This window comes from Oncorhynchus gorbuscha, linkage group LG05, assembly GCF_021184085.1.
Source record: "Oncorhynchus gorbuscha isolate QuinsamMale2020 ecotype Even-year linkage group LG05, OgorEven_v1.0, whole genome shotgun sequence".
Taxonomy (NCBI): domain Eukaryota; kingdom Metazoa; phylum Chordata; class Actinopteri; order Salmoniformes; family Salmonidae; genus Oncorhynchus; species Oncorhynchus gorbuscha.
This window is the reverse complement of record NC_060177.1, coordinates 80,333,403-80,405,491: the sequence shown is the minus strand read 5'-3', so window position 1 is coordinate 80,405,491 and position 72,089 is coordinate 80,333,403. Positions and strand designations below refer to the sequence as shown.

General features: G+C 43.8%; 2 protein-coding genes and 1 pseudogene across 6 annotated transcripts in view; 2 read left to right on the top strand and 1 right to left on the bottom strand.

Moving 5' to 3' along the window:
• The window catches only part of LOC124036563 (growth hormone receptor-like), a 103,595-nt gene extending 96,291 nt beyond the window's left edge, over positions 1-7,304 (top strand). For both annotated transcript variants that reach the window (XM_046351283.1, XM_046351284.1), the window contains exons 9-10: positions 5,540-5,763; positions 6,160-7,304. In XM_046351283.1, coding sequence (XP_046207239.1) covers positions 5,540-5,763; positions 6,160-7,009 — 1,074 coding nt within the window. In that variant the 3' untranslated portion in view covers positions 7,010-7,304. The remainder of the gene's footprint in view (positions 1-5,539; positions 5,764-6,159) is intronic.
• Positions 7,305-24,805: 17,501 nt separating this feature from the next.
• LOC124036562 lies at positions 24,806-30,342 on the bottom strand (annotated as a pseudogene). 2 transcript variants are annotated; one of them, XR_006838928.1, is made up of 5 exons: positions 30,190-30,342; positions 28,883-29,141; positions 28,458-28,670; positions 26,862-26,979; positions 24,806-26,759 (listed from the first exon to the last, which is right to left on the bottom strand). The product of XR_006838928.1 is annotated as a selenoprotein Pa-like, transcript variant X1 (transcript). The 2 variants fall into 2 exon arrangements; XR_006838929.1 differs by having other exon boundaries at positions 26,112-26,759.
• Positions 30,343-55,096: 24,754 nt separating this feature from the next.
• Positions 55,097-69,006, top strand: LOC124035276 (zinc finger protein 131-like). 2 transcript variants are annotated; one of them, XM_046348727.1, is made up of 9 exons: positions 55,097-55,234; positions 56,444-56,579; positions 56,799-56,900; positions 57,079-57,223; positions 65,384-65,492; positions 65,651-65,845; positions 66,049-66,424; positions 67,184-67,314; positions 67,428-69,006. In XM_046348727.1, exons 2-9 carry the CDS (start codon positions 56,459-56,461, stop codon positions 67,929-67,931), a joined length of 1,683 nt encoding a protein of 560 aa, XP_046204683.1. In that variant the 5' UTR covers positions 55,097-55,234; positions 56,444-56,458; the 3' UTR covers positions 67,932-69,006. The 2 variants fall into 2 exon arrangements, with proteins under 2 accessions (XP_046204683.1, XP_046204684.1); XM_046348728.1 differs by lacking the exon at positions 55,097-55,234 and adding an exon at positions 55,332-55,479.
• The last annotated feature ends 3,083 nt before the right edge of the window (positions 69,007-72,089 follow it).

Genomic DNA, 72,089 nt, shown 5'->3' with positions numbered 1-72,089 from the left:
TGCAAAAAGACCTATATTTGACGTATGTGTATCCCACTAAAAAAGGTAAAATGTTATAAGCACATTTCTTTTGATGAATTTAAGCAAAATTCCCAGGCTTATCTTCCCATGGAAAATTTCCTGGAAAGTTTCTGACCCTTTGCAACCCTAATGGAGAGTGATAATGCCAGCATAGGAGGAAGTTGAATGTTTCAGAGGGGAAACTTGTCTTCAATACACAGGACTGCTGTATAAAAAATAGAAATGGGTCCTTACACACTCAACATGTTGCACATTATCCCTGTCATACACGTTACACTTCTCATAGCCACATACATTCACATACGTCATTATGTATTTATTTGACTTGTTTTACCTAGAGCCAGAATTGCAATTGAAACATTACTTAAAATATGTATTCTCTTCTTTTTTTATACCTGCTTAAAACACAAATACACAGTTGAAGTGGGAAGTTTACATACACTTAGGTTGGAGTCATTAATATATGTTTTTATGTGTCTGCTGCTAATGAGGGTACAGAGCGTATTGTTGTTTTTGATCAAATAAAGGAAACCTTAAGACAGTGTGATCAAGAGGGGTGTATGGTTTTAGGGGGGGACTGGAACTGTACAGTGGATTTTACTGTTGATCGCACCGCTGAAGAACCTCACCTGTGGTCAGCCACTTGCCTGTCTGGTCTATTAACTGAGTTTGAGCTTTCTGATGTGTGGAGAGTAAGGAATGCAAAAGTTAGGCAGTACACATGGTTAAAAGTTCATGAAGGTCGTGTCAGTGCAGCAAGGTTAGACAGGTTGTATGTATCTGATCACTACTGTAGTAGGGTTGGAAGGGAAGGTTGTATGTATTAGACAGGTTGTTAGGTTGTATGTATCTGATCACTACTGTAGAAGGGTTGGAAGGTTAGGGTTGGAAGCAATACTGTTAGGGTTGGAAGGTTAGACAGGTTGTATGTATCTGAGCACTACTGTAGTAGGGTTGGAAGGTTAGACAGGTTGTATGTATCTGATCACTACTGTAGTAGGGTTGGAAGGTGTGACATTACGCCTGTGGGTTTCTCTGATCATCATATTGTTACTGTTGATATTCACTTGTCCTGTCCACAAAGGTCATCATCTTACTGGTATTTTAATGTTAAATTGTTACATGATGTCATGTTTTGTGGCAGGTTTTTGTTGTTGGAGGATTACATACGGGAATTTTGAGTCCTTGAGACAATGGTGGGAGGTTGGGAAGGCCCAAATATGATTATTTTGTCAACAATATACTGCTCTGTCTCAAACTGAAGTTAAAGAGACTATCAAGGCCCTTGAACAGGACATCAAATCTATTGAATTGAAGCTGCTCACTCAGAACCACCCTGGACTAGTCATGAACTTACAGGACAAGAGAATGAACTGAGGTCCTTTCTGCATGAAAGAGTGAAGGGTGCCTTGATTAGGTCTCGTTTTGCTTCCCTCAAGGATATGGATGCTCCTAGCGCCTTTATTTAAACCTCGGACAGTCGACATTGAAACATATGTTCTACCTTCGTCTCTCTGATGGGAAGGTGACCACGGATGACAGTGAAATGTGTCGACGTGCCGTGGATTTCTACTCGGCCCTCTATAAGGAGGAGGATTGTGACTCTGTGTACTGAACAGTTGTTACGCGGTTTTCCTCAATTGGGACCTGAACCACGGATGACAGTGAAATGTGTCGACGTGCCGTGGATTTCTACTCATTGGACTCTGACATTACACTGCAAGAGCTGTCCACAGCAGTTATGCAGCTCTCAACAGGCCGAGCCCCTGGCATCGATGGTTTACCATCTGAGTTTTATAAGCACTTTTGGGGGTCTATTGGGGAGGATTTTTATGAAGTGGTGTGTGAATCTTTTCATGAGGGTTCTCTTCCTGTATCCTGTGCAGTGCTTTCACTGTTGCCAAAAAATTGGAGACCTGTTGCTTGGCTGTGCGCTGAATACAAAATTGTTTCTAAATGTCTCTCAAACAGGTTGAAAGAGTAAGGACCAGTCCTACTGTGTACCTGATCGCTCTATTGTTGACAACTTGTTTATGATTAGAGATGTTTTAGACATTTGTAAACTGTCTGATGTAAATGTGGGTTTACTTTCTTTGGATCAGGAGAAGGCTTTTGATCGTGTGGACCATCAGTACCTGTTTAAAACAATGAACACCTTTGGGTTTGGGGATGTTTTTTTGTCTTGGATGAGTTTACTGTATGCTGGGGCCTCGTGTATGGTGAAGGTGGGGGGTGGTTTGAGTTGCCCCATCCCTGTCCAAAGGGGCATCAGGCAGGGATGCCCAATTTCAGGGCAGTTATATGGCGATTGAACCAATGCTTTGTTTTTTAAGAGCGAAGCTTACTGGTTTCTCTGTGGCAGGTGTAATGAAGGGTCCCACGATAACACTGTCTGCATATGCAGATGACGTGACAGTTTTTATTACAGGGGGTGAGGATGTTAGGTTCTCTCAAACGCTCTAAAGGTGTATGAGGGGGCCTCAGCTAGAGTCAATTGGGGAAAGAGTGAAGCGCTATGGGCAGGTCAGCTTCAGTTGGGGTACGCTCCACGGTTACCAGGGGGGCAGAGATGGGATGAAGACTTTGGGTTTTTTTTCTAGGCTCCGATGTCTTTCAGAAAAAGAACTGGGAGGGTGTATTGGAGAAAGTGTGTGCCAGACTGTCAAGATGGAAATGGGTGCTGCCCCTGCTGTCTTATAGGGGAAGGGTCCTGGTAGCTAATAATCTTGCTGCCTCTACCCTGTAGCACAGACTAATGATTTTACAGCCACCAAAGGGTCTGATACAAGAGCTTCAGATGACCCTTGTCAATGTCTTCTGGTCTGGAGAACACTGGATTAAAGCTGCAGCCCTGTACCTGCCACTGCACGAGAGTGGGCAAGGCCTGGTGGACATTTCCTCTAGGATCATGGCTTTCCCCATTTCAAGCAGATGGTTCTAGCTGGGTCAAAACAGCCTACATATTGATGTGGAGAGCGGGCTGTTTGGGCTTAGATAAGCACCGTTTCCTCTTAAAGATGGAGGGGGGGGTTTGCCTGGCCTGACTCCATTTTATGAGTGTGTTATGCAGGCTTGGAGGGTTCTTGTCAAGTCCTGTAACGCCTGCACGCCACCAGGAATGTGTTTTTTTTGAAGAGCCTCTTTTTCACAACACTGCCATCCAGTCCTGTGTTCTGGGTTCAGCCAGCCTACATTCATGCCTTTTAGGCGTGGGGTGTACCAAGCTGGGTCATCTGATGCGGAGCAGATCGTTGGAGGAGCTGGGAGAAAGAGCGGGGATCCGATCATCTCGCCTACTGAGGAAGGTCGTCGCTGAGGTCTGTGACTCCTTGCCAGTGCTTCATCTGCAGTATGTGACTGACACTTCCAATTCTGATTGGTGGAAGGAGGGTCTAGATTGTGTTTCCTGCACTGATTGCTAGTGCTGCGGCGAGGGCATTTGAGGAGGACGTGGGGATGCTGCTTTCCTTCGATACCCCGGAGCTGGGGGAGTTCAAGGAGGTGGGAAAGAAGGCCATGTACAGAATATTTGTAAGTGTGTCCCATGCCTCTTCCCTGGAAGGGGTGAAATCGACGAGGTGGGCGGGTGTGCTTGGTCCAAGTGCCTCCCCAAAAGGCTGTTGGCGATCATTATATAAACTGCTTATTGATAACCTCCAATGGAGGATAATACATGGAGCCATAGCCACCAATATACATCTGGTACACCTGGATCCTACTGTTGGGGAGGGGTGTCCATTCTGTGCTGAGTCTGAAACTCTGGCACATCTGTCCCAGTTTGGTCGGGATGATTGACCTGATCACTAATTGGTTCTCAACGTTGGGAGAGGTTCTCTTCCCAACTGTATATATTTGGGCCAAAGTACAGGTTCAGCCAAAAGGGTGTAGTTGTGTTGCTTAATTTTGTGTTAGGGGCAGCAAAATTAGCGATATGGAAGACCCGGAAGAACAGTATTCGGGGACAGGGGTCTGTGGATGTGGTGGGAATGCTGGAGGGAATGTTTTCAACGAGACTAAGTGTTGAGTTTGCCTATTATAATCTTGTCAACAATATTGATCTGTTTTTGAGTATATGGGGTATTCAGAGGCTGTTGTGTTTAGTTACTGTGGAGGAGGAATTGGACTTGTGTTTTTAATTGATGTGTAACTGGTTTTGTATGAGTATTTATTGTGTGGTGGGCTCTCTCTCTCTCTCTCTCTCTCTCTTTTCCACTCATTCGAGGGCTTTATTGGCATGGGAAACATATGTTAACATTGCCATAGCAAGACGAGCTTCAATGCCATACAACACTCCTTCCGTGGCCTCCAACTGCTCGTAAACGCTAGTAAAACCAAATGCATGCTTTTCAACCGTTCGCTGCCTGCACCCGCACGCCCGACGAGCATCACCATCCCGGATGGTTCCGACCTAGAATATGTGGACATCTATAAGTACCTAGGTGTCTGGCTAAACTGTAAACTCTCCTTCCAGACTCATATCAAACATCTCCAATCTAAAATCAAATCTAGAGTCGGCTTTCTATTCCGCAACAAAGCCTCCTTCACTCACGCCGCCAAACTTACCCTAGTAAAACTGACTATCCTACCGATCCTCGACTTCGGCGATGTCATCTACAAAATAGCTTCTAATACTCTACTCAGCAAACTGGATGCAGTTTATCACAGTGCCATCCGTTTTGTTACTAAAGCACCTTATACCACCCACCACTGCGACCTGTATGCTCTAGTCGGCTTGCCCTCGCTACATATTCGTCGCCAGACCAACTGGCTCCAGGTCATCTACAAGTCCATGCTAGGTAAAGCTCCACCTTATCTCAGTTTACTGGTCATGATGGCAACACCCACCCGTAGCACGCGCTCCAGCAGGTGTATCTCACTGATCACCCTAAAGCCAACACCTCTTTTGGCCGCCTTTCCTTCCAGTTCTCTGCTGCCTGTGACTGGAACGAATTGCAAAAATCGCTGAAGTTGGAGACTTTTATCTCCCTCACCAACTTTAAACATCTGCTATCTGAGCAGCTAACCAACCGTTGCAGCTGTACATAGTCCATCGGTAAATAGCCCACCTATTTTACCTACCTCATCCCCATACTGTTTTTATATATTTACTTTTCTGCTCTTTTGCACACCAGTATCTCTACCTGCACATGACCATCTGATCATTTATCCCTCCAGTGTTAATCTGCTAAATTGTAATTATTCGCCTACCTCCTCATGCCTTTTGCACACAATGTATATAGACTCTTTTTTTATTTTTTATACTGTGTAATTGACTTGTTTATTGTTTACTCCATGTGTAACTCTGTGACGTTGTCTGTTCACACTGCTATGCTTTATCTTGGCCAGGTCGCAGTTGTAAATGAGAACTTGTTCTCAATTAGCCTACCTGGTTAAATAAAAGTGGAAAAAAAAGACAGTAGATAATAAAAATGTACAGTAAACATTACACTCACAGAAGTTCCAAAAGAAAAATAACATTTCAAATGTCATGTCTCTCCCTCTGTCACACCCCATCCAGAAGGGAAAGCTGGACGAGCTGAACTTCATCCTGAGTGGAGCTGGTATGGGGGCTCTCCACTCCTACCCCCCGGACCTGTACCAGGACGTGCCCTGGGTGGAGTTCATCGAGCTGGACGCAGACGAGCCTGAGCCTGGGGAGAAGGACAACCAGAGCTCAGACTCACAGAGACTGCTGGGTCACAATAACCACCACACAAACCATGGCTGCTTTCATGGCCTCAGGTATAGGATGGAGCAGGCTTTGTTCAGTGAAACAATTCTGAAATTATACTCGGAAAGTGTCAGTCTACAGGAGCCTCTTTGCATGAATCAGCGTTAAAGTAGATGAGATCTGGAATGGTACCTCCAGGTAACTCTCTCCCCTTCCACCCCTTCCTCTCTCTCTCTTTCCTCCTCTTTCTCTCTTTCCTCATCCCTCTGTCCCTCTCTCCCTCCCTCTGTCCCCCTCTCTCTTTCTCTCTTTCCTCCTCTTTCTCTCTCTCCCCCTCCCTCTGTCCCCCTCCCTCTGTCCCTCTCTCCCTCCCTCTGTCCCCCTCTCTCTTTCTCTCTCCTCCTCCCTCTGTCCCTCTCTCCCTCCCTCTGTCCCCCTCTCTCTTTCTCTCTCCCTCCCTCTCTCAGTATCCCTGATGATGACTCTGGCCGGGCCAGCTCCTATGATCCAGAGCTGCCTGACCAGGAGACTCTGATGTTAATGGCTGCCCTCCTGTCCTGCCAACCCAACAAAGTTGAGCCATGCTTGGGGAACTGTAGCCACTCAAGCACCCCATCCCTAGATGTGCTGGAGGTCCCATGCCCCGGGCTCCAGGCTCCAGACTTACCTCCAGAGGGAGGGGAGAGGCACCTGGTCCAGACCCAGCTGGGAGGCCCTCAGAGCTGGGTTAACATGGACTTCTATGCCCAGGTCAGCGATGTGACGCCCACCGGAGGGGTGGTGCTCTCGCCAGGCCAGCAGGTCGGAGCCCCGGAGAACACTCCAACAACAGATAAGGATAAGAAAGGAAAAATGGAGGGAGGAGAGGAGGAGAGTGAGGAAGAGGAGGAGAGGAGAACGAACAAGCTGAAGTTTCAGTTGCTGGTGGTTGCTCCTGAGGCAGGGGGCTACACGACAGAGAGCAGTGGCCGGCAGATGAGCACCCCTGACCCCTCCTCACCTGGGGAGGTCTACCACACCTTCCCCCTACCTTCTGCCGAGAGCAAGCCCCACCAGGAGGCCTATCTTCCTGCTACCACCCTCCTAGGGGACTACCAGTCCCCCTACATCCTTCCTGACTCCCCCCCTGCTCAGTTCCTCCCCCCTGTTTCGGACTACACTGTGGTTCAGGATGTTGATTTCCAGCACAGCCTTCTCCTCAACCCCCCTTCCCCCCAGAGGTCCCCTACTTGTTCCCCACAACCTCCCTCCAAGCCCCTGCCCGTCATGCCCATAGGGTACCTCACCCCAGACCTGTTGGGCAACCTCTCGCCTTAAGAAAAACTACACCGCCCAGGAGGCCTTGGGGCGTAGAGGTTGGAGGCCACTTGTCATGAAGTCAATAATCATCACAGACAGCCTTGTTCTACTTGATCAATGTTGGAAGCCAAATATCTCACGGGACAGACTCGAAAACAAGCATGGTCGTTTGTTCGACAGTTTGCTTGAAGGGAAGCTGAGGAAGAGAAATGTTTAGTTGTTGTGTTTGGCTTTTATGAGTGACTGGAACTTGAGGAAAGAGCTTCTGTAAAATTGGCCTTTCTGGTTTGACAGAGCTTAAAGTGATACGTGAACAGATCTTACGGTGTTTCTTTCTGACTAAGACTGAGACACCGAAAAACCCACAGTCTGAAACCTTGAAATGCACGGTTCTCTAATATACACACAGATATACTTATGCACCATACATACACAGACAGACAAGCTCAGACATGGTTCTAGTTCTATGTTACCTGATACTTCAATATATCTGTTGTTGGACTGATGAGGTGCAATGTAAACATTTGCCTTGCAGACACACCTAGTCCCACCTTAATGTATAAATATCGACGTTTAACATATACATATTTCATACTCTAGCTTATTGGTTTAAGTCTTAATTTGACTGTAGATGGATCCAATAACAACATGTCTGGGAGAATAACAAGCACATCTACTTGCCATTTATACAAACACACTAACTTTAACATCATCGTTATGGCCCCATTAATTGACAGAACACTTGAGTGTGCTGTTTGTCAAACTTAGCGCTACAGCGAGCAGTGACTATTAGTAACTACGGTCATTCATTTTGCGCTCTCATTATTTTGCTTAATGCCATATTTTCATGCTTATATTTCTCTTGCATCCTTTTTGCGGCAGAGTCATCTAATTATTACCAGACTGAGGTCAGTTTTTAACATGGCCATTAGACGACCTGTCTGCACTCACTGTGACAACTCAGACACCGGTCACTATAATAAACAGATAACAAGAAAACCCGTAACACCAAGCAGATTTCACTTACAGCGTAGACTTATTTCTCACAATATAGGAAAGACTGCTTTTATATGTTCTACTTTCTGACTTTGCATTCATTGTAAATGCAGGGACAATAGAGCTCCACAGTGGAGGTGTCATAATAACCATAAAACCTAGTGGTCAAACAGGGAAATAGTTCCAATCATTGATTTTCCACCATAGGGGATTTTTAGAAACACTTAAAATAAGGGTTGTGTTTCGTGTAGGCTTTCCCTGTAGGCTTTCCCTTTCGTGTAGGCTTTCTTGTAAATCTCTCATGGACAAGGTGACTTTATCAATATATTCAGATCTATTCACGCTCAGAATTGAAAAATGCTAATTTATGTCAAAGTATACATGCAAAACTACAAATCCCTGCAAGCTCCTGCACGTCATCTCCAGCTGACACCTTTGCTAACAGATATTGTGTCAATTTAAAATTTGCACAAGACAGTTCATAGAATTCTCTGTTTAAAGAAATGTTGCCAATATATTCATTACTACATTTGGCTAACAATGGTTCATCCAGAGATTCTCACCTTTGCCTAGATTTGGCAGTCTTGTCCAGATCATCATGGCATTTGTAGTTCTTTATGATAGTGACATTAGCATGAATTAGCATTTCATTTTTGTGCAGGTAAATACAGTTAAATATATTGATAAGACACCTTGTCCTTGAGAGATTTATATGGTTCTCAAAACGTCATGCCAGGATAAACCTACACGAAACACAGCCCTTAGTTTACCTATTTCTAAAATCCCCTAAGGGAAAGATTTATGGTGGGAAAATGATTGAAATCATTTCCTTGTTTGACCACTAGGTGTTATGGGTATTATGACTCATACTGTGGTACTACTCTATGACTGGAAATGTGAAAAGGGGTAGTTATAATATTTGTCTGTTTCTAAATGTAATGTGCTCTCGCTTGGACTTTATAATGATCTCCTTTTGATGTAGTGAAATATGTACTTAGAAGCTCAGAGCCTTCTATACGCCCACAACCTTACAATCATACCCAGGCACGCACACACACAGAAGGGGAAAGGATAGTATCCACTCTTCTTTTGAGCTGACATACACACACACTGTCGTAAAGGACAACAACTGGCTGTGAACGGGAAATGTAACATTAAAACAAAGAACACATTATCATATTTGATTCATATGTATTAGTAATTCCAGGTGAAAGCGATGATCCCTTAATGATGTCACTTGTTACATCCATTTCAATCGGTGTAGATGAAAGGGAGTTAACAGGTTAAATAAGGATTTGTAAGCCTTGAGACAATTCAGACATGGATTGTGTATGTGTGCCATTCAGAGGGTGAATGGGCAAGACAACAGATTTAGGTGCCTTTGAACGGGGTACGGTAGTAGGTGCCAGGCGCATTGGTTTGTGTCGAGCTGCAACGCTGCTGGGTTTTTCACCCTCAACAGTTTCCCGTGTGTATCCAGAATGGTCCACCACCCAAAGGATATCCAGCCACCTTAACACAACTGTGAGAAGCATTGACGTCAACATGGGCCAGCAACCCCGTGGAATGCTTTTGACACCCTGTAGAGTCCATACCCCGACAAATTGAGGCTGTTCTAAGGGTAAATGGAGATGGGGGGGGGTGCAACTCAATGTTATGAAGGTGTTCCTAATGTTTGGTAAACTCAGTGTACATGTATCATCACTCAATTTGCTTAAAGTCTGTATTTTGCATTAGTAAGAAATGTTTCCATGTATTGTGATTGTTGTTTATACTTCATGCTGTTTTTTGTTGTTTTGTTTTAGTTTTCTACCTTATGCGCATTGAGCGTGGAAAATACACACTACAAATGAAATATTATTATCATCATCAGAAAGATGATCTTGATCCACAAGAGAACCACCAGCTCCAGAAGATATGTGAGGAGCTCTTCCCACTGAACCAAAACTGGCTGAATCAACATTGTTTCCACGTCATTTCAACAAACAAATTCAATGTGATTATTTTGAGTCAGTGTGGAAAACTGATTGGATTTGCGAAGTTTATTTGTATAACTGGGATCCATTCAGCCTGTACAAACTGCATCATAAGGACTAAAAGCCTCTCTGTAAGTGCAGGAAATCTGTGATTATTTTGTGTTCACAACAGGAACTCTTGAACTTGACGATTCGCATGGCTTTATCACAAATACAACAGCATAGAATAAGCTATTTTAGATCGAAGCTGTGACACAGCCCTTGCCAATCAAACCTTAAGACCAGGTTTCTGAGGTAAATATGAAACATATATTATGCCGGCACAGCAAGAATGTTCACTTGTGGATTCATCTATTTAACAATTAATGAATGATAACTGTTTTTAGACACATGCTATCGTTCACAACCTGTGCAAATGTGCCTCTCTCTTTTTCTCTCTCTCTGCTACCAGCATGTAAACATTGAAAAATAAATGTCTTAATATATCTCTACTAGTGCTGTAACAACTACTGTATTATGTATGTTGTATTTTGTCTTGTTACTAGTCAGAAATATTGCTGCTCGGCACGTTTCCTGTCTGCATTCAGCCTTGCCACGGGCTTATTCAGGCGGATGTAACTTCATAGAAGGTTGAAATAGAAATGCATTATCATGGAACAGACATTGTTCTATGTTGTGTAGTAGAATATGAAAGCATTGGAATCAGCTCTATTCATTGCATTTCTATATGCAACATTCTAAAACTTTGCAATTAACTGAATAAGCCAGAGGTGCCTATGTGTATGTACACTATAAGGAAAGCTCTATCAGATTATTTAGACAAGTACTGCTAAGGTTTAGTCTGTTGGACGTTGGTAAATGTTTGTATAGTGGAATGTGCAATGCGACATGGACGTGGTTTGTAGCATCCAAGGTTGCTATACCCAAGGTGTAACACTTTACCTTACACCCAGAGTCATAACACATTATGGCACGGTTATAACCTGTCATAACATGCTCATATCACTGTCATGACCCATAGATTTACACCTGTTGTGACATATTATGCATTATTTTGTGGCTGGTTCTGACACCTACATAAGTGTCAAAACACACATTTATTCAAATTAGTTTTTTCCATGCCAAATAGTTTCCTTTTTTTGAAAGTTTTGAATCTTAAATATGTTTTTGTTGTTGCAATGAATTCTTTATAGTAATGTTTTTTTAATTATCAGATTTTAATTAACTTGAAGAAAATACACTTTATGACACTGTCATGAAACATTATGACCATCCTGTGTAATTTTCCTTCTGTAGCTCAGTTGGTAGAGCATGGCGCTTGTAACGCCAGGGTAGTGGGTTCGATTCCCGGGACCACCCGTACGTAGAATGTATGCACACATGACTGTAAGTCGCTTTGGATAAAAGCGTCTGCTAAATGGCATATATTAAAATACACTTTATGACACTGTCATGAAGCATTATGACCATCCTGTGTAATTTTACTTGGACTAAGAAAATACACTTTATGACACTGTCATGAAGCATTATGACCATCCTGTGTAATTTTACTTGGACTAAGAAAATACACTTTATGACACTGTCATGAAGCATTATGACCATCCTGTGTCATTTTACTTGGACTAAGAAAATACACTTTATGACACTGTCATGAAGCATTATGACATCCTGTGTCATTTTACTTGGACTAAGAAAATACACTTTATGACACTGTCATGAAGCATTATGACCATCCTGTGTCATTTTACTTGGACTAAGAAAATACACTTTATGACACTGTCAAGCATTATGACCATCCTGTTTCATTTTACTTGGACTGACACTGTCAGAAAATACACTTTATGACACTGTCATGAAGCATTATGACCATCCTGTGTCATTTTACTTGGACTAAGAAAATACACTTTATGACACTGTCATGAAGCATTATGACCATCTTGTGTCATTTTACTTGGACTAAGAAAATACACTTTATGACACTGTCATGAAGCATTATGACCATCCTGTGTCATTTTACTTGGACTAAGAAAATACACTTTATGACACTGTCATGAAGCATTATGACCATCCTGTGTCATTTTACTTGGACTAAGAAAATACACTTTATGACACTGTCAAGAAGCATTATGACCATCATAATCATATAAGCCTCGTACATGTCCTAATGTCAGATACCAGTCAAAAAGAGAGTGTCTTGTCCGCCTCCTGTGTTGGAGGTAGGTAATACTGTGGACTCGTAGGCTGTGGTGTAATGGAATGTTTTGCCTTGTGTGGTACAGTAGGTTTTGTGGGTTTTGACATTCTTATGTAGGTGTCATAACCAGCCATAACATAACGCAATATATGTCACAATGGGTCTAAATATATGTGTCATGGCAGCGTTATGACCATATAACATGTTATGACGCTGGAGTGTCAAGTAAAGTGTTACCATTCAAGGTTACCAGACATTTGTTTACCATTTGTGTCAGTAATTTTGCCAATGTACCTTATGTTAATTTGAATACTAAGGTGTCAATATTAGCTCAATTATTTGTGCTTTGGAATATTAGACACTGTATGAATTAGGCTGTTATATATACATATTTTGTATTTCAGACGAAGTCAAGTCTGTGAATTAGTCTGTGAATTATCAATCATGAATGCATAGCAAAGTCTGTTTTAAAATTGTATAAGAATTGAAGATGGAGACACCTATTGCCTTGATATTCACTACAAAGATAATATATTGTGTGTTTTGATCCATCAGCCAATAAGAAGCTTTCCTACAGAGTATTTTGTATATGGTGATACTGTATAGATATTGTAGCACAAGTATTATTTCAAGATATAAGCCAATATCTTAGTCTGATCGTGCTGTAACTAAACTCTATATTGTTTTTGATTTTTGTACAATCCCATGTCATGGTTGTCGTGTTTCATACGTTGACAATTAAAGAGCGAGATGAGCAGGAGGGTACTACAGATGTGAGTTATAGTTGTTTTTAAATCGACACGAAGCGTCTGCATCAGCAGACCAGAGCATCGACGCTACAGGCTCAGGTTATGTTTGTTTGTTTGTTATTTTTAGGCTGAAAGTGTTGAGTTCTGGGATTTATTTTGGAGTTGATTGGCTATACACCCAGCCTGATGAAATTTGACGGGGTCGAGGGGCTTCTGAAGTTCTGCTGCATTTTTTTCTTTCCTGTTGTTTTCTGTTCAATATCTTTCAAAAAGATTCACAATAAATATATATCTTTGTCGGTTAGGTGTTTGTACATTGTTGTTGATTTCTCACACTACTTAAAAAGGTCATGCCTGAGTGTAGATACTCTGATTTAAAGTCCAGAATGCATGGGCCATTAAACCTTCTGATGCAGAATGAAATAGGAGCGTGATATTCCACATTTTAGGTCACTCAGGATGAGTTCACAATGTGCCGTGACAGTGGAGGGTGTTGATTCAGTAAATGCTCTACACAGCAAGGAATAAATAGTGTGTGCGTGCTCGCGCGTTTGTCCATGCATCTGTGTGGGTCTCTCCAGTGCTAAGTGGATCAGGAAGCATCCTGGAAGCAGCCCTGTGTCGAGAGGACAACAGATTGGCCAATTAGACAGAGCCTGTGTACTCAGCTGCTCAGTGTGGGGCTGATTGGATCAGAGAGCCAGCCACTCACAGCTCTGCGTCCCAGGACATTGCAGGTAATTACCCATAAGTCACTACTCCCCCTGTATTGGATCTTCAGGCCAATTACGCCCACGCTATCTGCCCACACAGCACTCGTTTATTGCCTCTGCTTGCTTGTTGACCTTCTTAGAGGACCAGTCTCAATGGTTATTCAGCTCCATTACAGTGAGGAGTTGCTGTCTAGAGACGCTTCTGGAATATGCTTTTTAAAGGTGGAAGAGGATGCCTTGACCCCATTACATAAACTCCTAAGTACACTGAGTGTACAAACACCTGCTCGTTCAATGACAGACTGACCAGGTTAAATCTATGATCCCTTATTGATGTCACCTGTTAAATTCACTTAAATCAGTGTAGATGAAGGGGAGGAGACAGGTTAAAGAAGGATTTTTAAGCCTTGAGACAATTGAAACATTGATTGTGTGTGTGTGCCATTCAGATGGTGAATGGGCAAGACAAGATTTAAGTGCCTTTGAATGGGGTATGGTAGTTGGTGCCAGGCGCATCGTTTTGAGTGTGTCAGGAACTGCAACACTGCTCATTTTTTCACGCTCAACAGTTTCCCATGTGTATCAAGAATGGTCCACCACATAAAGGTCATCCTGGCAACGGCATGCCAGTGGTCGAAAATGTGTCATTGATGAATGAGGACAAAAGAGACTGACATGAATTGTGCAGAGCAACAGACGGGCCACAGTTAGTCAACTGACAGTCCAGGACAACATTGGTGCCCAAGGACGCAAACAAGAATAAACAACTCGTCGTACCTTGATACGAATGGGGTTATGACAGCCCACGACAGAGTTCCACTTCTTTCTGACAAAACAACACGACACTGGGGTTACAGTGGGCAAAGGAACGAAAACACTGGATAATTGGAAAAACATTGCCTGGTCTGATGAATCCAGGTTCTTGCTGTTTCATGCTGATGGGAGGACTAGGGTATGGAGAACCATACGAGGACATGCATCCATCATGCCGGGTGTCAACATTGCAGACTGATGGTGTGGAGCGTGTTTTCATGGCACACATTGGGCCCATTGATAAAAGTAGAGCAACGTTTGAATGCCACATGATGTCTGAACATCATTGCCAATCCTGGCAGCGGTGTATCCATCTCCACATTTCAGCAGAATAATGCCCCATGCCACAAGGCAGGATTGTCCAGGAATGGGTCCACAAACGTGACAGTGAATTCAGCTTACTGCAGTGGCCTGCCCAGTCACCAGAGCTCAATCCAATTGAGCATCTGTGGGATGAAATGGAATAAGCTATTCAGAGTAGAAATCCACTACCAGCCAACTTGACAGAACTGTCAGAAGCTTTGGAGTCAACACGTTGTAGAGTCAATGCTCAGATGAATTGAGGCTGTTCTGAGGGCAAAAGGGGGTGCAAGTCAATATTAGGAAGGTGTTCCTGATTGTTACAGATACAGTTATCCTGTGTGTGTGTGTATCCTGTGTGTGTGTTTCTTTTCTCTCCTTCTCCCCTCACAGGTGAAAACCATCACTCCCCAATCAGTCAACAATCAATCATCAATCAGAAGACACACCTCCTCCTATTTCCTGACCTATCACAGTTCCTTCCCCATGGTTTAAAAACCCCATCATTTGTTTGTTCTAGAGCTCAGCTCAGCTCAGCTCAATCTCTCTGTAAATGCCATGTCTGTAGGTCTCTGTGTTTCACTCTCGCTTTGTGTCTTAACCTCTCTTTTGTTTAAAGCACCTCCATAGCACTTTGTCATCACCTGTGAGTATTGTTTTTGGTTATGGTGTTTGTTTGTTTGCTGGTGGGAAAAGGGGAAACCAAGACAAGTCGCCCATGGGCATACACTACCCGTAGGTGAACTTTGTTAAATACACTAGTTAGAACTGGGCGGACCACCCACTGTATTTTTGGTTAGTTAGTTAGTTGTTGTTAAAGTAGGCTAGTCTAGCTTAGGGGTGTGTTTTTGTATATTTATTGTTTTTTTCCTTGGGTCCAGCTCAGCCCCTTTTCCTGCTCCCCCCATTACCGTGTGTTTATAAATAAACCTAGAGTTTGACGGTAGATTTCTGTTGTCGTGGTTATTTCGTGCACACTTTTACGTTGTCACAATAATAATTTGCATGAGTTATGTTACGGGTCTCATTACCATCCCCCCTAGACTGTCGGGCCAAAAGGGATTCGTAACACTGATGTTTTATACACTCTGTGCATATGTGCTGTGTAGAATCCCAGTTTAGGCCTCAGATGTAAGGCATTTTGGTTACTAGTCCAACGCTCTAACCACTAGGCTACCCTGCCGTGTTAACTTGAGGAAAGAAAGAGAAAGAATCATGTTTGCAGTTGGTCACACTGGTCACACGAAGGTAACCTGGTCACACGAAGGGAACCTCCTGGTCACACTGGTCACACGAAGGTAACCTCCTGGTCACACGAAGGGAACCTCCTGGTCACAGTTGAAAAGTCTGTTTTGATTGATGTGTGGTTTGTTAACTATGAGAATTCAGTGAGGATGACATTGAAGGGCCAAATGTCTTACACGAGGAAAGCTCAGCTCAGCAAAAATATTTGAAACTTGGGTTTCTTTATACAAAGAATTAGAGTAGGAACATCACTTTTATTAATTAAACAAAAATGTGCCTACTGCAGCAGTATTATGCCTAGGCCTGTACTATGTAGAGACGGAGAGGGAGTTGACTCACTTTGAAAGCAATGTTCCTCCCAGGAATGTAATTTGTGAACCCAGTCGTCTGTGCAAAGGAAAAGGGACACTGCCCAGTTTTCTGGTATAACTAGTCTACAGGCTGCTTACACAAAGAGACACGCTCTGGCAATGAGCAGGATGGCCTGTGCAAGAGAGAGCTCTGGGACCTTTAACGTATCTCCTTTGCCATCTGGTGTTAATGGTTCTGAATTACAGGCAAAAAAAAGTGTTTCTGGGAGTGCTTTACTGTTTACTATTTTGTTTGAATAGTTGTTAAAAGTTGTACATGATTATTACCGTGATACAAGTTTGTAGTAATATGACTTCCACTACTTGACTAATATGTGAGTCAGGTGTTAAAGAACTAGACACGTGTACAGAAGTCGACATGCCAAATTCCTTTGACAGTCAAACCACTCTGAAGGGCATCTCAAATTACTTCCCAGCACATTTGGTTTATTAGAAGTAGAATAATGTCGAAGACATCAAAACTATGAAATAACAAACACGCAATCATGTAGCAACCAAAAAAGTGTTAAACAAATCAAAATCTATTTAATATTTTAGATTATTCAAAGTAGCCACCCTTTACCTTGACGACAGCTTTGCACACTCTTGGCATTCTCTCAACCTGCTTCACAATGTAGAAAATAGTAGAGAAAAAAAAGAAAAATCCTTGAACGAGTAGGTGTGTCCAAACGTTTGATAGGTACTGTATGTTTTTGGTTTCACATTGGTTGTGGGAACGAAGCCATACGTTTCCTGACCGGTAAAACGACATGTTTTTTAAACATTCTGAGAACAGAAGGGAACATTTCACCTTTTCTGGACATGTTGATTTTCAGGTTGTAGGGAGGTTCTGAGAATGTTTTACTCTTAAAACGTTTTAATGGGAGGTTTTATTAACGCTTTAAGAATGGAAGTTACAGGTTATTTGGAGGTTTTTCAATAACTTACTTAACTTTCACTGAATGTTTTAATGCAACTTTTAATAACACTGCTAGCTTATTTTGGGTTAAACTTTTAAAACTCCAAGCATTGTTAGGACACATGGAAACAAATTTCCTTAGGCGTTAATCATACAAATACATTTATTTTTTATTGTGACACAGCATCATGACCTATAATCTTCTGATCTTTATCCATGTAGTTAGTCCATTATCTGTCACCAGGATGGATGATTTTAGTCTATTTAAACAGACTCCATTTCAAAGTCATTAAGATCGATGTGGCCAATTAGTTGGTGTTGCCAATTATTGGGCGCGGCCAACACCTCTAAACACACTTAAAGGAACATTTTATTTTATTTCAGTAGTCCATAGTTGATATAGCCCCAAAATGTTTTGTATATCAGCAATCAACTTTTAAAGATTCGGTAAGTATTCACACCCCTTCAGTTTTTCCACATTTTGTTACGTTACAGCCTTATTCTAAAATGGATTCTGTCACACCCTGACCATAGTTTGCTTTGTATGTTTCTATGTTTTGGTTGGTCAGGGTGTGATCTGAGTGGGCATTCTATGTTGGATGTCTTGTTTGTCTATTTCTATGTCTGACCTGATATGGTTCTCAATCAGAGGCAGGTGTTAGTCATTGTCTCTGATTGGGAACCATATTTAGGTAGCCTGGGTTTCACTGTGTGTTTGTGGGTGATTGTTCCTGTCTCTGTGTTTGCACCAGACCATTTAGGTTTTCACTTTTCTTGTTTTGTTTTGTTTAGTCTGTTCATGTATAGTTGTCTTTATTAAAAACATGAATAACCACCATGCTGCATTTTGGTCCGCTTCTCCTTCACCACAGGAAAACCCTTACAGATTCAATTGTTTTTTTCCCTCATCAAGCTACACACAATACCCCATAATGACAAGCAAAAACAGGTTTTTAGAATTGTTTGCAAAATTATACAAATACTATTCTTTACATAAGTATTCAGACCCTTCACTCAGTACTTTGTTGAAGCATCTTTGGCAGTGTTTACAGCCTCCAGTCTTCTTGGGTATGAAGCTACACGCTTGACACACCTGTATTTGAGGAGTTACTCGTATTCTTCTCTGCAGATCCTCTCAAGCTCTGTCAGGTTGGATGGGGAGCGTCACTGCAGAGCTAATATCAAGTCTCTCCAGAGATTCTGATCGGGTTCAAGTCCAGGCTCTGGCTGGGCCACTCAAGGACATTCAGAGACTTGTCCCAAAGCCACTCCACTTAGCTGTGTGCTTAGGGTCATTGTCCTGTTGAAAAGTGAACCTTTGCCCCAGTCTGAGGTCTTGAGCACTCTGGAGCAGGTTTTCATCAAGGATCGCTCTGTACTTTGCTCCATTCATCTTTCTCATGATTCTGACTAGTCTCCCAGTCCTTGCCACTGAAAACATCCCCACAGCATGATGATGCTGCCACGACCATGTTTAACCGTAGGGATGGTATTGGCCACCGTAGGGATGGTATTGGCCACCGTAGGGATGGTATTGGCCACCGTAGGGATGGTATTGGCCAGGTGATGTGTGGTGCCTGGTTTCCTCTAAACATGATCCTTGGCATTCAGGCTAAAGAGTTCAATCTTGGTTTCCATGGTCTGAGAATCCTTTAGGTGCCATCTGGCAAACTCCAAGCATGCTGTCATGTGCCTTTTACTAAGGAATGGCTTCCGTCTGGTCACACTACCATAAAGGCCTGATTGGTAGAGTGCTGCAGAGATGTTTGTCCTTCCGGGAAGGTTCTCCCATCTGCACAGAAGAACTCTAGAGCTCTGTCAGAGTGAGCATTGGGTTCTTGGTCACCTCCCTGACCAAGGCCCTTCTCCCCAGATTGCTCATTTTGGCCAGGCGACCAGCTCTAGGAAGAGTCTTGGTGGTTCCAAACTAATTCCATTTTAGAATGATGGCGGTCACTGTGTTCTTGGGGACCTTATTTATTTTTATTTTTTATTTAACTGGGTAAGTCTGTTAAGAACACATTCTTATTTACAATGACGGCCTACACCGGCCAAACCCAGACAACGCTGGGACAATTGTGCGCCACCCTATGGGACTCCCAATCACGGCCGGTTGTGATACAGCCTGGATTTGAACCAGGGTCTGGTGACGCTTCAAGCACTGAGCTGCAGTGCCTTAGACCGCTGCGCCACTCGGCAGCCCAATGCTGCAGAAATGTTTTGGTACACTTCCTGAATTCTGTGGCTAGACACAGTCCTTTCTCTGAGCTCTAAGGACAATTTCTTCGACCTCATGGCTTGTTTTTTGCTCTGATATGCACTGTCAACTGTAGGTTCTTTATATAGACAGGTGTGTGCCGTTCCAAATCATGGCCAATCAATGGAATTTACCACAGGAGGACTCCAAGTTGTAAAACATCTCACGGACGATCAAAGAAACCGGATGGACCTGAGCTCAATTTCGAGTTTCATAGCAAAGGGTCTGAATACTTAGGTAAATAAGGTATTTCATTTTTTTTAAATATACATTTTCAAAAATGTCTTAACTTAATATGGGGTATTGTGTGTAGATTTGTGAGGGGGAAAAATATTTGCAATTTTAGAATAAGGCTATAAAGTAAGTGTGGAAAAAGCGCACTGTATAGCTGTCAAACTACAGAAATACAGTCGGTGTCACGCCCTGACTGTAACGGTTTTCTAGGTGTGAAGGAGAGTCAGACCAAAATGCAGCGTGTAGATTGCGATCCATGTTTTAATAAACAAACGTAACACGAATCTAAATACAAACACTACAAAAAACAATAAACGTAACGAAAACCGAAACAGCCTATACTTGTGTACACTAACACATAGACAGGAACAAGGACACTAAGGACAATCACCCACGACAAACTCAAAGAATATGGCTCCCTAAGGTGCGGACTCCCGAACGCACCTCAAAACAATAGGGAGGGTCCGGGTGGGCGTCTGTCCATGGTGGTGGCTCCGGCGCGGGACGTGGACGCCACTCAGTCAATGTCTTAGTCCCCTCTCCTCGCATCCCTAGATAGTCCACCCTCGCCGCCGACCATGGCCTAGTAGTCCTCACCCAGAACCCCACTGGACTGAGGAGCAGATCGGGACTGAGGCAGCTCGGGAGTGAGAGAAAGCTCGGGAGTGAGAGAAAGCTCGGGAGTGAGAGAAAGCTCGGGAGTGCGAGAAACTCGGGAGTGCGAGAAAGCTCGGGAGTGCGAGGAAACTCGGGAGTGCGAGGAAACTCGGGAGTGCGAGGAAACTCGGGAGTGCGAGGAAACTCGGGAGTGAGAGGAAACTCGGGAGTGAGAGGAAACTCGGGAGTGAGAGGAAACTCAGGCAGGTAGATAGATCTACCAGATCCTGGCTGGCTGGTGGTTTCAGCAGATCCTGGCTGACTGGCAGATCCTGGCTGACTGGCGGATCCTGGCTGACTGGCGGATCTGGCGGATCCTGGCCGACTGGCAGATCCTGGCCGACTGGCAGATTCTGGCCGACTGGCAGATCCTGGCCGACTGGCAGATCCTGGCCGACTGGTAGTTCTGGCAGATCCCAGCTGACTGGCGGATCTGGAAGAGTCTGGTTGACTGGCGGATCTGGAAGAGTCTGGTTAACTGGCAGATCTGGTTGACTGGCAGATCTGGAAGAGTCTGGTTGACTGGCAGATCTGGAAGAGTCTGGTTGACTGGCAGATCTGGAAGAGTCTGGTTGACTGGCAGATCTGGAAGAGTCTGGTTGACTGGCAGATCTGGAAGAGTCTGGTTGACTGGCGGATCCTGGCAGACTGAAAGATCTGGCCGCTCCATGCTGACTGGCAGCTCTGGCAGCTCCGTGCAGACTGGCAGCTCCTTGCAGACTGACAGCTCCTTGCAGACTGACAGCTCCTTACAGACTGACAGCTCCGTGCAGACTGGCAGCTCCTTGCAGACTGGCAGCTCCTTGCAGACTGGCAGCTCTGGCTGCTTCATGCAGACTGACAGCTCTGGCTGCTTCATGCAGACTGACAGCTCTGGCTGCTTCATGCAGACTGACAGCTCTGGCTGCTTCATGCAGACTGACAGCTCTGACTGCTCCATGCAGGCTGGCAGCTCTGGCTGCGCTGAACAGACGAGAGACTCTGGCAGCGCAGGAGAGGAGAAAGGCTCTGACAGCGCTGGAGGGGCGGGAGACTCCGAGGTCCGAGGCGCACTGTAGGCCTGATGCGTGGTGCTGGCACTGGTAGTACTGAACCGAGGTGCGGGGAGCTGCTACCGGAGGGCTGGGGTGTGGAGGTGGTACTGGATAGACCGGACCGTGCAGGCGCACTGGAGCTCTTGAGCACCGAGCCTGCCCAACCTTACCTGGTTGAATACTCTCGGTCGCCCTGCCAGTGCGGCGAGGTGGAATAGCCCGCACTGGGCTATGCAGGCGAACCGGAGACACCAAGCGCAAGGCTGGTGCCATGTAAGCCAGCCCAAGGAGACGCACTGGGGACCAGATGCGTAGAGCCGGCTTCATGGCATTTGGCTCGACACTCAATCTAGCCCGGCCGATACGCGGAGCTGGAATATACCGCACCAGGCTATGCACCCGCACTGGGGACACCGTGCACACCACTGCATAACACGGTGCCTGCCCGGTCTCTCTAGCCCCCCGGTAACCACAGGAAGTTAGCGTAGGTCTCCTACCTAGCGTAGCCCTACTCCCTGTGAGCCCCCCCCCAATAATTTTTTGGGGCTGACTCTCGGGCTTCCATCCGCTACGCTGTGCTGCCTCCTCATACCTGCGCCTCTCAGCTTTCTTCGCCTCCAGTTCTTCCTTGGGGTGGTGATATTCTCCAGGCTGAGCCCAGGGTCCTTTACCGTCCAGTTCTTCCTCCCATGTCCATTTCTCCAGGTAGTGCAGCCTCTCCCACTGCAGCTGCTGCTGCTCCTGCTGCTGCTGCCTCTGTTGCCTCTCCTGTGGCTCCTGCCTGTTGACACGCTGCTTGTTCCGGGTGTGGTGGGTGATTCTGTAACGGTTTTCTAGGTGTGAAGGAGAGTCGGACCAAAATACAGCGTGTAGATTGCGATCCATGTTTTAATAAACAAACGTAACACGAATCTAAATACAAACACCACAAAAACAATAAACGTAACGAAAACCGAAACAGCCTATACTTGTGTACACTAACACCTAGCCAGGAACGAGGACACTAAGGACAATCACCCACGACAAACTCAAAGAATATGGCTGCCTAAATATGGTTCCCAATCAGAGACAACGATTAACACCTGCCTCTGATTGAGAACCACTCCAGACAGCCATAGACTTTGCTAGATCACCCCACTAGCTACAATCCCAATATATACACACCACATACAAAAACCCATGCCACACCCTGGCCTGACCCAATACATGAAGATAAACACAAAATACTTTGACCAGGGCGTGACACTGACCATAGTTTGCTTTGTATGTTTATATGTTTTGTTTGGTCAGGGTGTGATCTGAGTGGGCATTCTATGTTGTATGTCTAGTTTGTCTGTATCTGTGTTTGGCCTGATATGGTTCTCTATCAGAGGCAGGTGTTAGACATTGTCTCTGATTGGGAACCATATTTAGGTAGCCTGTTTTGTCATTGTGGGTTGTGGGTGATTGTCTATGTTATGTTGCTTGTTAGCACAGTGTTGCATTAGCATAATGGTTGTCATTTTGTAGTGTTGAGTTTTTCCATTAAAATGACGAACACTTACTTGCCACATCTTGGTCTGATCCTTACTCTTCTTCAGATGAAGAGGAGGAAATCTGCCGTGACAGTTGGTATAATGCATTTTGCATCATGATGTTTTCACACAATCACACAAAAAATGTCAATGGAAATCAAATTGATCAACCCATGGAGGTCTGGATTTGGAATCACACTCAAAATTAAATTGGAAAACCACACTACAGGCTGATCCAACTTTGATGTAATGTCCTTAAAACAAGTCAAAATGAGGCTCAGTAGTGTGTGTGGCCTCCACGTGCCTGTATGACCTCCCTACAACGCCTGGGCATTCTTCTGATGAGGTGGGGGATGGTCTCCTGAGGGATCTCCTCCCAGAACTGGACTAAAGCATGCACCAACTCCTGGACCGTCTGTGGTGCAACGTGGCGTTGGTGGATGGAGCGAGACATTATGTCCCAGATGTGCTCAATTGGATTCAGGTCTGGGGAATGGGCGGGCCAGTCCATAGCATCAATGCCTTCCTCTTGCAAGAACTGCTGACACTCCAGCCACACGAGGTCTAGCATTGTCTTGCATTAGGAGGAGCCCAGGGCCAACCGCACCAGCATATGGTTTCACAAGGGGTCTGAGGATCTCATCTCGGTACCTAATGGCAGTCAGGCTACCTCTGGCGAGCACATGGAGGGCTGTGCGGCCCCCCAAAGAAATGCCACCCCACACCATGACTGACCCACCGCCAAACCGGTCATGCTGGAGGATGTTGCAGGCAGTAGAACACTCTCCATGGCGTCTCCAAACTCTGTCATGTCTGTCACATGCTCAGTGTGAACCTGCTTTCATCTGTGAAGAGCACAGGGCGCCAGTGGCGAATTTGCCTATCTTGGTGTTCTCTGGCAAATGCCAAACGTCCTGAACGGTGTTGGGCTGTAAACACAACCCCCACCTGTGGACGTCGGGCCCTCATACCACCCTCATGGAGTCTGTTTCTGACCGTTTGAGCAGACACATGCACATTTGTGGCCTGCTGGAGGTCATTTTGCAGGGCTCTGGCAGTGCTCCTCCTACTCCCTCTTGCACAAAGGCGGAGGTAGCGGTCCTGCTGCTGGGTTGTTGCCCTCCTACGGCCTCCTCCACGTCTCCTGATGTACTGGCCTGTCTCCTGGTAGCGCCCCCATGCTCTGGACACTATGCTGACAAACACAGCAAACCTTCTTGCCACAGCTCGCATTGATGTGCCCTCCTGGATGAGCTGCACTACCTGAGCCACTTGTGTGGGTTGTAAGACTCCGTCTCATGCTACTGCTAGAGTGAAAGCACCAGCAGCATTCAAAAGTGACCAAAACATCAGCCAGGAAGCATAGGAACTGAGAAGTGGTCTGTGGTCACCACCTGCAGAACCACTCCTTTATTGGGGGTGTCTTGCTAATTGCCTATAATTTCCACCTGTTGTCTATTCCATTTGCACAACAGAATGTGACATTTATTGTCAATTAGTGTTGCTTCCTAAGTGGGCAGTTAGATTTCACAGAAGTGTGATTGACTTGGAGTTACATTGTATTGTTAAAGTGTTCCCTTTATTTTTTGAGCAGTGTATATATATATACATATATATATATATAGAGAGAGAGAGAGAGAGAGAGAGAGAGAGAGAGAGAGAGAGAGAGAGAGAGAGAGAGAGAGAGAGAGAGAGAGAGAGAGAGAGAGAGAGAGAGAGAGAGAGAGAGAGAGAGAGAGAGAGAGAGAGAGAGAGAGAGAGAGAGAGAGAGAGAGAGAGAGAGAGAGAGAGAGAGAGAGAGAGAGAGAGAGAGAGAGAGAGAGAGAGAGAGAGAGAGAGAGAGAGAGACCACATAGTGCAATATGAGTGCATCAACCACCTTTATTGATATTTTCTTACATGTTCCACCACCTACACTCCACAGTCAGAAAGCATTTGTTCTGTACAAAGCATAGGGTGTTCTAGGTGACCGTAGTCTTCCCCAGAGACCTTCATTAAGTACAGTATATTCAATATTTCTCTTTACCCACCTTCATTCCAGCTGTTTTTTTGTTAGTTGAAAAGTGGTCACTTTGTTTTGTTAGTTCATGAACAGTGCATTATAGATATGTGTGTAATATTTTTTGTTCGTTGAAAAGCGGTCATTTTGTTTAGTTAGTTCATGAACAGTGTATTATAGATATGTGTGTAATATTTTTTGTTCGTTGAAAAGCGGTCATTTTGTTTAGTTAGTTCATGAACAGTGCATTATAGATATGTGTGTAATATTGCCAACAGCAATAACAGTGACAGAAACATGGAAAACTAAACACACATTCTCACAGCTGTACGCTATGAATATTGAATTTTGTCTACAAAACACACTACTGCTTTAATAAACACAGCGTTAATTCAAAGGTACAAATAAATGTTGTTGCTTGAAAGGGGTGACATTAGATTTTTAGTTGAAGAAAAAGTTGAAAAGGTTGATGGGGTCATAATAGAAAAATCTTACTCTATTAATACTGTATTTTATTCAAATTTGTTTTGTTAACACTGAATATAACAATGTCTAACTAACGCTGAATATAACAATGTCTAACTTTGGTTCAAATCTTGCATTTCTGGCCATGATTTCAGTTTATTTCAACATTGGCCGCTACTCCTTCATACTCCTTCTAAAGCTCTCGATATTGTGAACTTTGAATTAAGGGGGTGGTCATATTGTATGGCCCTCACCCTCCCCTCCCCAGCCGGACATCAGACAGACACCACTACAGCGTAGTTTCTGTGCCTACCTTCATTTTGGATGGAGGGAGCAAAACGGAGGGGGAGAAACATCAACATAGTCACCCCATACACTCCCGGGAGGGTGACACCAATGCACCGACAGAGAGAGAGAGGGTGGAGGCTACCTTCCTTGATGTCATACTATCCCTTTGGGTACATCTCAAACACCATCCTATTCCCCATATCGTAATAGGTTTAGGCTTAGCATTCTTCTACCAGACCCAATGTATATTCCTCCATCCCTCTCTATCAAGTGTGGCTTTTCAGTACCGGAGCAATACTAGTTGGTAAGATGGTATGAGCGCTTTGCCACGGTGTTGGTCTCACAGATGTTAATATGAGGCCTATAAGCAAGATAACTTTCACAGAGCCATGGCCCTGCTTACAGCTGCTCTCAGCTTCAGGTTTTAACACCCGGGGATCAGGCTGACATCACTGGCAGAGGCTGCTGTCAGTCAGCGGGGAGCAAGCGTCACTGTCAGGTCTCCCTGATGTGATTGTTGGAGTCGCCCATCAGTCCCTGTCACTGTCAGGAGGCGGGCAGCGCCTCATCACAGTGTCAGAGCCCGATTGGCTCGTTGCGTACCCCATTGCCAAACAGCCCCCGTCAGTGTCAGCATCAGCTGACCTTGGAGGAGGGACTTATATCAGACCCCTCCTTCAAATGTCAGCTGAGCTCTGCCTTTCACCTGGCCCTCCCCTTCACTCAGGGCTTCTGCATAATATGCCCTTCCTGCGCCTCCTTGGGCTGCTGACCCATATGCTCCTGACCAACGTGCAATTGGCCATGGGCCTGGCCATGGTGGAGCCCCTCAGCGCCATTTTGGTGCTGCTGCTGCTCCACCCCATGGCCACGACCGTGTTCGTGCCCCACGTCACTCTCGCCATGGTGACCGTGACCATGGCTTTTGCCATGGTGACCGTGCCCATTGCCATGGTGATGATGACCGCGTCCACCGTGAGGTGTATCCCCTCCAGTGACTGGCTTCTCTTCTCCCTCAGGCTTTACCTCTACCATCCTGTTGCACTCTGCTGGGATCTCTGTGTTCTGTGTGTGAGAGAGGAGGATGGGTGTTGGATGGTTTGTCATAGAACTAATTCCCACATACAAACACATACATACCGAGTGTGTGTGTGTGTGAGTGTGTACCTCATACGTGCAGTCCCCACAGATGTGTTGGCAGTAGGTCTCCTTAATGGCGTTCTCTACGTAGGGAGTACCCAGGATGGAAAAGGGGAGGAAGATATGGTGGGTCAGACGACCACACCTGAGTGAGTGAGTGAGTGAGTGAGAGAGAGAGAGAGAGAGAGAGAGAGAGAGAGAGAGAGAGAGAGAGAGAGAGAGAGAGAGAGAGAGAGAGAGAGAGAGAACATTTACATGATAATTTAGGATGGTATCCTAAATAAAATGATAAAATATGCAGACCACAAATTCTTAGTGGCTATACTTAAACTTTTTAACATGATCCTCAGCTCTGGCATCTTCCCCAATATTTGGAACCAAATAATGATCACCCCAATCCACAAAAGTGGAGACAAATTTGACCCCAATAACTACTGTGGCATATGCCGATGCCCTAGAGCACATAACAAACTATACATTCATCAGCACCACAGGTAACTTCCACAAAGCTGTGAACGATTTGAAAGACAAGGCAAGAAGGGCATTCTATGACATCATTTAATTGCTGTGATAGGAGAAACCTGAGGATGGATCAACAACATTGTAGTTACTCCACAATACTAATCTAATACATAGCTGAGTACCACTCATTATATTTTCAAGCACAGTGGTGGCTGCATCATGTTATAGGTATTATTGTAATTGTTAAGAACTGGGCAGTTTTTCAGGATAAAAAATAAATGGAATGGAGCTAAGCACAGGCAAAATCCTAGAGGAAAACCTGGTTTAGTCTGCATTCCAAAGAACACTAGGAGATACATTTACATTTCCCAGAAAGACACAGCTGTAATCACTGCCAAAGGAGCTTCTACAAAGTATTGACTCAAGGTTGAGAATTTTATATTTCATTTTTAATAAATTTGCAAACATTTCTAAAAACATGTTTTCACTTTGTCGTTATGGGGTATTGTGTGTAGATGGGTGAGAGAAAACAATGAATTTAATGCATGTAGAATGTCGAATAGCACAACAACATGTGGAATAAATCAAGGGGTATGAATATTTTCTGAAGGCACTGTATTTCACTTGCTTTGGCAATGTAAACATACAGTTTCCCATGCATATAAAGCCCTTTGAATTTAATTGAGAGAGAGAGAGATACTTTAATGATTACACAGCAGCATGCTGTAGGAAAAAGAGATATGTATATGAGATATATTATACTGTATAAGACAAGATACTGTGTGTGAAAGCGAGAGAGGAACAGACAGAATGCTGAGCAGTGTTTTGTATTTCTGAGCAGACCGAGCGCAGGCAGGCAGGAAGACAGACAGACAAGGGACAGACAGAAAGACAAACAGACAAGAGACAGACAGATGAGACAGAAAGACAAACAGACAAGAGATAGATAGATAGATAGATAGATAGATAGATAGATAGATAGATAGATAGATAGATAGATAGATAGATAGATAGACAGACAGACAGACAGACAGACAGACAGACAGACAGACAGACAGACAGACAGACAGACAGACAGACAGACAGACAGACAGACAGACAGACAGACAGACAGACAGACAGACAGACAGACAGACAGACAGACCACAGTAAGGAGCTGACCTGTCATAGATGAGGACGTCATCCTTCTTTCCAGCCAGGGCCTGCCACACGTCATCCTGTTTGGGTACCTGTTTGTACAATATGATGTTCTCAGACAGTTTCTGGCTCAGCAAGGTGTGAAGGTGCTGGACCTGCTCCCCCTGGTGGTTCACCACCATATAGGTCACATTGTCCAGACCCTGGCCCTCCAGCTTCAGGCGCAGCTCATCCAATCTGCTCAAAGGAACACAAGGAAGTGAAAAGTGGAGAGATGGCCAAAAATAAATCATGTTATAACAAAATAAAGAACGGGCATTCTATAAAGAGATGTGCTGCTGACAACCGGAAAAGTGTCAATTGTAAAGATTCTTTAAAAAAAAACACACTCCATTAGGGGTAGGAAAGTGGCTAAGGGAATGGAACATAGCCCTATCTGGTCCACTTACAAGGATGCCTGCACCAAGCAGAACGATCAGCTGGCCTGGAGGAGGGCCACCACCGTGACCTGGCCCATAACCCCCTTCATTGGCTCCACCTCCCCAATGCTCCAACCAGGTGGTGGCTTACAGCGGGTCCCCTCCCCCTCACTCTCTGCTCCGCCCCCAGGGAGCAGGCAGAGAGCCAGGAGCAGGCTGAGCCCCGCCTTCATCACGGTGCCTTGCAGCAGGATTGATCTGCCGAGTGTGTGTGAGTAGAAGAGAGAGACTGAGAGAGAAAGAGAAAGAAGCAGGACTCAGGTTAGAGTCAGCTCAGGTAACGAAAATTTGAACAGTGTCCCTTTCCTGTGTCAACACTAGAGAGAAAGCTCAAGCTGACAATCTCAGAGAATGAGGGGGATGTTCCCTATGTACAAATGTTGGGTCCAAATCTTCCTATATTACTTCTCTTTCTCTGAAAGGAACTGATTTATTAGGTCTTTTCAATGGCAGGTAAAGGAGCAATCTGCAGTTGCTGCATCCATTTTTGGACTCATAAATTAATTATATGTACCCATTGATTCTTGAAGAATATATATGTATATATTTTGTTGTTGTTGTAATTTAGCAGATGCTCTTACCCAGAGCGACTTACATTAGTGAGTGCACAATATTTTGGTACTGGTCCTTACGAATGCCTTGTGAGCTTAGTTCAACTGTCGTAGCCCATCAGAACCCAAAATATAAGCTTGTTTTACACCAATGTTTGTAAATAAAGTAAATGTTAACAAACACTGTATAGCCACAAACATGGTTAAAACTATTTTCATATTATGGATGGTCAGTTCTTGCATCCATAGCTCTGTATATGAATTTGAGAGTGGTTACATTTCTCCAGTCCCATCCCTCAGCTTATTACAGAAAAAGTGGCGATGAGACGCTGTTATTGTTTCAACAGCGGATTGCCCCTTTAACGGAGACAAAGAACGGAAGACTTTGAAAAAATATATATTTATCTGCTGATATGAAATAAATGAGTGATTCTAATATAAGGTCATTCTTTCTGATGTTTTACACTCTAGCCTTTAATTATAGGGATATCATATTGCATATTAATGCTATAGAAACACTTCATTGTGAACCAACTGGAAATGATTAAATACTTGCTGCACGGAGCATCAAAAAACAACGTTTTTTTAAATAGCAAAACACTATCTCAATTTGTTCATATCGTGCATCACAGGTTATATACAGAAGGAAAACATATAGAGATGTAGGCTGTTCTCTGTATTATCAGAATGGACAACAAGTTACAAAATAATTCTGCAGTCACTTATCCTGTTAAAATGTCCCTCCTTAGTCAGCTCAGCTCTGTCTAGCAGTAGCTTTTGGAACAACAACAACTCCCTCTGCTCCCCCCTTTTATACTCGCACTGTTATTTTCCTGAAAGGAAGACAAAGTTCATGATGGGGTTCTGTGCAGATGCACTTCTGCACATCTGTGTGTGATAGAGAGAGAGAGAGAGAGAGAGAGAGAGAGAGAGAGAGAGAGAGAGAGAGAGAGAGAGAGAGAGAATGAGTGAGTGAGTGAGTGAGTGAGTGAGTGAGTGAGTGAGTGAGTGAGTGAGTGAGTGAGTGAGTGAGTGAGTGAGTGAGTGAGTGAGTGAGTGAGTGAGTGAGTGAGTGAGTGAGTGAGTGAGTGAGTGAGTGAGAGAGAGAGTGAGAGAGTGAGTGAGAGAGTGAGAGAGAGAGAGAGAGAAGGGGAGTACACATATCTTGAGAGTAACATGGAAAGTAACAGTGAACTTTTAACCATCACTATTGCTTGGTAATTGTTTGTCATGTCTGTGCACACTAGGCTTGCAAATCAAAATGTCCCTATATCTATATCTGCATGCTCTGTCCCATTCCTTTGCCTGAAAAAGTGTAGCCTGCCACAGAATGGTTAAAAACAGAACATTTTGACAGCCTGTTTTTCTCTGAAGGGGAGAAGTGAAAAAGGAGTAGTGAAGAAATGGGGTGAGGGGAGGGAGAGGAAGTGGGGGTTGGCCAGTGTCCAGCATGTTATGCAAGTCAGCACAAATACAGTATATCACCTGATCGCCTAACTGAACAATTGGACACAAAACAGATAAATCTAACAAAAAGTCTTGAGCATGGAGAAAATCTTGTTCCATGTATGGACTTGCAAACTTGTTCCATGTACTGTCTTGCAATGGATATCCCAAACTTGTTCCATGTTGTCTTGCAAAGTTGTTCCATGTAAGCATGGTAAAAATCCCAAACTTGTTCCATGTACTGTCTTGCAGCATGGTATGAAAATCCCAAACTTGTTCCATGTACTGTCTTGCAGCATGGTATGAAAATCCCAAACTTGTTCCATGTACTGTCTTGCAGCATGGTATGAAAATCCCAAACTTGTTCCATGTACTGTCTTGCAGCATGGTATGAAAATCCCAAACTTGTTCCATGTACTGTCTTGTCAGCATGGTATGAAAATCCCAAACTTGTTCCATGTACTGTCTTGCAGCATGGTATGAAAATCCCAAACTTGTTCCATGTACTGTCTTGCAGCATGGTATGAAAATCCCAAACTTGTTCCAAACTTGTTCCATGTACTGTCTTGCAGCATGGTATGAAAATCCCAAACTTGTTCCATGTACTGTCTTGCAGCATGGTATGAAAATCCCAAACTTGTTCCATGAAAATCCCAAACTTGTCTTGCAGCATGGTATGAAAATCCCAAACTTGTTCCATGTACTGTCTTGCAGCATGGTATGAAAATCCCAAACTTGTTCCATGTACTGTCTTGCAGCATGGTATGAAAATCCCAAACTTGTTCCATGTACTGTCTTGCAGCATGGTATGAAAATTCCAATCTTCTACAAAGAGGGTTTAACTGCCAATGGCTTATCTCTGGGTTTCCATTTCAAGGGCACAGAGAAATAAAAATCAATGTTCCAAAGACATCATAAAAAAATACAAGGATGCAATGAACTCTTGGGAAACACAGAGCTTAAGTCCTTAAGCAGCAAATTGGTTCACATTCAGTATGGATCTAGGCCAGCTTATGAAACAGTGATCACTATGGGGGCAGAAAGAAGTCAGCTAACTAGAAGATAGGACCACAGCAAGTCAATGACATAAGACTTGGTTGAACTCTTCTACCTATTATGGCAGTAGGTACCACAGGACAAGGTTTATCCACAGGTACAGGTGTAATTGGGTATAAGTTGAAAGACAATCAAGATTGTATCAAAAAAACGATCATTGATGACACATTTAGATGACACAATGACTGTATTTATTTTCATTGGTCCACACACAGATCCTTAGAACAGCCCACTGGGGAAAAAAATTGTTGAATCAATATTTTTCCACGTCATTTCAACCACAAAAAAATCAATGTGATGAAGTTAAATCAATGCGGAAAACAAATTGGATTTGCAAAACCTCATCAACGTAAGAGCATTTTGTATTTTAACCTTATTCCAACAAAATGCTCAGTCAGTAATTTTCACTATTAGTTTACACTTGTTCTCTTATGAAGCATGTGACAATTAAAATGTCATTTGAATGGTATTTGTCAAGATTTCATTTAAAACTGAGGGGTACACTTAATGCATTGTGAAATCTGTTGTAAAATGTATTTTAATGTTTAAAAGTGTTATTATAATATATATATATATTACTGCCTTATTTTTTGCTGGATCCCAGGAAGAGTATCTGCTGCATTGGCAGCAACTAATGAAGAGCCAAAACAAATACAAGTAGGAAATAGGCCTACTACAAAGTAGGATGAATGGGTTAGTCAGCAAACTTTGATAAACAAACAGAAATAACTACAGGTTTTCTGATTCATTAGGAAAGCTTAACTAAGATATGTGTTTGGTTGTTGGGTCAATGCCTATTCAATGCCTATTCAAGCTTGTCATGTTTTGTCTTAGATTGTCTTGTCATTATGCTTTCCCTTCTGTTCGTTTCCCCCTGCTGGTCTTATTAGGTTCGTTCCCTTTTTCTATCCCTCTCTCTCCCCCTCCCTCTCTCTCCTCTCTCTATCGTTCCGTTCCTGCTCCCAGCTGTTCCTATTCCCCTAATCATCATTTAGTCTTCCCACACCTGTTCCTTATCTTTTCCCCTGATTAGAGTCCCTATTTCTTCCCTTGTTTTCCGTTCCTGTCCTGTCGGATCCTTGTCTATTGTTCACCGTGCTGTGTCTATGTATTGCCCTGTCGTGTCGTGTTTCCCTCAGATGCTGCGTGGTGAGCAGGTGTCTGAGTCTGCTACGTTCAAGTGCCTTCCCGAGGCAACCTGCAGTTCTTGATCAAGTCTCCAGTCTGTTCTCGTCATTACGAGTAGTATTATGCCTTTTGTTTGTAAAGTAACTTTACTGGATTAAAAACTCTGTTTTCGCCAAGTCGCTTTTGGGTCCTCATTCACCTGCATAACAGAAGGATCCGACCAAGGAATGGACCCAGCGACTACAGATGCTCGTAACACTGCCGTCGAGATCCAAGGAGCCATGCTCGGCAGACACGAGCAGGAATTGTCTGCTGCTCGCCATGCCGTGGAGAACCTGGCCGCTCAGGTTTCCGACCTCTCTGGACAGTTCCAGAGTCTTCGTCTCGTGCCACCTGTTACTTCCTGGCCTGCCGAGCCTCCGGAACCTAGGGTTAATAACCCACCTTGCTACTCCGGGCAGCCCACGGAGTGCCGCTCCTTTCTCACCCAGTGTGATATTGTGTTCTCTCTCCAACCCAACACATACTCTAGCGAGAGAGCTCGGGTTGCTTACGTCATTTCACTCCTTACTGGCCGGGCTCGAGACTGGGGCACAGCTATCTGGGAGGCAAGGGCTGATTGTTCTAACAATTACCAGAACTTTAAAGAGGAGATGATTCGGGTTTTTGACCGTTCAGTTTTTGGTAGGGAGGCTTCTAGGGCCCTGGCTTCCCTATGCCAAGGTGATCGATCCATAACGGATTACTCTATAGAGTTTCGCACTCTTGCTGCCTCTAGTGACTGGAACGAGCCGGCGCTGCTCGCTCGTTTTCTGGAGGGACTCCACGCAGTGGTCAAAGATGAGATTCTCTCTCAGGAGGTTCCTTCCAGTGTGGACTCTTTGATTGCTCTCGCCATCCGCATAGAACGACGGGTAGATCTTCGTCACCAAGCTCGTGGAAGAGAGCTCGCGTCAACGGTGTTTCCCTGCTCCACATCGCAACCATCTCCCTCCTCTGGCTCAGAGACTGAGCCCATGCAGCTGGGAGGTATTCGCATCTCGACCAAGGAGAGGGAACGGAGGATCACCAACCGCCTGTGCCTCTATTGCGGATTTGATGGACATTTTGTCAATTCATGTCCAGTAAAAGGCCAGAGCTCATCAGTAAGTGGAGGGCTACTGGTGAGCGCTACTACTCAGGTCTCTTCATCTAGATCCTGTACTACTATGTCGGTCCATCTACGCTGGACCGGTTCGGGTGCTACATGCAGTGCCTTGATTGACACTGGGGCTGAGGGTTGTTTCATGGACGAAGCATGGGCTCGGAAACATGACATTCCTTTCAGACAGTTAGACAAGCCTACGCCCATGTTTGCCTTAGATGGTAGTCATCTTCCCAGTATCAGATTTGAGACACTACCTTTAACTCTCACAGTATCTGGTAACCACAGTGAGACTATTTCTTTTTTGATTTTTCGTTCACCTTTTACACCTGTTGTTTTGGGTCATCCCTGGCTAGTATGTCATAATCCTTCTATTAATTGGTCTAGTAATTCTATCCTATCCTGGAACGTTTCTTGTCATGTGAAGTGTTTAATGTCTGCCATCCCTCCCATTTCTTCTGTCCCCACTTCTCAGGAGGAACCTGGCGATTTGACAGGAGTGCCGGAGGAATATCATGATCTGCGCACGGTCTTCAGTCGGTCCCGAGCCAACTCCCTTCCTCCTCACCGGTCGTATGATTGTAGTATTGATCTCCTTCCGGGGACCACTCCTCCTCGGGGTAGACTATACTCTCTGTCGGCTCCCGAACGTAAGGCTCTCGAGGATTATTTATCTGTGTCTCTTGGACGCCGGTACCATAGTGCCTTCTTCCTCTCCGGCCGGGGCGGGGTTCTTTTTTGTTAAGAAGAAGGACGGTACTCTGCGCCCCTGCGTGGATTATCGAGGGCTGAATGACATAACGGTAAAGAATCGTTATCCGCTTCCCCTTATGTCATCAGCCTTCGAGATTCTGCAGGGAGCCAGGTGCTTTACTAAGTTGGACCTTCGTAACGCTTACCATCTCGTGCGCATCAGAGAGGGGGACGAGTGGAAAACGGCGTTTAACACTTCGTTAGGGCATTTTGAGTACCGGGTTCTGCCGTTTGGTCTCGCCAATGCGCCAGCTGTTTTTCAGGCATTAGTTAATGATGTTCTGAGAGACATGCTGAACATCTTTGTTTTTGTCTATCTTGACGATATCCTGATTTTTTCACCGTCACTCGAGATTCATGTTCAGCACGTTCGACGTGTTCTACAGCGCCTTTTAGAGAATTGTCTCTACGTAAAGGCTGAGAAGTGCTCTTTTCATGTCTCCTCCGTTACTTTTCTCGGTTCCGTTATTTCCGCTGAAGGCATTCAGATGGATTCCGCTAAGGTCCAAGCTGTCAGTGATTGGCCCGTTCCAAGGTCACGTGTCGAGTTGCAGCGCTTTTTTAGGTTTCGCTAATTTCTATCGGCGTTTCATTCGTAATTTCGGTCAAGTTGCTGCCCCTCTCACAGCTCTTACTTCTGTCAAGACGTGTTTTAAGTGGTCCGGTTCCGCCCAGGGAGCTTTTGATCTTCTAAAAGAACGTTTTACGTCCGCTCCTATCCTCGTTACTCCTGACGTCACTAGACAATTCATTGTCGAGGTTGACGCTTCAGAGGTAGGCGTGGGAGCCATTCTATCCCAGCGCTTCCAGTCTGACGATAAGGTTCATCCTTGCGCTTATTTTTCTCATCGCCTGTCGCCATCTGAGCGCAACTATGATGTGGGTAACCGTGAACTGCTCGCCATCCGCTTAGCCCTAGGCGAATGGCGACAGTGGTTGGAGGGGGCGACCGTTCCTTTTGTCGTTTGGACAGACCATAAGAACCTTGAGTACATCCGTTCTGCCAAACGACTTAATGCCCGTCAAGCTCGTTGGGCGTTGTTTTTCGCTCGTTTCGAGTTTGTGATTTCTTACCGTCCGGGTAGCAAGAACACCAAGCCTGATGCCTTATCCCGTCTGTTTAGTTCTTCTGTGGCTTCTACTGATCCCGAGGGGATTCTTCCTTATGGGCGTGTTGTCGGGTTAACAGTCTGGGGAATTGAAAGACAGGTTAAGCAAGCACTCACGCACACTGCGTCGCCGCGCGCTTGTCCTAGTAACCTCCTTTTCGTTCCTGTTTCCACTCGTCTGGCTGTTCTTCAGTGGGCTCACTCTGCCAAGTTAGCTGGTCATCCCGGTGTTCGAGGCACTCTTGCGTCTATTCGCCAGCGCTTTTGGTGGCCGACTCAGGAGCGTGACACACGCCGTTTCGTGGCTGCTTGTTCGGACTGCGCGCAGACTAAGTCGGGTAACTCTCCTCCTGCCGGTCGTCTCAGACCGCTCCCCATTCCTTCTCGACCATGGTCTCACATCGCCCTAGACTTCATTACCGGTCTGCCTTTGTCTGCGGGGAAGACTGTGATTCTTACGGTTGTCGATAGGTTCTCTAAGGCGGCACATTTCATTCCCCTCGCTAAACTTCCTTCCGCTAAGGAGACGGCACAAGTCATTATCGAGAATGTATTCAGAATTCATGGCCTCCCGTTAGACGCCGTTTCAGACAGAGGCCCGCAATTCACGTCACAGTTTTGGAGGGAGTTCTGTCGTTTGATTGGTGCGTCCGTCAGTCTCTCTTCCGGGTTTCATCCCCAGTCTAACGGTCAAGCAGAGAGGGCCAATCAGACGATTGGTCGCATACTACGCAGCCTTTCTTTCAGAAACCCTGCGTCTTGGGCAGAACAGCTCCCCTGGGCAGAATACGCTCACAATTCGCTTCCTTCGTCTGCTACCGGGTTATCTCCGTTTCAGAGTAGTCTGGGTTACCAGCCTCCTCTGTTCTCATCCCAGCTTGCCGAGTCCAGCGTTCCCTCCGCTCAAGCGTTTGTCCAACGTTGTGAGCGCACCTGGAGGAGGGTGAGGTCTGCACTTTGCCGTTACAGGGCACAGACTGTGAGAGCCGCCAATAAACGCAGGATTAAGGGTCCAAGGTATTGTTGCGGCCAGAGAGTGTGGCTTTCCACTCGCAACCTTCCTCTTACGACAGCTTCTCGTAAGTTGACTCCGCGGTTCATTGGTCCGTTCCGTGTCTCCCAGGTCGTCAATCCTGTCGCTGTGCGACTGCTTCTTCCGCGACATCTTCGTCGCGTCCATCCTGTCTTCCATGTCTCCTGTGTCAAGCCCTTTCTTCGCACTCCCGTTCGTCTTCCCTCCCCCCTCCCGTCCTTGTCGAGAGCGCACCTATTTACAAGGTACATAAGATCATGGACATGCGTTCTCGGGGACGGGGTCACCAATACTTAGTGGATTGGGAGGGTTACGGTCCTGAGGAGAGGAGTTGGGTTCCGTCTCGGGACGTGCTGGACCGTTCACTCATTGATGATTTCCTCCGTTGCCGCCAGGATTCCTCCTCGAGTGCGCCAGGAGGCGCTCGGTGAGTGGGGGGGTACTGTCATGTTTTGTCATTTATTATCTTGTCTTGTCCCTGTGCTTCCCATTCTATTCGTTTCCCTCTGCTGGTCTTATTAGGTTCTTTCCCTCTTTCTATCCCTCTCTCTCCCCCTCCCTCTCTCACTCTCTCGCTCTCTCTTCTCTCTATCGTTCCGTTCCTGCTCCCAGCTGTTCCTATTCCCCTAATCATCATTTAGCCTTCCCACACCTGTTCCCGATCCTTTTCCCTGATTAGAGTCCCTATTTCTCTCCTTGTTTCCCGTTTCTGCTCTGTCGGTTCCTTGTCTAGAATTCACCGTGCTGTGTTTGTGTATCGCCCTGTCGTGTCGTGTTTTCCTCAGATGCTGCGTGGTGAGCAGGTGTCTGAGTCTGTTTGGTTCAAGTGCCTTCCCGAGGCAACCTGCTGTTCACCTGCTGTTCAAGATCGAGTCTCCAGTTTGTCCTCGTCATTTCGAGTGAAAGTTGTGTTTTTGATTGTATTTACTTTACTGGATTAAAGACTCTGTTTTCGCCAAGTCGCTTTTGGGTCCTCTTTCACCTGCATGACATTTTTTATTCCAACAGCTGTGTCTTTATGAGACGCAGAGTAGGTGAACAGATGATCTCCACATGTGTGGTTCCCACCATGAAGCATGGAGGAGGAGGTGTGATGGTGTGGGGGTACTTTTCTGGTGACACTGTCTGTGATTTATTTTGAATTCAAGGCAATTTAACCAGCATGGCTACCACAGCATTCTGCAGTGATAGACCATCCCATCTGGTTTGTGCTTAGTGGGGCTATCATTTATTTTTCAACAGGACAATGACCAAAAACACACCTCCAGGCTGTGTAAGGGCTATTTGACCAAGAAGGAGAGTGATGGAGTGCTGCATCAGATGACCTGGCCTCCACAATCAACCGACCTTAACCCAATTGAGATGGTTTGGGATGAGTTGTACCACAGAGTCAAGGAAAAGCAGTCAACAAGTGCTCAGCATATGTGGAATCTCCTTCAAGACAGTTGGAAAAGCATTCCAGGTGAAGCTGGTTGAGAGAATGTCAAGAGTGTGCAAAACTGTCATCAAGGCAAAGGATGGCTACTTTGAAGAAATTAAAATATAAAATATATTTAGATTTGTTTAAAACATTTTTGGTTACTACATGATTCTATATGGGTTATTTCATAGTTTTGATGTCTTCACTATTATTCTACATGTAGAAAATAGTAAAAATAAAGAAAAATTGTGGAATGAGTAGGTGTGTCCATACTTTTGACTGGTATATAACAATGAATTACTATTTTGATATTGATCACTGCACTTTTGGGTTGAGCTTGCAAGTTAAGCACTTCAATGTAATTGTGCATGTGACAAAAAAACTTGAACTTGAACTGAACTCAATGATACTATCTTTAGCGTAAACGATTAACTTAGATAATTGTCTTGTCTGCAAATTCAAAAGGTGTATGTTGACAACGGCAGATTGCAAATGCTGTGTAGGCTCATTTGAAAACCTTTGAGACAAGTTGTTCCATTGCAGACAAGTAATATATTATATGTGAAATAGGCAGAAAGGCAGACCACACAAAATTGATAATAGTTATTTTTTTCCCCCTCTGGGGGGAAAGGTGTTTTCGTGCCCTCTTCACGACTGTCTTGGTGTGTTTGGACGATGGTAGTTTGTTGGTGATGTACACACCAAGGAACTTGAAACTCTCCACCCGCTCCACTACAGTCCCGTTGATGCTAATGGGGGCCTGTTCGGCCAGCCTTTTCCTGTAGTCCACTTTCAGCTCCTTTGTCTTGCTCACAATGAGGCAGAGGTTGTTGTCCTGGCATCACACTGCCAGGTCTCTGACCTCCTCCCTACAAGCATTTCGCTACACTCACATTAACATCTGCTAACCATGTGTATGTCACAAATAAAATTTGATTTGATTTGATTTGATTTTTTCTAGATTTGTTAACCCGGAAGTACCTTCTTGCTAAATTTGGTCAGCTTCCTTATCAGAATTTGTCCATGAGAGATGAGTTGATTCTAGTCCTTTCTAAAGATCTCACCAGCTTGTAGTCCTAAAAACTGGAAATGATTTACCTCTGCTTTGTTCAGCCATTCCTACGGGTAAAATGAATGGGGAAAGAAAACGGTTTGGGGATAAACACTGAAAATAAGTTCTGAGGTTAACACATGCATAGGGGATCTTATACGTTTTGTTCTCTGAGATAACATCAGTCAGTTAACATGACCTTAATGAATAATGAAGCCTTTATGTGCTTTATGTGCTTTTTGTGTTTACATTTATCCTTCAAAATTCACAAAATGTAACGTTAGCTGATGAAGATTATCTCATAGAACAAAACGCTTACGATATCCCTAGACTGCGTTTACCAAATCAAATCAATGTTACCAGAAAGAGTTGACCAAATAAACTAAAGTAAAAAATCATTAAAAGTAACACAATGAAATAACAATAACGAGGCCATATACAGGTGGTACCGGTACCGAGTCAATGTGCGGGGTTACAGATTAGTCGAGGTCATTTGTTCATGTAGATATGGGTAATGTGACTATGCATAGATAATAAACAGTGAGAAGCAGCAGTGTAAAAACAAATGGGGGGGTGTCAATGTAAATAGTCCGATTGGCCATTTATTTCATTGTTCAGCAGTCTTGTGGCTTGGGGGTAGAAGCTAGTAGCCTTTTATTTTCCTTGACTTGGCGGTCCGGTACTGCTTGCCTTGCGGTAGCAGAGAGAATAGTCTAGCAATAGTTTTTTGGTCTTTCCTCTGACACTGCCTAGTATAGAGGTCCTGGATGGCAGGAAGCTTGGTCCCAGTGATGTACTGAGCCTTACGCATTACCCTCTATAGCGCCTTATGGTCAGATGCCAAGCAGTTGCCATACCAGGCAGTGATGCAACCGGTCAGGATATTCTCAATGGTAACACTGTAGAACTTTTTTCCCCCTCAGGGGGGAAAGGTGTTTTCGTGCCCTCTTCACGACTGTCTTGGTGTGTTTGGACGATGGTAGTTTGTTGGTGATGTACACACCAAGGAACTTGAAACTCTCCACCCGCTCCACTACAGTCCCGTTGATGCTAATGGGGGCCTGTTCGGCCAGCCTTTTCCTGTAGTCCACTTTCAGCTCCTTTGTCTTGCTCACAATGAGGCAGAAGTTGTTGTCCTGGCATTACACTGCCAGGTCTCTGACCTCCTCCCTATAGGCTGTCTCATCGTTGTCGGTATTCAGACCTACCACTGTTGTGTCGTCAGCAAACTTAATGATGGTGTTGGAGTCGTGTTTGGCCACACAGTCGTGGGTGAACAGGGAACACAGGAGGGGACTAAGCATGTACCCCTGAGGGGCCCCAGTGTTGAGAATCAGCATGGCAGATGTGTTGTTGCCTACCATTACCACCTGGGGGTGGCCCATCAGGAAGTCCAGGATGCAGTTGCAGAGGGTGGTATTTAGTCCCAGGGTCCTTAGCTTAGTGATGTGCTTTGTGGGCACTATGGTGTTGAAGGCTGAGCTCTAGTCAATGAATAGTATTCTCATATAGGTGTTCCTTTTGTCCAGGTGGGAAAGGGCAATATGGAGTTTGATTGCATCATCTGTGGATCTGTTGGGGCGGTATGCGAATTGGAGTGGGTCTTGGTTATCCAGGATGCTGCTGTTGATGTGAGCCATGACCAGCCTTTCAAATAACTTCATGGCTATCAACGTGAATAATATGGGGCAGTAATCACTTAGGCAGGTTACCGTCGCAATCTTGGACACAGGGACAATGGTGGTCTGCTTGAAACATGTAGGTATTACAGACTCGGTCAGGGAGAGGTTGAAAATGTCAGTGAAGACACTTGACACTTCCGTATTAAGCGAGTCACTGGTACTTCCTGCTTTAGTTTTTACTTGTAAGCAGGAATCAGGAGGATAGAATTATGGTCAGATTTTCCAAATGGAGGGTGAGGAAGAGCTTTGTATGCATCTCTGTGTGTGGAGTAAAAGTGCTGTAGAGTTTTTTTTCCTCTGTGGTTGCACATGTAACATGCTGGTAGAAATGAGGTAAAACAGATCCGCCCTTTTTTTTCATTTTTCGCCTGAAATGTCATACCCAAATCTAACTGCCTGTAGCTCAGGCCCTGAAGCAAGGATATGCATTTTCTTGATACCATTTGAAAGGAAACACTTTGATGTTTGTGGAAATGTGAAAGGAATGTAGGAGACTATAATATGCCCAATGTATGACCATATTAGAGATACATATTTCCCCCAGATCACACAGATCCATAAAGAATTCGAAAACAAATCCAATTTTGAAAAACTCCCATATCTACTGGGTGAAATTCCACAGTGTGCCATCACAGCAGCAAGATTTGTGACTTGTTGCCACGAGAAAAGGGCAACCAGTGAAGAACAAACACCATTGTAAATACAACCCATATTTATGCTTATTTATTTTATCTTGTGTCCTTTAACTATTTGTACATTGTATATATATATATATATATATATAATATGACATTTGTAATGTCTTTACTGTTTTGAAACTTCTGTATGTGTAATGTTTACTGTTCATTTTTGTTGTTTTTCACCTTATATATTCACTTTGTATGTTGTCTACCTCACTTGCTTTGGCAATGTTAACACATGTTTCCCATGCCAATAAAGCCCTTGAATTGAATTGAATTGAATTGACTATAACACATTAGATCTGGTAAAAGATAATACATAGGGAAAAAAAATGTACCATCATCATTGAAATGCAATAGAAAGGCCACAATGTATTATTCCAGCCCAGGTGCAATACAGATGTTGGCCACTAGATTGCAGCCGTGTATGTGCAAAGTTTTAGCCTGATCCAATGAACAATTGCATTTCTGTTCAAAATGTTGTATCAAGACTGCCCAAATTTGCCCAATTTGTTTATTAATAACTTTTCATGTTCAACACTGTGCACTCTCCTCAAACAATAGCATGTTATTCTTTCATTGTAATCGCTACTGTAAATTGGACAGTGCAGTTAGATTAACAAGAATTTAAGCTTTCTGCCAATATCGGATATGTCTATATCCTGGGAAATGTTCTTGTTACTTATAACCTCATGCTAATCGCATTAGCCTATGTTAGCTCAACCGTCCCATGGATGAGACACTGATCCCGAAAAATAGATGGCTACGAATAATATATATGAGAACTCTCTTGGTAGATAGTGTGGTCTACAGCCAATCAAAAGGTACTTTACCTTATGAGACAACCAAGACTATTAGACATCGTGCACAAACCTTGTCTTACCAAACATAGCTTCTCTATCCTGCCGATGCATAGAAAATCCCGCCAGCTCTATATTATACGTGTCGTCATTCAGCCACGACTCTGTGAAACATAGGATATTACAGTGTTTAATGTCCCGTTGGTAGGATAGTCTTGATCTTGTATCATCCATTTTGTTTTCCAATGATTGCACGTTTGCCAATAGAACGGATTGCAGTGGAAGTTTACTCACTCGCCTACAAATGACTTGGATTTGGGCCCGTTCCCGAGAAAGCAGTATATCCTTCGCGTCGGACTCATTAAAGAAAAAATCTTTCTCCAGTTCGAGGTGAGTAGTCGCTGTTCTGATGTCCAGAAGTTATTTTCGGTCATAAGAGACGGTAGCAGCAACATTATGTACCATGGTGTTCACGGGGTTCAAGGGGTATAACGATCTCCCTAGGGTGAGATTAATAAATTGGGAACAAGAACAAGAAGGGTTGAACACGACCATGCTATTATCCCGCACAGTCCTTGTGGTTCATATGAACCCCGAAATGAGCTGTCTTTCTACAGCTCAAAGCTTTTCATTCCTAGGAATTAAATTCTGTCCCATTCTCAATTAGGTCACAAGGCACTTTGTCGCCAGCACATATGACTGGTCAGTAGGATAACCTCCATGATAAAGTATTTTCCCTGGGTTTATTTTTTATGTGTTCGGTCCACTGCTGGTTTCCAGATGGTTACTGGAACACATCTTACCGCCTAAACCGAGTGAGGCTTGCTGTGACAACAGTATCCCCAGGTGGCACAATCAGGGGATGTTACTGAATTCCGGAGCCCTTGTACCCAGAGTGGGCAGGGAACTCAGAGTGGGATGGGCACTGTTTTTTTTCAATTGCAAGTTCCACCGTGTTCACGGGTGTCCAAAGTGTTGTGCATTTATGTTCAATGAAAAGTGTCTCTTCTCCACATTCAGACACACCATTGTCAAGAATGGTAGAAATGGAAAAATAACCAATCTCTCCCAGTCCACAAGGTGGCATCTGGCCCCTTCAGATAGCACTTCATGGGAGGCTCGCTGTCTACTCCGATTAATGGTGCGCATGTACAGTGTCGCCCTGGATCATGCTAACAGTGAAGTCAGGTTACAGGCTACTATTTGTTGTGAGTCCCCTCAGCGCCTGTTTTGAGGAAGGAAATATCCTCCGGTCTCCTGAAGCAGGCAATCCGGTCTCCAGAAGCAGGCAATCCAGTCTCCAGAAGCAGGCAATCCGAGTGGTTCCTTTGTAGAAGATCCAGGTTGACGGGTACAGCCAGTATTTCCTGGTTTCAAAAGGAACAGGGCTTTGCGTCCCATTTTAGATTTCAAAAAAGCTTTACGGAAAAAGCAAACCATGCAATAAGCTGAGTACGGCACTCAGACAAACAAATACATATATCCGCCATGTTGGAGTCAACAGAAGTCAGAAATAACATTATAAATATTCAATAACCTTTAATGATCTTCATCAGAATGCACTCCCAGGAATCCCAGTTCCACAATAAATGTTTGTTTTGTTCGATAATGTCCATCCTTTATGTCCAAATAGCTACTTTTGTTAGCGCGTTTGGTAAACAAATCAAAACTCACGAAGCGTGTTCACTAGAGGCAGACGAAATGTCAAAAAGTTCCATTGCAGCCCATAGAAACTTGTCAAACGATGTATGGAATCAATCTTTAGGATGTTTTTAACATGAATCTTCAATAATATTCCAACCGGAGAATTCCTTTGTCTTCAGAAAAGCAAAGGAACGCAGCTCCCTCTCATGTGAAATGCGCATGACCAGCACGTGACTGCTGGCAGACCTCTGACTCATTCCTCTCTCATTCAGTCCCACTTCACAGTAGAATCCTCAAACAAGTTTCTAAAAACAGTTTACATCTAGTGGAAGCCTTAGGAAGTGCAACATAACCAATATACCACTGTGTATTCAATAGTGGCTGGGTTGAAAATCGACCAACCTCAGATTTCCCACTTCCTGTTTGGATTTCTTCCCAAGTTTTTGCCTGCCACATGAGTTCTGTTATACTCACAGACATCACTGTTTCCTATCCAATATTAATAATAATATGCATATATTAGCAACTGGGACTGAGGAGCAGGCAGTTTACTCTGGGCACCTCTGGACACCTTTCATCCATTTATATTAGTGCAGGGTGAGCTGCACAGTGAACTTACTTCTAGGGCACACCGCCTCTGTCACGACTTCCGCCGAAGTCGGTCCCTCTCCTTGTTCGGGTGGCGTTCGGCGGTCGACATCACCGGCCTTCTAGCCATCGCCGATCCACTTTTCATTTTCCATTTGTTTTGTCTTTGTTTTACACACCTGGTTTCAATTCCCCAATTACATGTTCATTATTTAACCCTCTGTTTTCCCCATGGTTTTTGTGCGTGTTTGTTTGTTGTATTTACAGTCCGTATTGTGGGCTCGGTATTATCGACTTGTATTTGTAAGTCTTGAGTAAATGTAGGTGTATTTCTCATCTCTGTTGTCCTGCACCTGACTCCTCTGCACCAGCTACACCCAGACCTATTACAGCCTCAGTGCTAACAGTATAACTCTGGTTTATAGCATACAATAGCTGTAGGATCAGCAGAGGCATTCAGGGTAGTAAGAGGGACATAAATTAGGTTTCTTACATTGTGTCTTCCAGCACCCCTGGGATAATGTATATTTGCCAAAGCATTACGCCAAAGCATTTATCCTCCAATACCTTATCCCCCAGTGTACTTATACCTGTGTTCTCTGTTTGTCTGTTGCCAGTTCATTTTGTTTTGTGATACCTACCAGCGGTTTTCCCCTTGCTCCTGTCTGTTCTAGTTACTGTTTTCTAGTTTTTACCGGTTTTGACCCCTGCCTGCTCTGACCCTGAGACTGCCTGCCGTTCTGAATCTGGATTACTGACCTCTGCCTGCCCTTGACCTGTCGTTCTGCTCCTGTATTAGTAACAAACTTTTGTTACTTCTACACTGTCTGCATCTGGGTCTTAACTGTAATGTGATACAAACAGAACAAAATGTCGATAAACATACCTGAATTTGTCCAGTAGAAACTCTCGTTTGCAACTGTTGGACTACTGATTACACCCTGTATCCTCTAGATGCAGGCAAGAGTGTGCAAGGCGGTATTGAATGTGTCACTGTCTGTCCATGTGTCACTGTCTGTCACCTTTTTATCTCAACCTGTGTGCACCTACGTTGTAAACTTTCATTCATAGGCTAGGTTGTAGCAAACTCATGATGGGTATAGGGAAAATTAGTAGCCTAAATCTATTGCTATTACATTGAACTGGGTGAATAGAAAATGAATGATAATCATCCAATATGCTGCAATAGAAATAAGGCCATGCTCATTCATTTTTTTTTTTCCATTTTTTTTTTAAATTCAGCAAAGGGTAAAATCTACACAATTAGTCCACTCTGTTCATAACCAATTCTAGTTTTGGGAACAGAAAACTGTGTTGAGATCAAATGTTTCATTTATGTGAAAATGTGCATAATGGACAAAATCCATCTCGCTCCATCTTCTCCCGCTGCCGGTCACTGGGCTTCCTCTCATCCCCATATTTGGTAGTATTTGGAGTAGAAATGCCAATTGGATGCGTCACACTTATACATCCGGTGAAATATTTGGCGTATTGTTTTATCCAGTGACGATTTTAAATGTTAGTGGGGGAAAAAAAAACAACATTTTATATGCATGCCAACAACACCACTACACAACATGAAAAAATACATTAATTGCACTATAATGGTGAAAAAGGGTGCCCCAGCACCATGAAGTGAATCCTTACCACTGCTACACCTGACTGTTATCTGGCAGTGAAACAGTTCATTCAGCCTCATTTACTGCCTTAAAAAAATAGCTGCTATGGCTGACTTGCTTAAACAAATGTGGTTTCTACTGACAATTGAGATGTACAAACTAAGGCATAAGGGGATGATGCACAGATTTTCAATTAAGACATTAATGAGCGAGCTGCGACGGACATAGTCAATTGGTTCAGCACTTTTGAAATGTACAGCGACAGAATTCAGAACATGGGCCTTTCTTATAGTATTCTCCCTGTACACCAAGTCAGAACTGTAGGATAAATAAAGGGGGCATATAAGCAGACAATGAAAGCTTTTACAATATTCAATGATTACATTTCTCTAAAACAGGCTATAGGCTACATGTGCATGACCAAGTCAGAACAGTTGGCTAAATTATGAGGGGAAAGGGACTACTAACAGCTTACTACACAACATACACTGAGTATACATTTTAAGCTACAGTATACACATCTCCCTGGCATATTATTGTATATTACTGCAAGTAAAACTAAATGCATGCTCTTCAACTGCCCACACCTGCCCACACCTGCCCGCCCATCCAGCATCACTACTCTGGACGGTTCTGACTTAGAATATGTGGACATCTACAAATACCTAGGTGTCTGGTTAGACTGTAAACTCTCCTTCCAGACTCACATTAAACATATCCAATCCAAAATGAAATCTAGAATCGGTTTCCTATTTCGCAACAAAGCCTTCTTCACTCATGCTGCCAAACATATCCTCGTAAAACTGACCATCCTACCGATTCTTGACTTCGGCGATGTCAGTTACAAAATAGCCTCCAACACTCTACTCAACAAATTGGATGCAGTCTATCACAGTGCCATCCGTTTTGTCACCAAAGCCCCATGTACTACCCACCACTGCGACCTATACGCTCTCGTTGGCAGGCCCTCGCTTCATACTCGTCGCCAAACCCACTGGCTCAAGGTCATCTACAAGTCTCTGCTAGGTAAAGCCCCTCCTTATCTCAGCTCACTGGTCACCATAGCAGCACCCAGCAGGTATATCTCACTGGTCACCTCCAAAGCCAATTCTTCCTTTGGCCGCCTCTCCTTCCAGTTCTCTACTGCCAATGACTGGAACGAACTGCAAAACTCTCTGAAGCTGGAGACTCTTACCTCCCTCACTAGCAATAAGCACCAGCTGTCAGAGCGGCTCACAGATCACTGCACCTGTACATAGCCCGTCTGTAAACAGCCCATCCAATCTACCTCATCCCCATACTGTATTTATTTATTTATCTTGCTCCTTTGCGCACCAGTATCTCAACTTGCACATTCATCCTCTGCACATCCTACCATTCCAGTGTTTAATTGCTATATTGTAATTACTTTGCCACCATGGCCTATTTATTGCCTTACCTCTCTTATCCTACCTCATTTGGACATGCTGTATATAGACTTTCCTACTGTATTATTGATTGTATGCTTGTTTATTCCATGTGTAACTCTGTGTTGTTGTATGTGTCGAACTGCTTTGCTTTATCTTGGCCAGGTCGCAGTTGCAAATGAGAACTTGTTCTCAACTAGCCTACCTGGTTTAATAAAGGTGAAATCAATTTTAAAAATATTACATACTTTATGCAGCAGCATAAAATATATTTTTGGATTCACCTTGTTGTTCTATGCTCACTTGAACAGGAAGGTGGTGAGGCAGTCCTTTTGGGAACATTTTGTCATCAAACTTCGTCATCAAAGTCGGGCATTCTCTGGATTTATAGTGCTTTCGAGACAACTGGGAACTCGGAAAAAACTAAGTTGAATCACGAGGTCAGTGATCTAGAAAGAGGCCCGAGTTTCTGACTTGGAATTCCGAGTTGGTTGACCGTTCAAAACTTATTTTCCCATTCAGAGCATTCAGAGTTTCCAGTTGTTTTGAACTCGACAGAAGTCATGATAGAAGTCATGATAGATTGACAGCATGCAAGCTTTTCTGGCACATGGTGTTGAATGTTTATTCTTTTAAACTTGTAAAAGAGACCGTTAAACCCAGACTTGGACCACACACCCTCTCCACGGAATTGCAGGCTAGTGATTGTTTTGCAACTGTCACGCCCTGGTCGAAATATATTATGTTTATTCTTTATTACATTACATACATTTTATTTCGGTTAGGCCAGGGTGTGACATGGGTTATTGTGGTGTGTTTTTGTCTTGGGATTTTGTGGGGTGTCTACGTAGTCTATGGCTGCCTGAGACGGTTCTCAATCAGAGTCAGGTGATTTTCGTTGTCTCTGATTGGGAACCATATTTAGGCAGCCATATTCTTTGAGTGCTTCGTGGGTGATTGTTCCTGTCTTTGTGTTTGCACCAGATAGGGCTGTTTCGGTTTTCTTTATTTCATTTAATTATTTTTGTAGTTTCTGCATGTATAGTTTTTTCTTTATTAAAATATATCATGAATCATCATCACGCTGCATTTTGGTCTGATCCTTGTTCCACCTCTTCGTCAGAGGAGGAGATAGAAGAGAGTCGTTACAGCAACGCTTGCAGTTAGCCACGGATTCCTTCCAAACCACTCATTGTTGCATTTGCGTTTTCTAACTTGTTGTGTAATGTTTATGTCCAATGGCCAATGAGCACCGATACGTTGTATCTAACATTTATCTTCATACGAAGGATTGAAAAGGATTTGCCTGTAGATTGTCAACATGAGTCATGATGATGACTGCTTGTCTTGCTTGCTAGCTAAGATTGTGAAAGTATGATGTTGACATGATCAGTCCAATCAAAGCTATAGTAGATATAACGTGATTTGACGTAATTTTATCTGTGGCCAATGACCTTGAGCCTTTTTGGATGGGCTCTTCTAATGTATCTCTATGGCAGTACCCAAGGGGCTTGAATTTTTGAGCTCTCCTGTAGATTTTGCGGTGACGTAGTGTCCTCATGAGTGACAGAACACTGAGCCAATCACGGCACATCTTGAGAACATTACCAACTCCTACTCTCTGTATTTTCCCCTGGCTGCCCAACCACCACAGAAAGAACTGAGCAAGGCTGAAACACCTGCATGTTGGAGCTTCCTTACTCAAGAAAGAAAAAAAGAGACCATGCTTGTATGAGGCTTTATTAACTCAATGATATATATTTTATTGCATTGTTTGCAAACTGATATGTGACACGTATTAATGTCTAAATAACATTCAAAACAGGTGGGGCTCAAAACAGGCTCTGCCCCACCTGCCCTGAATGACGGGTCACCACTGGTTCTATCTGTGATGCAACTTTTCCACAATTCATAGTATACAGTGGATATGTACAAATTGTCACGCCTGCTCCCGCTCTTCCCCTCTGGCGCTTAAGGGCATTAGGCTCCTCAGCATTACGCACTCCTGCTACGCCTCTGCCAGATCATTGGGCTCCCAAGCCTCAGCAGGATTGACAGGCCTTCATGCCTCAGCCAGATTGTCAGGCTCCTATGCCTCAGCCAACTTCGAGAGGCTCTCATGCCTCTGCCGATTCGTCGGGAATGCACGCCCAGCCGGCTTGTCCAGCGCCCGTGCCTCGGCCGGCCCGTCAGGCTCGCCCAGGTGGGATGCCGGGTGGCGACCCTAGAAGGGGGGGGGGGGGTACTGTCAAGCCTGCTCCCGCTCTTCCTCTCTGGTGCTCAAGGGCACTCCTGTCACCATCATTACTCACACCTGCCTTCCCCCGTCACCCTGCAAGCGTATTATTGGACTCACCTGGACACAATCACCTGTTTATTACCTACCCTATATTTGTCGGTTCCCCAACTCTGTTCCCCGCTGCTGCATTGATTGTCGTCTGTCTTTGTATACCGGTGTGCTGGCCCTGTTCCTGTCTTGTTCCGTGTCTGTACCTAATTAAATGTTGACTCCCTTACCTGCTTCTCGACTCAGCATCGGTCATTACACAAATAAATGTGATATTTGAGGCTTTCTCACCCCAATTGATAGTACAATGTAGTACACTGAATATACACACATATACAGTGCCTTGCGAAAGTATTCGGCCCCCTTGAACTTTGCGACCTTTTGCCACATTTCAGGTTTCAAACATAAAGATATAAAACTGTATTTTTTGTGAAGAATCAACAACAAGTGGGACACAATCATGAAGTGGAACGACATTTATTGGATATTTCAAACTTTTTGAACAAATCAAAAACTGAAAAATTGGGCGTGCAAAATTATTCAGCCCCCTTAAGTTAATACTTTGTAGCGCCACCTTTTGCTGCGATTACAGCTGTAAGTCGCTTGGGGTATGTCTCTATCAGTTTTGCACATCGAGAGACTGAAATTTTTTCCCATTCCTCCTTGCAAAACAGCTCGAGCTCAGTGAGGTTGGATGGAGAGCATTTGTGAACAGCAGTTTTCAGTTCTTTCCACAGATTCTCGATTGGATTCAGGTCTGGACTTTGACTTGGTCATTCTAACACCTGGATATGTTTATTTTTGAACCATTCCATTGTAGATTTTGCTTTATGTTTTGGATCATTGTCTTGTTGGAAGACAAATCTCCGTCCCAGTCTCAGGTCTTTTGCAGAATCCATCAGGTTTTCTTCCAGAATGGTCCTGTATTTGGCTCCATCCATCTTCCCATCAATTTTAACCATCTTCCCTGTCCCTGCTGAAGAAAAGCAGGCCCAAACCATGATGCTGCCACCACCATGTTTGACAGTGGGGATGGTGTGTTCAGGGTTATGAGCTGTGTTGCTTTTACGCCAAACATAACGTTTTGCATTGTTGCCAAAAAGTTACATTTTGGTTTCATCTGACCAGAGCACCTTCTTCCACATGTTTGGTGTGTCTCCCAGGTGGCTTGTGGCAAACTTTAAACAACACTTTTTATGGATATCTTTAAGAAATGGCTTTCTTCTTGCCACTCTTCCATAAAGGCCATATTTGTGCAATATATGACTGATTGTTGTCCTATGGACAGAGTCTCCCACCTCAGCTGTAGATCTCTGCAGTTCACCAGAGTGATCATTGGCCTCTTGGCTGCATCTCTGATCAGTCTTCTCCTTGTATGAGCTGATAGTTTAGAGGGACGGCCAGGTCTTGGTAGATTTGCAGTGGTCTGGTACTCCTTCCATTTCAATATTATCGCTTGCACAGTGCTCCTTGGGATGTTTAAAGCTTGGGAAATCTTTTTGTATCCAAATCCGGCTTTAAACTTCTTCACAACAGTCTCAATCTTGGACCTGCCTGGTGTGTTCCTTGTTCTTCATGATGCTCTCTGCGCTTTTAACGGACCTCTGAGACTATCACAGTGCAGGTGCATTTATACGGAGACTTGATTACACACAGGTGGATTGTATTTATCATCATTAGTCATTTAGGTCAACATTGGATCATTCAGAGATCCTCACTGAACTTCTGGAGAGAGTTTGCTGCACTGAAAGTAAAGGGGCTGAATAATTTTGCACGCCCAATGTTTCAGTTTTTGATTTGTTAAAATAGTTTGAAATATCCAATAAATGTCATTCCACTTCATGATTGTGTCCCACTTGTTGTTGATTCTTCACAAAAAAATACAGTTTTATATATATTATGTTTGAAGCCTGAAATGTGGCAAAAGGTCGCAAAGTTCAAGGGGGCCGAATACTTTCGCAAGGCACTGTATTAATTTATGAGTGTGAGATATGGGGGTTGGTTGGAGTGTGTAAAGCAAAACTTTACAAACAATGGCAACACTGCCATGTTGCACTGAGCCTTAATGCTGTTGGAAAACCACATCAGTGTCTGACTTTCAGCTGTAGCAGATGCACCTCCCCCAACTTCACTCTTCAACTTTTTATTTATTTATTTATTTTTTATTTCACCTTTATTTAACCAGGTAGGCAAGTTGAGAACAAGTTTTCATTTACAATTGCGACCTGGCCAAGATAAAACAAAGCAGTTCGACACATACAACGACACAGTTACACATGGAGTAAAACAAACATACAGTCAATAATACAGTATAAACAAGTCTATATACGATGTGAGCAAATGAGGTGAGATAAGGGAGGTAAAGGCAAAAGAAAGGCCATGGTGGCTATTCTGCCCTTGAGTTGCGTTCCCATGCAAAACTAGACAGATAGCTAACAACTAAGTCTTCAATAAAACTCCCAAGGCGTGACTTTTCTTGAATGAATATATTGAAAACGTTTATGTTGTAAAACTGCAAAATACAGAAAAGAATATACTTTAGTATTCAATTCACACCGACATACTGTAGCTGTACATTAAACATTTGAAGTTGCATAAATACAAAGCACGTGCTAAGCTAAGGTACCATGCATCTGGCATGATGCCAAACCATATAGCTAATTGTTAACCATATGGTAATTGGCTCCTTTCATTACTCTAATAATGTATAACCATCTATGTAGAATAACAAAGCATATTACACTAGAAACAGTAACAAAACTACAGTATTGTATATTTTACAATTCGTTTGCATGACGCATGAGCAAAGTAATACAGCTAACGACATACATTAAAGGCATTGCAATTTGTGAGTAAATGCAACCAACATTAATATGTAAGCAACTCTATCAATAACAAGATTATCATCATTAGCTAAATGCTTGAATCGAACTTACAAACAAATATTTTTCCAAGGCTGAAGCGTGACAAGAAATAACTACATTGAAAGACCTGCACCGTAGCGTTGTTTGTAGCTGTTTCTATGCGTGCAAAACAAATTCTGTACTTCCTGTTTGCGTGGTCTTTCTAAGTACCAGAAAGCGCCACTAGGGGGCAAATAACACCATTGAACACAATGAAAATCCAATTTAACCATTGTAATAAAATAATCTGTTACCTTCTAACAGGATGGCAGCACCGTGGCAAAGTAAATACAATATAGCAAGTAAAACACTGGAATGGTAGATTTGCAGTGGAATAATGTGCAAAGTAGAAATAAAAATAATGGGGTGCAAAGGAGCAAAATAAATAAATAAATAAAATAAATACAGAGGTAGTTGTTTGGGCTAAATTATAGGTGTATTATTTATTATTATATATAATATTATTTATTATTATAATTATATATATAATTATTATTATTATATTATTAATTATTATATGTACAGGTGCAGTAATCTGTGAGCTGCTCTGACAGCTGGTGCTTAAAGCTAGTGAGGGAGATAAGTGTTTCCAGTTTCAGAGATTTTTGTAGTTCATTCCAGTCATTGGCATCAGAGAACTGGAAGGAGAGGTGGCCAAAGGAAGAATTGGTTTTGGGGGTGACCAGAGAGATATACATGCTGGAGAGCGTGCTACAGGTGGGTGATGCTATGGTGACCAGCGAGCTGAGATAAGGGGGGACTTTACCTAGCAGGGTCTTGTAGATGACATGGAGCTAGTGGGTTTGGCGACGAGTATGAAGCAAGGGCCAGCCAACGAGAGCGTACAGGTCGCAATGGTGGGTAGTATATGGAGCTTTGGTGACAAAACAGATTGCACTGTGATAGACTGCATCAAATTTGTTGAGTAGGGAATTGAACCCAATGACTTTCATCTGCAGTCGGTTGCTTCACCCTGACCACTCAAACAAGCCCATTATCTGTTAAGTTTCCCAAACTCGGTCCTGGGGCCCCCCCCCCCTGGGTGCACGTTTTGGGTTTCGCCCTAGCACTACACAGCTGACTCAAATAACCAACTCATCATCAAGCTTTTATTATTTGAATCAGCCGTATAGCGCTAGGGAAAAAAACAAAACGTGCGAACAGGGGAGGGCCCAGGACCGAGTTTGGGAAACCCTGTGGGTGACAGGATGGAAAAGAGAGGGGTTTATGCTGTGTTCTCGTCGGAACTAGGAAACTAGAAAATATCTGACTTGTTAACTGGTTGTGTACGCAGCACGTTTATAAGCAGTTAACAAGTCGAAAATGTCAGTTTACTAGTTCTGATTAGCATGTGAACGCGACGTAGCCTAACATAATGTAATATATTATGCTTTGGTATTGTGTCAGTGTTAATTAAGACTGGTCCTCAGGTATTGGAAAATCTTTAATAATCCAATGTTTTATGGAATGGATGAATATGTTGATTAAAACAACATGACATGAAATCATGTTAGCACAGACTGGAGAAAATAATACAGACAGACTCACAAAAGATATGGGAAAGAGTGTTGTTGTTCATTAAAAGCACATAAAATAGTATCATGGCCATGAAATAGCCTGTCACCTATTAGCAGAAAAAACGAACAAAACAAAACATTCTCTCCATTGTATTTTGGTGTGTTTCTGTATATTTTGGTGTACTGTATGGTTGTTTTGTGTTGAATATGAAGAATGAAATAAATTGTCTATATCAAAAAAGGGGGAAGGGGCTGAGTACCGAAATGTAACTGGACCCGAGAACCAAACCAGGGGCCAGGGTTTCGATAAACCGAACGGGAGACAACCATCTGTTGCCTAGTAACGCTCCTCGGCGTCTTCTGGAGTTTGCAGTGACTGCTGGGAATCTGAGGCCCGACTGAGCGACCGCCCTTTTTAGACGAACGAGAGAAGAGCAACGCTGCAAGTGTCGGGAAAGAGCTATACGCAAAAATAACTTAATAAAGCGGCAGAACGTAACTTGAGGTATGTTTTCAGATGTATGATGTGAAATATTTCAGGCAAATTATGTCTAAATTAGGAAATGTCTCAGGAAAAAGTGTATTTTAATGCGCGATTTGATGACGTACTGGCGATGGTCAAACTCGAAATGGGGAGAGCCTTTACGGGCCTATTTGAAAGGATTAGCTTCTGTAACTTGTTGGCGAACGTTAACTGGATTGTTCGCTGCTTCTTATAACCCAGTATGTATTTGGCGTTGGTGTTATTAGGTAAACATTCTGATTAAATATATCGTTAAGTTTGATTTTACGGCCCTCAATTATAGCCCGAGGCCTTCTGCTGCAGCTAAGCATGCTAGCTACCGTTAGCATTGTCTGCTATTTTCAATTGGTCAACTTGATGCCAATCACACTGCTGTCAAACGCATGATTGGCTGAATTCGACGTCTTCTCTTTGCATCGGTAACATTCTATTGGGTAACACATGAGGTTGACGCGATTTTCCTGCCTCGAACGTTATCATATTTCATGAAGAAAAATTTTAAATACTGTCGGTCCAATTTGTTGCGAACACAAACATACGATAAACAGCTATTTCCCACATATTGCCCAAATTAGCAGATAAAGATGAAAATATACAGTACCAGTCAAAAGTTTGGACACCTACTTATTCAAGGATTTTTCCTTATTTTACTATATTCTACATTGTAAAATAATAGTGAAGACATCAAAACTATGAAATAATACATATGGAATCATGTAGTATCCCAAAAATTATTAAACAAATCCAAATACATTTGAGATTATTCAAAGTAGCCACCCTTAGCCTTGATGACAGCTTTGCACACTCTTAGCATTTTATTATTTTATTTATTTTACTAGGCAGTTAAGAACAATTTCTTACTTACAATGACGGCCTACCAAAAGGTTATGATATCTTAACTATTATTCTACATTGTAAAAAAATAAAGGAAAATCCCTGGAATAAGTAGGTGTCCAAACTTTTCACCGGTACTATAAATATTAATAAAAGCTGCAGAATGCCCAATGATAACATTATATTTAAATCTATGTTAAAATCACATTACTGTCTGTGCATCAATATGCTGTGAGCATGTTGTTCATGTTTAACTTGTTTGCCCAGATGTAATTGTACACTGAGTCCATATAGTCTGTCATTACTGGTGATGTGAACTGTGTGTTATCTCTACATGGATTTCTTCCTTGTGTGCAGGTGAGGGGCTGAGCCATGGCAGATAAAGGTGAGGGGTGTGGTAGTCAGTTCCCAGACCATTATAAAGTCATGCTGGACAAACTGAATGAACAGAGACAGCTGGACCAGTTCACAGACATCACTCTCATAGTAGATGGTAAGCTCATCCTCAGTGATGTTTGTTGAATTGCAGAAAGTGAAGGTGCAGCTTTGGCTTGTCAACTAAAAGTGAATTATATATTTTGTTAATACAAAAACAGCCTTGTTTCAGCCGTGTAGGTTAATATCCTTGTGTTAAGGAAAAATGCCCACATTGTATGAAGTATTCTATTATGTGCTGTACCGTTCATGCGTTCATCTTACCTCTGGTCTGTAGGACACCAGTTCAGGGCCCATAAGGCAGTGTTAGCAGCGTGCAGTCAGTTCTTCCACAAGTTCTTCCAGGACTTCACACAGGAGCCACTAGTGGAGATTGAAGGTATGTACTGCTGAACCACTGATGCATCCACTGATGTATGTCTGTCATCAATCAAGAAAATAAACGATAGCGCTATAGACCCTGAGAAACAAAACAAGGCCTACATCCACTTCTGACAATAACTATAAGACTATCACACAATAACCCAATGTACCCATCAATCCCCTGTGTTGTGCAGGAGTGAGTAACTCAGCTTTCCGCCAGCTGATGGAATTTACGTACACAGCTACGCTGGCTGTCAGTGGGCCAGAGGAGGTCAACGACGTGTGGAAGGCAGCAGAGTACCTCCAGATGCAGGAGGCCATCAAGGCCCTCAACAACAGGTTGGACGGCCATTATAACATCTGGACCCCCTTACTACTAATATAGTCCCTTACTACTTACGGTGCCTTCAGAAAGTATTCATACCTCTTGACTTATTCCACATTTTGTTGTGTTAGAGCAGGTATTCCCAAACTGGAATTTCCAGGGGTACGCACAATGCCATCGGGGGTACTCCAAATAAAAATGTGATTTACGTTAACGGGATCTATATGACAACTACCAGTGAAAATAGAGGGCACCAAATTCAAACCACGGAAATCTCATAATTACAATTCCTAAAACATACATGTGTTTTCTATAATTTTAAAGGTAATCTTGTTGTTAATCGCACCAAAATGTCAGATTTCAAATATGCTTTTCAGCAAAAGCACTACAAACGATTATGTTAGGTCTCCACCAAACCACAATAAGCACAGCCATTTTCCAGCGAAATACAGCATTCACAAAAAGCAGAAATACAGATAAAATGAATCACTAACCTTGAATTATCTTCATCAGATGACACTCATAGGACTTCATGTTATACAATACATGCATGTTTTGTTTGATAAAGTTCATATTTAAATAAAAAAAATCTGAGTTTACATTGGCGTATTAGATTCACTAGTTCCAAAAACATCAAGTGATTTTGCATAGCCACATCGTTTCAACAGAAATTCTCATCATAAATGTAGATGATAATACAAGTTATACACATGGAATTATAGATATACCTCTCCTTTCAAAAAAAGTTTACGGAAAAAGCAACCCATGAAATAATCTGAGACGGAGCTCAGAACATTAGCCAAATTAGCCGCCATGTTGGAGTCAACAGAAACCAGAAAATACATGATAAATGTTTCCTTACCTTTGATGAACTTCATCAGAATGCAGTCCTAGGAATCCCAGGTCCACAATAAATACATGATTTGTTCGAAAATGTCCGTTATAATGTATGTCCAATTAGCTACTTTGGTTAGCGCGTTTGGTAAACAATTCCAAAGTCACGAAGCGCGTCCACTATAACGTGACGAAATGTCCAATGATTGTCCATGTCCATGATTTTTTTCTCGCCTGATTAGCCTCGTTTCACTGCCAAAAATTAAATTAAACCAGCTAGTGTTCAGCGAATTAACAACACATGTCAAATACAGGTAGCCTAGTCAAATAATTAACATCCAGCCAGCTGCGCCACCAGAGACTGGTTTCGCGCCCAGGCTCTGTTGTAACCGGCCGCGACCGGGAGGTCCGTGGAGTGACGCACAATTGGCCTAGCGTCGTCCGGGTTAGGGAGGGTTTGGCCGGTAGGGAAATCCTTGTCTCATGGCGCACCAGCGACTCCTGTGGCGGGCCGGGCGCAGTGCGCACTAACCAAGGTTGCCAGGTGCACAGTGTTTCCTCCGACACATTGGTGCGGCTGGCTTCCGGGTTGGATGGCGCTGTGTTAAGAAGCAGTGCGGCTTGGTTGGGTTGTGTATCGGAGGACGCATGACTTTAAACCTTCGTCTCTCCCGAGCCCGTACGGGAGTTGTAGCGATGAGACAAGATAGTAGCTACTAAACAATTGGATACCACGAAATTGGGGAGAAAAAGGGGTAAAAAAAATAAAAATTAACATCCAATCACGTTAACCGTTACTCTTCTGTGAGAATTCCGCTAACGGTCCATATGTAGCCAAACGTAGCTGCTGCTCATTTCAGTTTGCTCGAAGATGCATAAATGGTTAAAAGTCACACATACCAGAGACGTGTATCAGCTCTACTGGTAGACCTGCTACTACCAGCAGAACTACACCTGCACCTATCGACAACAGAAGTTGTTCTCCTTCAACGAGCACATCCAATGCTAGCATCAGTAATTCTACATTTGTTGTTAGCCCAGCTAACATGGACACTGATAGTTGTGAATCTGATACAGCCGAAGAGCTACTGACCTCTTACCCAGGAAAGCACCGAACAACAGACAGGGTCATTGGATCATCGAAGAGGCGCAAATATGATGAGAACTACATTGATTTGGGGTTCACTTATTTTTTATTTTTTTTAGTTCACCTTTATTTAACCAGGTAGGCTAGTTGAGAACAAGTTCTCATTTGCAACTGCGACCTGGCCAAGATAAAGCATAGCAGTGTGAACAGACAACACAGAGTTACACATGGAGTAAACAATTAACAAGTCAATAACACAGTAGAAAAAAGAGAGTCTATATACATTGTATGCAAAAGGCATGAGGAGGTAGGCGAATAATTACAATTTAGCAGATTAACACTGGAGTGATAAATGATCAGATGGTCATGTACAGGTAGAGATATTGGTGTGCAAAAGAGCAGAAAAGTAAATAAATAAAAACAGTATGGGGATCGGGTAGGTAAAAATGGGTGGGCTATTTACCGATAGACTATGTACAGCTGCAGCGATCGGTTAGCTGCTCAGATAGCAGATGTTTGAAGTTGGTGAGGGAGATAAAAGTCTCCAACTTCAGCAATTTTTGCAATTCGTTCCAGTCACAGGCAGCAGAGAACTGGAAGGATAAGGCGGCCAAATGAGGTGTTGGCTTTAGGGTGATCAGTGAGATACACCTGCTGGAGCGCGTGCTACGGGTGGGTGTTGCCATCGTGACCAGTGAACTGAGATAAGGCGGAGCTTTACCTAGCATGGACTTGTAGATGACCTGGAGCCAGTGGGTCTGGCTACGAATATGTAGCGAGGGCCAGCCGACTAGAGCATACAGGTCGCAGTGGTGGGTGGTATAAGGTGCTTTAGTGACAAAACGGATGGCACTGTGATAAACTGCATCCAGGTTGCTGAGTAGAGTGTTGGAAGCTATTTTGTAGATGACATCGCCGAAGATCGGTAGGATAGTCAGTTTTACTAGGGTAAGTTTGGCGGCGTGAGTGAAGGAGGCTTTGTTGCGGAATAGAAAGCCGACTCTCGATTTGATTTTCGTTTGGAGATGTTTGATATGAGTCTGGAAGGAGAGTTTACAGTCTAGCCAGACACCTAGGTACTTATAGATGTCCACATATTCAAGGTCGGAACCATCCAGGGTGGTGATGCTTGTCAGGCGTGCGGGTGCAGGCAGCGAGCGGTTGAAAAGCATGCATTTGATTTTACTAGCATTTAAGAGCATTTGGAGGCCACGGAAGCAGTGTTGTATGGCATTGAAGCTCATTTGGAGGTTAGATAGCACAGTGTCCAAGGACGGGCCGGAAGTATATAGAATGGTGTCGTCTGCGTAGAGATGGATCAGGGAATTGCCTGCAGCAAGAGCAACATCATTGATATATACAGAGAAAAGAGTCGGCCCGAGAATTGAACCCTGTGGCACCCCCATAGAGACTGCCAGAGGACTGGACAAGCATGCCCTCCGATTTGACACACTGAAGTTTGCCACAAGCCACCTGGTAGACATACCAAACATGTGGAAGAAGGTGCTCTGGTCAGATGAAACCAAAATGGAACTTTTTGGCAACAATGCAAAACGTTATGTTTGGCGTAAAAGCAACACAGCTCATCACCCTGAACACCCCACTGTCAAACATGGTGGTGGCAGCATCATGGTTTGGACCTGCTTTTCTTCAGCAAGGACAGGGAAGATGGTTAAAATAAATTGATGGGAAGATGGTTGGAGCCAAATACAGGACCATTCTGGAAGAAAACCTGATGGAGTCTGCAAAAGACCTGAGACTGGGACAGAGATTTGTCTTCCAACAAGACAATGATCCAAAACATAAATCAAAATCTACAATGGAATGGTTCAAAAATAAACATATCCAGGTGTTAGAATGGCCAAGTCAAAGTCCAGACCTGAATCCAATTGAGAATCTGTGGAAAGAACTGAAAACTGCTGTTCACAAATGCTCTCCATCCAACCTCACTGAGCTCGAGCTGTTTTGCAAGGAGGAATGGGAAAAAATTTCAGTCTCTCGACGTGCAAAACTGATAGAGACATACCCCAAGCGACTTACAGTTGTAATCGCAGCAAAAGGTGGCGCTACAAAGTATTAACTTATGGGGGCTGAATAATTTTGCACGCCCAATGTTTCAGTTTTTGATTTGTTCAAAAAGTTTGAAATATCCAATAAATGTCGTTCCACTTCATGATTGTGCACTTGTTGTTGATTCTTCACAAAAAAATTACAGTTTTATATCTCCCACTGAGGAGACTCTGTCCATAGGACAACAATCAGGGATTCAAAATCTTATTGAGAGTGGCAAGACAAATCAGCATTTTTTTTATCCATAAAAAGTTGTTAAAGTTTCTAAGCCAAACACACCAAACACTTTAAGAAGGTATTGTGTCAGATAGAAACACATAATGGAATTTTAATAAATTTTGAATGCAATAAATATTATGGCTGAACTCAAATGTGCTGGTTGATAAGATTCCTGTATTTATGGGAAAGATGTTTTGAAAAGGGTATTTTGTTTGTAAATTGTTATGGTAGAGTTATGTCTTTCATGGAGTTATCAGATTTTTTAACAAGATCTGCTCAATCAAAGATTACAAAATCTGAATGTTGTAATTAGGAAAATATACCAGTTTCATTTGAGGACCAAGGATGTTGACAGCTGAATACAGATTGAAAAATAGTTGGGAAGAGATTTATGATGTACCGATTCCATTACAGCCCAATTTTTGATTCTTCACAAAAAATTACAGTTTTATATCTTTATCTTTGTTTGAAGCCTGAAATGTGGCAAAAGGTCGCAAAGTTCAAGGGGGCCGAATACTTTCGCAAGGCACTATATATATATATATATATATATATATATATATATATATATATATATAAAATAATGACGCAAGATTCAAGACTTTGTGCTTTTCAGAATGTTATATAATGTGCCATTCAATCATCGAAGCTCTGCAGATTTTTTGTGAGGATACAGAATCAATAGGCCATTTGGTTCAGGAATGGCTGAAAATGCAGAACATTGATCTAAAATTTACCCTAGAAATAGACTTCGTAAAAAAATTAACTTTTGGGAGCCACTTTTGGGAACCATTTTTTCAGGACCCAGTCTTTCAAAGATAATTTGTACAAATCCAAATAACTTCACAGATCTTCATTGTAAAGGGTTTAAACACTGTTTCCCATGATTGTTCAATGACCCATAAAAAATTAATGAACATGCACCTGTGGAACGGTCGTTAAGACATTAACAGCTTACAGAGGGTAGGCAATTAAGGTCAGAGTTATGAAAACTTAGGACACTAAAGAGGCCTTTCTACTGACTCTGAAAAACACTAAAAGAAAGATGCCCAGTGCCCCTGCTCATCTGCGTGAACGTGCCTTATACATGCTGCAAGGAGGCATGAGGACTGCAGATGTGGCCAGGACAATAAATTGCAATGTCTGTACTGTGAGATGCCTAAGACGGCACTAACAGGATGGACAGCTGATAGTCCTCGCAGTGGCTGTCCACGTGTAACAACTCCTGCACAGGATCGGTACATCCGAACATCACACCTGCGGGACAGGTACAGAATGGCAACAACAACTGTCCGAGTTACACCAGGAACGCACAATCCGTCCATCAGTGCTTAGACTGTACGCAGTAGGCTGAGAGAGGCTGGACTGAGGGCTTGTAGGCCTGGTGTAAGGCAGGTCCTCATCAGACATCACCAGCAACCATGTCACCTATGGGCACAAACCCACCGTCGCTGGACCAGACAGGACTGTCAAAAAGCACTCTTCACTGGCGAGTCGCGGTTTTGTCTCACCAGGGGTGATTGTCGGATTTGCGTTTATCGACAAAGGAATGAGTATTACACAGAGGCCTGTACTCTGGAGCAGGATCGATTTGGAGGTGGAGGGTCCGTCATGGTCTGGGGTGGTGTGTCACAGCATCATGGGACTGAGCTTGTTGTCATTGCAGGCAATCTCAACACTGTACGTTACAGGGAAGACATCCTCCTCCCTCATGTGGTACCCTTCCTGCAGGCTCATCTTGACATGACCCTCCAGCATGACGATGCAACCAGCCATACTGCTCGGTCTGTGCATGATTTCCTGCAAGACAGGAATGTCAGTGTTCTGCCATGGCCAGCGAAGAGCCCGGATCTCAATCCAATTGAGAAAGTCTGAGACCTGTTGGATCAGAGGGTTAGGGACTATTTTTTTGCTGAGTTTTACTGTTGGGAGATCTGGAGAGACCGGGTCAGTCAATTAATAATATACTAATACTCTTAGTAAAAGTATTTATCTTCAACTCGCAGTCTGTGGATTCAATTAGATTTAGATTAGAATTTCTATGTTAAACATCACAGCATAGTTGAAAGATGTGTGGTGTGTAGAAATCCAAATAGTGTGGCCAGCAGAGAGAGGTGGGATGGGCTGAGGGAAGCTGAGGGTTGGGATGTGTTCTGGGGACATTATTGGGATTTCTGAGAGGGAAGCTGAGGGTTGGGATGTGGAACTGGAGATGGGTGGGATGGGCTGAGGGAAGCTGAGGGTTGGGATGTGGAACTGGAGATGGGTGGGATGGGCTGAGGGAAGCTGAGGGTTGGGATGTGGAACTGGAGATAGGTGGGATGGGCTGAGGGAAGCTGAGGGTTGGGATGTGGAACTGGAGATAGGTGGGATGGGCTGAGGGAAGCTGAGGGTTGGGATGTGGAACTGGAGATAGGTGGGATGGGCTGAGGAAGCTGAGGGTTGGGATGTGGAACTGGAGATAGGTGGGATGGGCTGAGGGAAGCTGAGGGTTGGGATGTGGAACTGGAGAAGGTGGGATGGGCTGAGGGAAGCTGAGGGTTGGGAGTGGAACTGGAGATGAGGGTTGGGTGTGGATGGAGCTGAGAGGGAAGCTGAGGGTTGGGATGTGGAACTGGAGATGGGTGGGATGGGCTGAGGGAAGCTGAGGGTTGGGATGTGGAACTGGAGATAGGTGGGATGGGCTGAGGGAAGCTGAGGGTTGGGATGTGGAACTGGAGATAGGTGGGATGGGCTGAGGGAAGCTGAGGGTTGGGATGTGGAACTGGAGATAGGTGGGATGGGCTGAGGGAAGCTGAGGGTTGGGATGTGGAACTGGAGACAGGTGGGGTGGGCTGAGGGAGCTGAGGGTTGGGATGTGGAACTGGGACAGGTGGGATGGGCTGAGGGAAGCTGAGGGTTGGGATGTGGAACTGGAGACAGGTGGGATGGGCTGAGGGAAGCTGAGGGTTGGGATGTGGAACTGGAGACAGGTGGGATGGGCTGAGGGAAGCTGAGGGTTGGGATGTGGAACTGGAGACAGGTGGGATGGGCTGAGGGAAGCTGAGGGTTGGGATGTGGAATTGGAGACAAGTGGGAGTGGAGTTGTTGGGTGGGGTATAGAATGATGGTCAAAGATAAAAGTATAAAACAAAAAGTTTGCTTGAATGACACCGAGGGACAGTGTTTTTACAGCTAATGCCGGGTTTGCCTGAGGCTGATGCCGTGCAGGTGTTTGTACACGTGCATATACACACACTCTCATTCAAATGTGCACATACACATACACATACACATACACACACACAGGTAAATAGTGCCATGTATGCACTCAAACATATTCAGTTGGCCCTGTGGTCATGATTTTTGTTGTCCTTGATGTCTTTGTTGTTTTTTGCATTGTTGTTTTCTGTTTTGCTTTGTCTTCCTCTTTAAAAAAATATATTTTGTTGGTTGTTGGAGCATGGGGGGGGGGTCTTGGGGATGGGGAATGGGAATGGGATTTTTTGAAATATATTTTTTTTACTGGGGGGAGGGGGTCTCAGATGGTTGAGGGGCTGCTCTTGAGGAACTGTGGGGAGGGATCTTGGGTTGTTGGTTGATGGATCGCTGTTTCTGGTCCCCGTTTTTTGACCTTGTGGTAGATCTGTCGACATAATAATAATGCCCTTGACCAGGGTGTTGGCCCTGGTTGCTTCTGTGTGTCATTCTGGATGGGAGTCTGTTAGATTACTAATGTGATGTAGTTGTTGAGTGGCTTGACTGCGAGTATATTATATGTTTTAAACATTCAATAAACAAAAATGAAACATTTTACATTCAGGCTCTAACACAACAAAGTGGAAAAAGTCAAGGGGTGTGAACACTTTCTGAAGGCTAGCCCCCTTTTTGTGTGGTGTTGGTTTCTAGTCTTGTTTAATGGTATCTGTTGGAATGTAAAGTACTTTGAATGAATATAACCCTTTCTCTCTCTCTTTCTCCATAGGTTGGGTGATGGCACCCTCTTCCAGCTATCCCAGACTCTGGTGGCGGGGAATAGCAAGGCCAAGAAGCGGAAGATATCTGAGATTCTTCCCTCAGTGGAGGGGGAGCAGGTTGGAGATCTACAATGGCACATTATGTTTGTAGTTGTTGTAACATAAAATCGCATGAAGTGCAAAAAAGTGTCCCAAATGATCCTCATCATCCTCTTCATCATCTGTCCTTTCCTCCTGATATGTATTGCTGTGCTGACCCAAGTCTGTCCTTGCAGGTGGAGATTGAGGTGGAGATCGGAGAGGGTACCATTGAGGTGGAGGAGACGGGGCTGGAGGAGGTGGTGGACGCTGCTCGGAACACCCAGGCAGTCTCGGATGACTCTGCCCTGGCTCTGCTTGCTGACATTACCAGCAAGTACCAGCAAGGGGGGCTAACGCTGCACGTCCTGAAGAAGGAAGGACTGAAGGAGGTAAACAAGGCACTCTGTTTCTCTGTTGCACATGTAAAAACCACACACTTGGAAGGACCGTGACCAACCTTGATTCAAAACAAAAAAACAATTATATATATAAGAATATATTTTGTTGACGTTTCCAATCTTTCTCAATACAAGTCATCCTTTCATCTCAATGCATCCATACATCATGGTTGGTGTGTGTGTGTGTGATCCAGGAGATGGTGTATCAGGAGGAGACGGTGACACCTCCCAAGACTCTCGAGAGTCTGGAGATGGTCGAGGTCCAGATCTCTCAGCTGGACAAAATGTTCCGCTGCAACAAATGTGACCGCAGCTTCCGCCTCTACTATCATCTTAAACAGCACATGCGCGCCCACATGGCCGCGCTGGACAAGCCTCATGCGTGTTGCCACTGCGGGAAGGCGTACACGCGGGAGGGGGCGCTTAAACAGCACCTGAACACGTTACATTATGAGGCGGAGGAGCTGTCGCGCAGCCAGTCCCAGAAGAAGAAGACACACGTGTGCGAGTACTGTGACAAGCAGTTTGACCACTTTGGACACTTCAAGGAGCACTTACGAAAGCACACTGGTAAGAGTTATCAAACCAAGAGGGATTAATTCAGGGGTTCATATTTGTAGAAGTGCCTGGGTTAACTATACACTGAGTGTACAAAACATTAGGAACACCTGCTCTTTCCATGATAGACTGACCAGATAGATATCCAGGTGAAAGCTATGATTCCTTATTAATGTCACCTGTTAAATCCACTTCAATCAGTGTAGATTAAGGGGAGTAAAAGGGTTAAAGAAGGATGTTTAAACCTTGAGACATGGATTGTGGATGTGTGCCTTTTTAGAGGGTGAATAGGCAAGACAAAAGATGTGTGTCTTTGAACGGCTTATGGTAGTAGGTGCCAGGCACACTGGTTTGTGTCAAGAACTGCAACACTGCTGGGTTTCTCACACTCAACAGTCTTCCGTGTGTATCAAGAATGGTCCACCACCCAAAGGACGTCCAGGCAACTTGACACAACTGTGGGAAGCATTGGAGTCATCATGGGCCAGCATCCCTGGCATGGACTTTGTAGAGTCCATGCTCTGACGAAATTGAGGCTGTTCTGTTGAAGGTGTTCCTAGTGTTTTGTATAGCTGATGTGCATTTGTAGTTTCGAGGCAGACTAAAACATAGCATCAACAACACCTTTCTTCTCTCTGAGTGTCATCTTTGATTGTGCATTGATGAGTGAGTGACCTGTTCTTGTGAGGTGAATATAAATCAGACCACCTTAATAGGATCTCCTGTGTTATGCAGTGGATGTAATAAGTAGTTTATCCCTTGTGTGTGTAGGTGAGAAACCGTTTGCGTGTCCAGACTGCCATGAGCGCTTTGCCAGGAACAGCACATTGAAATGTCACATGGCTGCCTGTCAGAACGGCGCCGGGGCCAAGAAGGGACGCAAGAAACTCTACGAATGTCAGGTGCAGAGAACGCTTTTGTTTTTTCCTGATTTATAAGGAGTCAAAATTACCCATCTAACCCTGAGTAGGGTATATGCTGGATTGTAAAAGGACCTCTTCCCCCCCCTCCCCAGGTGTGCAGCAGTGTGTTCAACAGCTGGGAGCTGTTTAAAGACCACCTGACGACACACACGGGAGAAAAGCCTAACCATTGCACCATGTGTGACCTCTGGTTCACCCAGCCCGACGACCTCCGCCGACATCTCCGCGACCTGCACGGCGTCACAGACGACAAGCTGATAACCCAGGAACTGGTCATTGCCGCCACTACAACGCAAGAGGATGTGACCAGGGAGGGGAAGGGAGGCAAGAGGGAGACTCTTCTACTAGAGGACGGGATAAGCGTGGAGCATGTTACCGTGGAGCCCGTAGGTGTGGTAGCATTGGTGGAAACAGCCATGTTGGTGGATGGGGAGGTGACCGAGATGTGTGAGGAGGACATAGAGAGACTGAAGGAAGCGGGTGTTGAGATCCGGGTACTGCAGGTGTCAGCAGAGGGACAAGTGAACTCTGAGATCCAGGTGGAGGGGAGCGAGGTGGAGGTGGAGGAGGATTCGCAACCGGCTATTGCTGTATGAAGCGGGAGCGGGGCACATCTCAAATCATACCCTATTCCCCATAAATACACTGCCTTGGCTCTGGCCACAAGTAGTGCACTGTATGGGAATAGGGTTTTATTTTAGATGTGCGCTGATTTTTGTCAAACTGGAAAAGCTCCCCCTTACCCTCTTCACCCTATGAAATAATAGGGTAACAGACAGACGAGGATTGGATGTTACTCTTATTTCTAGAGGGTATTTATTTGGAGCCTGATGTCATGGCTCTGTCTTCCTCTGTCTGTGGCAGAGAGAGACCGGCTGAATGCCATCACAATGAACCCGTTCAAGGTTTCGTTTCAATCTTTTTTCTTGTTGCTTTCTTTTGTTTTTTACACTTTAGGATGTACATTTGAGATGATCAATATTACTTTGCTAAGACAATATGCCATCTATAAAGATCCCTACTCATTTCTATGGTGTCACCAGCCGACACCATTTATTGATTGGGATGCACCGTGTGTTAAACTGTCATATGGCTGATATGCCTCACTGATGACGCCACATATTTCCCAGTTTGAACCCATCTGAAGCACACCTCTGTTTGTTGAAAAATAATTCAGAGCTTGACTAAAGAAAGAGCATCTTTATTTTCTTAACCTTTTAATCAGTTTGTTTATCAGAATAATAGCTGTTAGCGTGCTTACGTTTGCCCCCCCCCAATTCCCTGCTTGACTTCCTGTCTACCTCTTCCTACTTCCTGTTCTGACTGCAGCCCACTAAACACTGGGTTTTATGTATGACACTGTTACTGCATGATGCTCCTCAGAAACAGAAGTAAGTATTAAGTGAACACGTTTTGTTTGTTTTTATTTGACACATGTTCATAGTTGTATTGTTTTATATGTACAGAGCAATAAAGAAGTGATGTAATCAATACATTTGGAATTCTCAAAATGTTTCCATACCAGTATTTCTTACAATGCTTTCAAACATGCCTTTCTGAGACGTGGAAGGACTGAAGATTAGATGTTTAGCTTACGAAACATGAATAATGAACCCCCCAAAAATGTATGTATGCTTGTAAATATAAATGTGGCTGATGTAAACCACAGTGGTTCTGTCTGTTGTTGTTGTTTACTGCGTGTCTCTCTGTCTGTCACTCCTCTTCTTCCACCACAGCAGAAGGACCTGGATAGGGCAACATAAAAACAGGTTCATATCAACAGTGGTGATGATGGCGTCCAGAACACATTGTCATCCTCAAGGAAACTGCTTACTGTAACCTTTGGTTATCCTGCCAGTGCCTGGTCAAATAGGGTTAAGGACATGTGGACAGGGAATTTGGACTATGATCTTCCTAATGGTTATCTTCAAAATGTTGACTCGGAACTACTGGGGCCCCATCACTGGCTACCACATCGTTGGCTGTTGGCATCATCCTCTGATTAATCTCTGGCAGGAGGAACTCAATGCAGGAATCCAGAGATGATGAAACCGGAGAGGCTTCTGAAGATGTGTTGGCCTGGCTCTCGTCCCCAGTGTTGGTGATAGTCTCATCAACAGCGAAGTTGCCTTCCCTGGTGTTGGTGATGCTCAGATGGAGTGCAGTGGTGGAGGTGCTTTCCTCTGCCCTAGAGATACTCAGGCCGACTGTCTCATGATGGTGTTTTTGTTTCTTGCAGACCGAGTGGGCATTCCGCACGACTGCTTTGCTTAATATAAGGAATTTAGAATGATTTATACTTTTACTTAAGATATTTAAGTATATTTTAGCAATTACATTTACTTTTGATAGTGAAGTATATTTAGAACCAAATACTTTTGGACTTTTACTCAAGTAGTATTTTACTGGGTGACTTTTACTTGAGTAACTTTCAATTAAGGGATCTATACTTTAGTATGACAATTGGGTACTTTTTCCACCACTGATGCTAAGCCAACTTTACTGAAGCATATAGTGCATTCGGAAGGTATTCAGACCCCTTGACTTTTTCCACATTTTGTTACGTTACAGCCTTATTCTAAAATTGAATAAATAATTTTTCCCCTCATCAATCTACACACAATACCCCATAATGACAAAGCAAAAACAGGTTATTAGAATTTTTTGCAAATGTATGAAAAATTAAAACTGATGTCATATTTACATAAGAATTCAGACCCTTTACTTGGTACATTTTGAAGCATCTTTGGCAGCGATAACAGCCTCGAGTCTTCTTAGGTATGACACTACAAGCTCTGTCAGGTTGGATGGGGATCCACAGTTATTTTCAGGTCTCTCCAGAGATGTTCGATCGAGTTCAAGTCCGGGCTCTGGCTGGACCACTCAAAAGACATTCAGAGGCTCAGAATAAATTAGAGGAAAAACAAAAAGAAATGGAGTAACTTATTTAAGAAACTCAAGTGTAATATATTATAAAAAATAAAGCAAACTGGAAAGAATATGGGGACAAATGCACCAAATGATATTTTAATCTTCAACATAGAAATGCTATCAAAAATAATTTACTGAAACTTGTTGCAAATGAAGGAGTTACCCATGATTGAACAAATGTTGAAAGAGGAAGCAAAGTACTTTAAGCATATGTTTTTGTTTCAGTCTCCTCCATCTCCTCTAACTGAAGTTAATTGTATGGATTTGTTTCTATGAATAATGTAAAATTAACATCTTTACAGAAAGACTCATGTGAAGGCCAAATTACAGAGGAGGAACTTCTTGATGCAATTAAAGCCTTTAAGGATGGGAAAAGTCCAGGGCTGGATGGCATGCCAGTTGAGGTATACAAAACCTTTTTTGATATACTCAGAGGACCATTACTGGCATCTTTTAACAACTCGAATGTAAATGGTAGATTATCAGACACTCAACAAGAAGGTCTGATTTAATTTTTCCTGAAACAGGATACAAGTGGGAAATATAAAGATCCAGTCCATTTAAAATATTGGAGGCCCCTTAAACTTCAGTTTTTTGATGCAAAACTTCAAGCAAAATGTATAGCTCATAGAATTAAAAAGGTATTGTCGGACATTATTCATTCTAATCAGACAGGTTTTTTACATGGACGATACATGAGAGATAATATAAGGAAAGTACTGGAAACAATAATTGTTTAACACTTTTTTGGTTACTTCATGATTTCATACATGTTATTTCATACTTTTTATGTCTTCACTATTATTCTACAATGTAGAAAATAGTAAAACTAAAGAACTTGAATTAGTAGGTGTGTAGAAACTTTTGACTGGTACTATATAGTATATATATTAGCAAAACAATATATGGGGGATTGGAAGTGCTCCAGACAATTACATTGATGGGAGCTACAATCTATCTGCAATATTAAAGCTGATTTAGCCTCTAAAATAAAAAAAAAAAAACTACATTCAGAGGCTTGTCCTGAAGCCACTTCTGCGTTGTCTTGGCTGTGTGCTTAGAGTTGTTGTCCTGTTGGAAGGTGAACCTTTGCCAAAGTCTGAGGTTTCCTCCTCCCTCTGTACTTTGCTCCGTTCATCTTTCCCTTGATCCTGACTAGTCTCCCAGTCCCTGCCTCTGAAAAATATCCCCACAGCATGATGCTTCAACCACCATGCTTCATCCTAGGGATGGTGCCAGGTTTCCTTCAGATGTTACGTTTGGCATTCAGGCCAAAGAGTTCAATCTTGGTTTCATCAGACCAGAGAATCTTGTTTCTCATGGTCTGAGAGTCCTTTAGGTGCCTTTTGGCCAACTCCAAGTGGGCTGTCATGTGCCTTTCACTGAGAAGTGGCTTCCGTCTGGCCACTCTACCATAAAGGCCTGATTTGTGGAGTCCAGCAGAGATGGTTGTCCTTCTGGAAGGTTATTCCATCTCCACAGAGGAACTCTGGAGCTCTGTCAGAGTGACCATCGGGTTCTTGGTCACCTCCCTGACCAAGGCCTTTCTCCCCCGATTTCTCAGTTTGGCTAGGCAGCCAGCTCGAGGAAGAGTCTTGGTGATTCCAAACTTCTTCCATTTTAGAATGACGGTTTTTGGGGGACCTTCAACCTTCCCTAGATCTGTGTCTCAACACAATCCTGTCTCTGAGCTCTACAGACCTCATAGCTTGGTTTTTGCTCTGACATACACTGTCAACTGTGGGAACTTATATAGACAGGTGTGTGCCTTAACAAATCGTGTCCAATTAATTGAATTTACCACAGGTATCACAACAGTGAAG

Excerpts from the sequence above, each read along its gene's own strand:
- LOC124035276 (XM_046348727.1), top strand. The coding sequence starts at position 56,459 with ATGGCAGATAAAGGTGAGGGGTGTGGTAGTCAGTTCCCAGACCATTAT. Across the intron at positions 56,580-56,798 it reads CATCACTCTCATAGTAGATG|GACACCAGTTCAGGGCCCAT; the intron begins GTAAGCTCATCC and ends TCTGGTCTGTAG. Across the intron at positions 65,846-66,048 it reads AGAAGGAAGGACTGAAGGAG|GAGATGGTGTATCAGGAGGA; the intron begins GTAAACAAGGCA and ends TGTGTGATCCAG.